The sequence below is a fragment of the Salvelinus namaycush genome, chromosome 19 (genome assembly GCF_016432855.1).
Source record: "Salvelinus namaycush isolate Seneca chromosome 19, SaNama_1.0, whole genome shotgun sequence".
NCBI lineage: Eukaryota > Metazoa > Chordata > Actinopteri > Salmoniformes > Salmonidae > Salvelinus > Salvelinus namaycush.
Window position 1 is genome coordinate 22,051,769 of NC_052325.1, and position 60,948 is coordinate 22,112,716.

A 60,948-nucleotide genomic window follows, 5' to 3' on the forward strand; every position below is an offset into this window, starting at 1 on the left:
AATTTCTCATGAATCAGCATTCAGGACCACGTCATGGCACCAAGCTTAAGGTTCTATCGATGACCTGCATAATAATGATTACTTGGCATTCGACTCAGCACTTAGCATCAAACATCCCCACCCTAAAAAATGTGGGTCGTTCATTTTTCAAACCTTGATTACGTTTGAAAAGTATCCTTAACTAACAAGGCCCTCCTCGGTCTCCCGCCTGGCTGGCGGCAGCCCACGCAGTGAAGTCACCGTTATTCCATAATCACCTCTGGAGCCTCCAGGCCTGAACTAATGAGATGGAGCAGTCCCATACAATGTGTCTGATATGCCGACACATAACTCTCCCAAAAGGCACCCTATTCCCTATCAATAGCTGGCTCTGGTCAAAAGTAGGGCACTTTATAGGGAATAGGGTGCCGTTTGGGATGCATCAAACGAAGCAGTGACACCACTCTCTCCCTGGGCCGGTATACATGTTGGACAGGGTGGAGGCTGGATGGAGCATCACAGTGCTGGAAGTTGAAAACAAGGAGTCAGATTTCATATTAAACTTGAAGGAATGGAGTCATTTTCTTTCTTTTGAAAGAGCTTTAAGAGGGGTTATGAAGCTGCAACTACTCATATAACACTAATGAGGCAATGTTTTTTAGGATCAGATTTGAGGAATTATCACCACATCAAAAACCTACTCATTTTACCATGGCCTGGGTTTTTTACCCAGGATCAAATTTTGTAAATGTCACAAAGCTCTAATCTCCCTCCACCAAAATATTATATTCATGGGGAAACTATAGTATTCAACTGAATTTTTTAAATAAAAATATACATCTTCATCAGTGTATGTGGCTCTGAGGTTTATCATCGGAGACACTCATTAATTGATGAAGTGTTTGATGTTTCAAAGAAATGCTGAGGGAAATAATAATGAGTCCAATCTCCTTCATTTCAGTGAAAGTCTACTTGCTATTTTTTTTCTACATCTAATCAACACACACTGCATAAATAGGGCAACATTTGAACTGCGGAGTCTGTGTTCAACATGAACAGAATAAGTGTCTGGTCACTCAAGATTATCTTCCATTTGGTAATGCTGTTTTATAACGCAGCGATTTTCACATCATTCCTGTCCATCATAGCCAGTCTCTTCTGCTAGGACCTTATAATGGGGATGTAAGGAATGAGGGTATTAGGCTTGACTCTGGCTATTCCCCCAGATACAGACATTATGGCCTCCACAATCTACAAAAACAAAGAATCACCTCTGAGATCATCACCTCTAACACTATCAGAAAAATCCTGGCACAAGACCCCATAGCATATCTGGACAGAATAGATTCCTAGAAACTAGGTATTACATACAGCAATGTTGTTTCTCACTGCAATATGCTGTATGTCTGAGCACCAAAGAAGACTCGAAGAGGGATAGATATGTAATATGTCTCCTCTCAAGTCCTCTTTAAAGATATCATTTCTTTCTGTTTGTTTTCCTAGATCACAGTGGTTCCTAAGAGGATCCAACCAGAACAGCAGTATGAGAGCCTCCCAGATTTGTATCAGCCCTGACAGTGAAGTGCCGAGAGAAGATGTGAGAGAATAGAGAAAAGCAAAAGTGATTGAAAGAGTAGAAAGATGAAAAGAGAGAGGAATAGATAGAGGGACAGAGAAAAAAGAGAAAGATGAAGCGAGAGATGGAGATACAGGGCGATTCCACGCCAGCGTAGAAAGAAAATATTTTTGGTATCTCAGATTGTTCTGGCCATTCTCACATAGAAATAATATTTTGGAATCTAGACATATTCCATATTTGAGAGCACACTATAAGGAATATAATGACTCCAAGATGTCCGTATCATGTATGTTTCACAGATCATATAGGGTCTTACCCTAAGGTATAGGTCTAAAAAGGGCCTAAAATGGCCACTTTCATCACGACTTTCTCAAAAATGGTATGTGATACAAATGTAAAAAGCATGTCAAACATTCTTCCTCTCAATGAAGTTTACGTGAGAATTGCCAGAACAATCTCAGACAGCAAAAATATTTTCCACCTACGCTGGCGTGGAATCGATCTATACAGAAAGAGAGAGAGCGAGAGAGAGAGAGAGAGCGAGAGAGAGAGAGAGAGAGAGAGAGAGAGAGAGAGAGAGAGAGAGAGACTGCTATCTAAACTGGGCTCTTCCTATTAGTCTGACCGTAGCCTTGGTCCTGTGATATGGACATAACACAGATGGACAGATGTGTATTAAAGGCCTTATGATTAATGAACAGAACCCAGAGAGCAATAATAGAGAGAGAGGGAAGGAAGAAGAGACCTGGTTAGAGCACTTGTATGCATAAATTGTCATCTTTGTTGTTGCGCTCCTTAAAAGGTATTGAAGTGTAAAGTATTCCACCCCCAAACCTCTCCCCCACATTCTGTATAGCTTGTTTCTATGGCAACCTTGTCTCTCAACATTTTCAAAGGGGAAAAGTTTTACCAGATAGGATTAATAGATTCACGGTACATTTATCAGATGACACTTCAGTCTTTAGTGTGTCGCAGATACACACTGCTTATGTTTGTCAATTGTTATTTGGAGCTTTCTCTCCTCTGTTTGTTCACCTACCAGTAGGTATGTCACTGAAATGAATAGTCTGCACACAATGTGACACAGAGCCAGACAAATGAGACAGAGAAGATGGATATGGAATGGATGAATGTGAGTGTTGTCACAGAGGGATGGATGTCACCTAGAGCTCTGTGAAGGTCGGGGTTGTTAGTCCTCTGTCACCGTCTGTCGTTAAGAGGAGTCCTACTCCTGTGTCCAGTGTGGTGACTGACTTGCAAAGGATCATAAATCCATGATCTGATGTTCAGTTAAACCACTGTCTGTGACCTAAGAGGAGTTAGAAGCTGACCCCAGCACGTTGGGGTTCTCTAGTCATTCAATCACACCCGTCTGCCATACTCCCAGAGTGCACTGCTCCGACATCTTAGAGCGGGCCCCCATCTCCCCCCTCAGTCACTCGCCCATTCTCCCTGCATCCGTCAGCTCATTTGGAAGGTAAAGAACAAGACAGTCTGAGCCGAGGGAGCTAGATCAGATCCCTATCTTAGGGCGGCCAATATGTTGCCATGACACTGGTGGAGCAGTAGATCTGGTTTAATCCTGTTTTCTGATCCTCATCAGTCCCCGGACCCCAAAGCAATATGCATCAAATTGGCCAGTAACTGGTTTTGTATCAGCGGGCCGGGCCAGCTGAATTGGCCCAGCAGACCACTCAGTCATGCATTATTCACTATGGGGAGGCATTCATCCCTTTTGAGTGAAGGTTAAATAATTAACGGCAGGAAATTTGTTTGGCTTATTTTTGTTCCATTCAGGGTGCCAGCGGCTTGTGTCTTGGCAAAATGAATGAAGTGGGAACAGCGACGGGCGCCAACAAACATTTTAATGAGGAATATCCCTTACAACTCAAACACGGGGAATCGAATCAGGGGTGATGATGGGTTGTTTGGAAGCACTTCAATTATGTCACCATCTTTCTACCGCTCTCTCCTCAATTTCTCCTCCTGTTTTACACTCTTTTCAGCCTCTCTCTTACCCTGTCACAGTGAAAATCTCTCTTAAATTCAACTGAAGAGCATCAAACACACCACCACCTAATATGTTTGTTAAGCGGTCAAATGGGAAAAACGTGGGAAAAGAGAATAATAAAAATGTCACTCTGGGGAGTAAGAGTCAGGCTACACTCATCCTATCTTCCAAGATATCACCAGGAGAGATTATATCCTTCTTATCCTCCAATATATCACCTGGAGAGATTACATCCTTCCTATCCTCCAAGATATCACCTGGAGAGATGATATCCTTCCTGTCCTCCAAGATATCACCTGGAGAGACTACATCCTTCCTATCCTCCAAGATATCACCTGGAGAGATTACATCCTTCCTGTCCTCCAAGATATCACCTGGAGAGATTACATCCTTCCTGTCCTCCAAGATATCACCTGGAGAGATTACATCCTTCCTATCCTCCAAGATATCACCTGGAGAGATTACATCCTTCCTATCCTCCAAGATATCACCTGGAGAGATTACATCCTTCCTGTCCTCCTAGATATCACCTGGAGAGATTATATCCTTCCTGTCCTCCAAGATATCACCTGGAGAGATTACATCCTTCCTGTCCTCCAAGATATCACCTGGAGAGATTATATCCTTCCTATCCTCCAAGATATCACCTGGAGAGATTACATCCTTCCTATCCTCCAAGATATCACCTGGAGAGATTACATCCTTCCTATCCTCCAAGATATCACCTGGAGAGATTACATCCTTCCTATCCTCCAAGATATCACCTGGAGAGATTATATCCTTCCTGTCCTCCAAGATATCACCTGGAGAGATTACATCCTTCCTGTCCTCCTAGATATCACCTGGAGAGATTACATCCTTCCTGTCCTCCAAGATATCACCTAGGGGGATTTGGAAAAATGCATCTACTGTGACATTATCTCACTAACACTGGCATGCAGCATGAACCATACTGTATAGGACGCAGGGCTATAGCAATAAGCAGACACATTTTAACCAATTAGGAGCTGTAGGAGAGAAGAGGCAGGAGGGTTAGGGGAGGCAGGCGGAGGGGAGGCAGAGGGAGCCAGAGGGAGGCATAGCTACAGACTGTAACACCCGATAGTGTGATTTAACCCCATAAATATTTACCATTATACTGGTAGTTACAGGTGTGGCTATACAAAACGTTGGCTGATATTTTTCAACTAACCTGGTATTGGTGATATTATCTTCGTCTTCAGTTTGTGGAAACAGGAGTCTCAAAATGTCTGTGCAGTTGCAGGGGCTCCGTTTTGAATTTAGAAAATGCTTCGTTAAAATATATACACTACCGTTCAAACGTTTGAGATCAGTTAGAAATGTCCTTGTTTAAAATAACATCAATTTGATCAGAAATACAGTGTAGACATTGTTAATGTTGTAAATGACTATTGTAGCTGGAAACGGCTGATTTTTAATGGAATATCTACATAGGCGTACAAATCAAATCAAATCAAATTGTATTTCTTACATACACATGGTTAGCAGATGTTAATGCGAGTGTAGCGTAAATGCTTGTGCTTCTAGTTCCGACAGTGCAGTAATAGCTAACAAGTAATCTAACAATTTCCCAACAACTACCTAATACACACAAATCTAAAGGGGTGAATGAGAATATGTACATGTAAGTATATGGATGAGCTATGGCCGAGCGGCAAGGTGCAATAGATGGTATAAAATACAGTATATACATGTGATATGAGTAATGTAAGATATGTAAACATTATAAAAGTGGCATTATTTAGAGTGGCATTGTATAAAGTGACTAGTGATCCATTTCTTAAAGTGGCCAGTGATTGGGTCTCAATGTAGACAGCAGTCTTTCTGAGTTAATGATTGAGATAGAAGCTGTTTTTCAGTCTCTCCATCCCAGCTTTGATGCACCTGTACTGACCTCGCCTTCTGGATGGTAACGGTGTGAACAGGCAGTGGCTCGGGTGGTTGATGTCCTTGATGATCTTTTTGGCCTTCCTGTGACATCAGGTGCTGTATGTGTCATGGAAGGCAGGTAGTTTGCCCCCGGTGATGCGTTGTGCAGACCGCACCACCCTCTGGAGAGCCTTGTGGTTGAGGGCGGTGCAGTTGCCGTACCAGGCGGTGATACAGCCCGACAGGATGCTCTCGATTGTGCATCTGTAAAAGTTTGTCAGGGTTTTGGGTGACAAGCCAAATTTCTTGAGCCTCCTAAGGTTGAAGAGGCGTTGTTGTGCATTCTTCACCACACTGTCTGTGTGGGTAGACCATTTCATTTTGTCTGTGATCTGTACGCCGAAGACCTTAAAAGGTTCCATCTTCTCCACTGCTGTCTCTTTGATGTGGTTAGGAGGGTGCTCCCTCTGCTGTTTGCTGAAGTCCACGATCATCTTCTTTGTTTTGTTGACGTTGAGTGAGAGGTTGTTTTCCTGACACCACACTCTGAGTGCCCTTACCTCCTCCCTGTAGGCTGTCTCATCGTTGTTGGTAATCAAGCCCACTACTGTTGTGTCATCTGCAAACTTGATGATTGAGTTGGAGGCGTGCATGGCCAGACAGTTGTGGGTGAACAGGGAGTACAGGAATGGGCTGAGCACACACCCTTGTGGGGCCCCAGTGTTGAGGGTCAGCGAAGTGGAGATGTTGTTTCCTACCTTCACCACCTAGGGGCGGCCCTTCAGGAAGTCCAGGACCCAATTGCACAGGGCGGAGTTGAGGCAGGGCCTCCAGCTTGATGATGAGCTTGGAGGGTACTATGGTGTTAAATGCTGAGCTGTAGTCGATGAACAGCATTCTTACATAGGTATTCCTTTAGTCCAGATGGGATAGGGCAGTGTGCAGTGTGCAATGTGATGGCGATTGCATAGTCTGTGGACCTGTTGGGGCTGTATGCAAACTGAAGTGGGTCTAGGGTGGCCGGTAAGGTGGAGGTGATATGATCCTTGACTAGTCTGTCAAAGCACTTCATGATGACAGAAGTGAGTGCTACAGGGCGGATGTCATTTAGTTCAGTTATCTTTGCCTTCTTGGGTACAGTAACAATGGTAGCCATCTTGAAGCATGTGGGGACAACATACTGGGATAGGGAGTGATTGAATATGTCCGTAAACACACCAGCAAGCTGGTCTGCATATGCCCTGAGGACGCGGCTAAGGATGCCGTTTGGGCCAGCAGCCTTGCGAGGGTTAACACGTTTAAATGTTTTACTCAAGTCAGCCACGGAGAAGGAGGGGAGCGCACAGTCGTTGTTAGCGGGCCGCAACGCTGGCACTGTATTATCCTCAAAGCGGGCAAAGAATGTGTTTAGTTTGTGCTTTTCTTTCAAAAACAAGGACATTTCTAAGTGACCCCAATCTTTTGAACGGTAGTGTATATTTTTTATTACGGTCCTTGTAGTAATCCAACAATGTGTACACCGCCATCTTGTCTTTTTTAAATCTTCTCCCATTGATTGGTGGATGCCCTGCTAGTTTAGCTAGCTGGTGAGGATTATGACAGCCGGCTTTTTGAGTCGACGCGACATGGCGGCAAATTCAAGATACAAGAACAGTTTGCTACTACAGCGGATGAAGGAGCGGAAAGAGAGCGTGGAGATGGACAGCGAGGAAGAAGGAAAGGAGATGACTGTGGAGGGAAGCGCTGTGGTGAGGAAGGATGGCGTCAAGTACAAAAATACTCCAGTAGCTCAGAAATTTAACCTGATGAGAGTGAGGATGAATTACCTTTGGTGGCAGGTGCCGTGAAGACCTCCGAGTTTGAGCCTCGGGATGACTAAGATGATTCTGGACCAGTGGGAGTGAGATTTAGGGAGAGAATGGATCCTTTGCTTCTGTCTGATCCATATGTGGTGTCAGGTTGGGTGGAGAAAAGGTTGGGGATTGTTGAGTTGGTGAAAGTAACTCAAAGTGGACTCGTGATGATTTTTTGCGTTTCAGTACAGTGGGAGTGCGTGCTTCATACCACGTGCCTAGGGACAAGAACTATGAATTGCTGTGCTCTCTAGAGCAGGGCGCCATTGAAAGTGAGTGATAACTGGGGTGGCGTTAAGTGATGAGGAGGATCAACTGAAATGGAAGATTCCTGGTGTCTGTGACGACCGCCGTTTGGTGCGACAGAGACCCGGTGGCGAGCGTGGTGAAACAGACACTGTCTGTCATTCTGAGTTTTGATCCGGTCTTTACCCGACAAAGTCAACCGACAATGCACACTGTTGCAACATGACCATAAGCTTGGCACCTAACACACTAATGGGTTTGGGACAAAAGCTCTCACGGGATAACTGACACATCCCAACTTGACTTTCTGCAGGAGGGCATGATACAAAGGAATGTGTAGTATCGGGGGAAACAGTTGTGTGTGTTAACTGTATAGGTCCTAAGAGGCTCCCTTTGAGTAGGCTGACGCCAATAGAGAGCAAAAGGAATAAAGGAATAAGAAATAAAGGAATAAAACTTGTTTAGAAAAGGGCCTTTGTAGAACTTGATTTGCACAGCTGTTTGCATAGTCCTGGATACACACGGCTGCTTTAATTTAGGCCAATTATTGTGTTTTACTTTGCTTTAGCTTTGTTGAAGATGAGAGGTACTGTAGTGTGTAAGTGCAATATGGTAATGAAGTCTACATTTGCAATCTCACAAGAGACTCACAAGAGGTTGGTTTCTTCGTGTTCATAACCGTGGTTATCAACTGTACCACAGAAATGGAAAGTCAATCACAGAAATGAGATGTTGTGGTGGCAGCTGCAGAGAAGTACTTGGGTGTACGATATTTTACTGCAGAAGAGTTACAAGGTGTGTTGAGCGATAGTGTCCCGTCCCCGGGCTGCTGGCCTGGCGTAGGATCAGATAAGTAGTGGAACAATGGTTAGGTTTGAATGGGTTTAGGGTTAGTTGGTAGGGCAATTTTTATTCCCTTCCCTTTTTGTGTCACAAAGTGTAATGAATTCACACTCCAGAACAGTGAACGGAAACACAGGGCTAGATGAGAGAAATAGATCAATAGGGAGGCCGTGACCGGCCTCACACTCCAGTACAGTAGGTGGCGTTGTAACCACCTTTCAGTGTGTTGCGATCAGCCAATATACATTTAAAGAAGAAGAAGCAGCAGTTTGGTCCACTCCAAAGTGCCGCATGTCATGAGGACAGACACCTGTCTCGATGAGAGAAGACTTGAACTGCAACTGGACACAGATTTTTTTGAGACTCCTGTTTCCACGAATCAAGGACAAAGATAGTATCGCCAGTACCAGGTTAGTTGATAAATCTCTGCTGACGTTATGTATAGCCATACCTGTAACTACCAGTATGATTGTACATTTTTGGGGTGTTAAATCACATTATCTGGTGTTACAGTCTGTAGCAAGGGGAGGCAGGGAGTCCCTCTACCCTCTCTCTGAGGAACCTGCCTGTGGTGACCTACTGGGCTAAATCATCGAAGGATCTTTCCTCCCCATATCACTTTCCAATTATAGTAGAAGACAGTCTGCCAAGCGTAATCTTACGGTGCGGTCACAGCCTCAATGTCTCATACTGTAGATTGTCATTACCTCACTCAAGGGAGTTATCCAGGGCTGGTAGATATACGGAGACTATAGTGACAAAAGATCTTGCGAGTCTGAGGTTCTACTGGGCATTGCTTTGGGTCCTCATTGGTGTTGGAACTCAATGTAGCAGCACACACGAAAGCTTGGACTACCATAGACTAGAATGACATTTAGCTAAACCATCCAAACTTGGATAAGGAAGTCAATCTAATAGTGACTTTACCAAAAATGCATCTCTGTGGCTACTTAGCAACTGTAGCTTGTGATATGTTTTGGTACTCAGTTTTGCATGGATGCATACCTTTCTTAGGTTTGAAGAGAGTTTCACCTTAATCAGGGCTCCCGAGTGGCGCAGCGGTCTAAGGCACTGCATCTCAGTGCTAGAGGCATTATTACAGACCCTGGTTCGATTCCAGGCTGTATCACAACCGGACGTGATTGGGAGTCCCATAAGGCGGCGCACAATTGGCCCAGCGTCGTTAGGGTTGGCCCGGGTAGGCCGTCATTGTAAATAAGAATTTGTTCTTAACTGACTTGCCTAGTTAAATAAAGGTCAAATTATATAATACAAAAATTGTTTGGTGTGCTCACCTGTCAAGGTTTGTGAGAACCCAGGTAGAAAACAGGCACCCTTAAACCTGCTTTCTAGTGGATCATAGAGATCAATAGAGAGTGTGTCTACCACAAAGCACAGCATCCTCCTTCCATCTCCTTGTCATAGACTTGGGGAATTCAGAACATATATATACCATGGAGGAATGCTAAACAACTTCTGTATTGCAGTATTCAAAAGGCCCATGTAACATGCAGTCAGTTTATAGCTAGAGACTATACTGTACAAACTTTGTCTGTCTGCTTTAATACCCATGTCTGGTATTGATTTACAGTAAGGGTTAAGTCAGGGCGACTCAATAAATATTATAGCCTTTCCGGACTTATGACATGGCATGCTGTGATTGGAGGCAAGGGTTTTCAATTATGAAACAACCCTTTAAAGGCCCCCGTGAGATTTATGAGTCCATAATAGAGACTTTGTGTGTCCAAAATGGCACTATATAGGGCTCTGGTCAAAATTTCTCCACTATATAGGGAAAAGTGTGCCACACGATGTATTTTATGGAATTATAGCTAGAGAACTGTGCTTTGCACTGCATTTCCTATCAATTGATCAGCATTATGGGGGTGTTTGTAGCCCCTCTACACTGACGTAACAAATAGCTTAATTACCTGATTACCATTCAAGTCAAGTTTATGATGCGTAACCAAATTGCTAGGTGTGTGGGAGTACTTGATTAAGTTGGGAATAATGATAAAGCACTGCCATCTAGTGGCCTTCAGCAGTCTTTATTTACAGTTGAGTTGTACACTGAACAGAAATATCAATACAACATGGAAAGTGCTCGTCTCATGTTTCATGAGCTGAAATAAAAGATCCCAGAAATTGTCCATAAGCACAAAAATACTATTTTGCACAAATTTGTTTACATCCCTGTTAGTGAGCATTTCTCATTTTGCCAAGATAATCCTTCCACCTGACAGGAGTGACATATCAAGAAGCTAATTAAGCAGCATGATCATTACACGTGCAATAAAAGGCTACTCTAAAATGTGCAGTTTTGTCACACAACATAATGTCACAGATGTCTCAAGTTTTGAGGGAGCGTGCAATTGGCATGCTGACTGCAGGAATGTCCACCAGAGTTGTTGTCAGAGAATTGAATGCTAATTTATATATCATAAGCAGCCTCCGATGTCGTTAACGAGAATTTGGCAGTGCGTCCAACCGGACTCGCAACCGCAGACCACGTGTAACCACACCAGCCCAGGACCTCCACATCCAGCTTCTTCACCTGCAGGATTGTCTGAGACCAGACAGCTAATGAAACTGAGGACTATTTCTGTCTGTAATAAAGCCCTTTTGTGGAGAAAAATGCATTTTGATTGGCTGGGCCTTGCTCCACAGTGGGCCCACCAATGGCTGCACCCCTTACCAGTCATGTGAAATCCATAGATTAGTGCACAATGAATGTATTTCAATTGACTGATTTCCTTATATGCACTGTTAACTCAGTAAAATCTTTGAAATTGTTGCATGTTGCGTTTATATTTTTGCTCAGCACAGATTATGTTATCACCTGCTGTTATCAATATTTGAATGGTGTGTATTCAGGCCTATATTTAAGCACTGTGGTCAGAAAGCATACAGGTGTTTAAAATGCATATCACATTGTATTGTTTTATTAATGGGGTGAAATTAAGTAGGTGGGTACTCATATACCACGATCAATGGGATTATCCATACAGTAAATTCATGATTCATGTCATGATGACCGATTTAAAAACCCATGATTTGAAGTTTGAGCAAAAAACACCTTTAATCATATCACAAAGATGCCTGACAGAGAAATAGCCATAGTATCTCTAGATGTAAACAACTACTGTGCATTTTCATTTGTCCCCTTCTAATAGTGTTTGACTATATAACTATAAAGATCCTACTAATCAATATTATTCTAAACATAAGGCACTGCACAAGGCATTATCATGCATGTTTTTGGCCTTGTTAAACTTTATCAGTATACAAAGTTGACATGACTAATTTCACAAGACTTACAGATCAGTTTTGGTATAATATAGTGCTGCATGTCAGTGGGGTATAGATTATGGTAAATGCGGATGAATACATCATCACTAAGGTTCATTCATGTGGTACCAACTAAGTACTGAGAAACATGAGCATAGATGTATCGTAAGAGGATGGCCGTTAATGTTAAGCCTCCATCTCAGCCACGTCCTCAGTGAAGAAGGCCTTGACCTCGTTGCCCCCGGAGACATACTTGATGCACTCCACCTCCCCTCCATAGTTACTGGGCTTCTGGAAGTGAATCTCCAGGTGATCCTGCAGGTCCTCCTCATCCTGGAAGTCTGCAATCCCGTACAGGAGGATGGTGCGCTTCGGAGTGCCGCAGAACGTCTGCAACAAAGGTTAAAGTAAAACACTCACAGTTGATATGCATGTGTCAGTCAACTCTACACATAACATCTGAAACAAGACCGCAGAAAAACGTTGGTAAAGAACCATCCTGTTCATTTGTGAACACATATGTTAGCAGTCTGTCACAAGAATACCACACAGGCACATGTCAAAGTTCTGCTCCAGTAGAGACTAGAGCTGGGTGATATGGACAAAAATCCATATTGCGATAAATTGCCTGAGTTGATCCAATAACTATAAATAGAACGATATGTTTATAACAATGAACTACAGTTTGTGTTTATTATCCTTTAAAAACTCAGCAAAAAAAGTAATGTCCCTTTTTCAGGACCCTGTCTTTCAAAGATAATTCGTAAAAATCCAAATAACTTCACAGATCTTCATTGTAAAGGGTTTAAACGCTGTTTCCCATGCTTGTTCAATGAACCATAAACAATTCATGAACATGCACCTGTGGAACGGTCGTTAAGACACTAACAGCTTACAGACGGTAGGCAATTAAGGTCACAGTTGTGAAAATGTAGGACACTAAAGAGGCCTTTCTACTGACTCTGAAAAACACCAAAAGAAGATGCCCAGGGTCCCTACTCATCTGTGTGAACTTGCCTTAGGCATGCTGCAAGGAGGCATGAGGACTGCAGAAGTGGCCAGGGCAATAAATTGCAATGTCCGTACTGTGAGACACATAAGACAGCGCTACAGGGAGACAGGACGGACAGCTGATTGTCCTCGCAGTGGCAGACCACGTGTAACAACACCTGCACAGGATCGGTACATCCGGAAATCACACCTGCGGGACAGGTACAGGATGGCAACAACAACTGCCCGAGTTACACCAGGAACGCACAATCCCTCCATCAGTGTTCAGACTCTCTGCAATAGGCTGAGAGAGGCTGGACTGAGGGCTTGTAGGCCTGTTGTAAGGCAGGTCTTCACCAGACATCACCGGCAACAACGTCGCCTATGGGCATAAACCCACCGTCGCTGGACCAGACAGGACTGGCAAAAAGTTATCTTCTCTGACGAGTCACGGTTTTGTCACACCAGGGATGATGGTCGGATTCGTGTTTATCGTCGAAGGAATAAGCGTTACACCGAAGCCTGTACTCTGGAGCGGGATCGATTTGGAGGTGAAGGGTCAATCATGGACTGGGACGGTGTGTCACAGATTCATCGGACTGAGCTTGTCATTGCAGGCAATCTCAACGATGTGTGTTACAGGGAAGACATCCTCCTCCCTCATGTGGTACCCTTCCTGCAAGCTCATCCTGACATGACCCTCCAGCATGACAATGCCACCAGCCATACTGCTCGTTCTGTGCATGATTTCCTGCAAGACATGAATGTCAGTGTTCTGCCATGGCCAGCGAAGAGCCCGGATCTCAATCCCATTGAGCACGTCTGGGACCTGTTGGATCAGAGGGTGAAGGCTAGGGCCATTCCCCCTAGAAATGTCCAGGAACTTACAGGTGCCTTGCTGGAAGAGTGGGGTAACATCTCACAGCAAGAACTGGCAAATCTGGTGCAGTCCATAAGGAGGAGTTGCACTGCAGTACTTAATGCAGCTGGTGGCTACACCCTTTGTTCAGGTACACATTATTCCATTTCTGTTAGTCACATGTCTGTGGAACTTGTTCAGTTTATGTCTCAGTTGTTGAACCTTGTTATGTTCGGACAAATATTTACACATGTTAAGTTTGCTGAAAATAAACGCAGTTGACAGTGAGGACGTTTCTTTTTTTGCTGAGTTTAGTACTACTACTAGTTTGTCCCATTTAACAATCACCCATATTAGAAAACGTATTTCATTTCAAACTTCACATTTCTCTAGTATAGGCTAGATCATTTTGGTTTATCGTCCCAGCTCTAGTAGAAACTATATAACCTAATACAGCAAGCTGTGGCTCCTGACTTGGAAAACCCAACATATTTGAATCTGTCATGGCAAAGTCCAGACAGCTTTGATCTGATTGGAAAGTCACACCAGGACAATGCTTAGGAAGGGCATACTGTATGTAAACAAATGACAGAGAAAAGATGAGCGACTGTTTTAATCTTTGAATCTCACCTGAAACTTCTTCAGCGTGTAGTTGTAAACAAGGTCAACATTCACATTCACCTCACGGTCCATATCCACGCTGTACTTCCTTTTCAGGGCCAGCGTCTCTGCAACTAGAAACGTAGACACAAGTATTTAAAATATGAACTCTTCTCTGATTAAACATATTGAATACGGCACTTTCCAATGAAACAAATAATGTTCCGACACTGGCAAACAAACACACACAATAGATGTACTGTACCTCCAGTGTTGAGGAAGGTGATTTGTCCTTTCCCAGTGTGCTTGTCATAGTCCACCCTCTGCACCTCTCCTCCCCCTCGACTAGGCTTGGAGAAGCTGATCTCCAGACGGTCTCTCATTCGTTCCTCTGACAGGGTGAACGGGACATTGGAGTAGCTGAGTGTCTTTGTGGAGACATCAAGGTGTATCTGCACAGCAACAGCCACATAACTTGGTTACAGGTGTGTCACCTGGGCAATAGCAATGCAGTGAATCATCAACAATACAAGTCATTATAGACACCATTGTATCAATTGAATGGTATAGTTTTCTTGAAAGAATCCCTAATTCCTTACTCAAAGTTGATTGGAACACACCTTTACACTTTGCAGTAAATAAGATGACTCTATTCTAGAAAACAGACTCCATAGTAAACTAAATCATTATCGGCTGGAGGCGGTTATCTTTAACGTTTTCAAGGTACTTAATTTAACTTGACACATTCATTGTGTAAAATGGTGTACCTCAAACTTGACAAAGGGGTCCAGTGTAAGGCTTTTGGGCTTCACATGCACCTTGTCTTTATCACAGGACACAGTACACTTGGCCATCTTCAGGATCTGGGCAGCCACTGAGAGAGAGGGAAGGAGAATCCCAATATAACACATTCAAGATAATGACTCACATTCAACATATTGACTCACATTCAACATAATGACTCACATTCAACATAATGACTCGCATTCAACATAATGACGAGTTATGTAGATTAATGTGCACTGTCTTTATGAAGCCACAAAGATGGACATCCTGTACCTTTCTCCTCCTCAAAAGTGATGAGAGCCTGCCCCCCCTTCAGGAGCACTGATGGTCTCTGGGCAATGGTGAACACCCCCTTGATGTGTTGACCGCTGTCATCGCTGTCCTCCTCCTTACGGGTGAACTTCACCTTCTTTTCAGGGATCTGGACATGGATCTGGAACCAGCAGTAGAGTGTGAGTGTTGTCCATGCCAGAATTGCTTTCTTTTTAGTCCTCTCAAAATATTAGAATTTCATATTTAACATCTGTTGTTACATTACCTACCTTAAACTTCTGCTGAAGTGTAGCAGACTCTGTCTTCTTAGCCTGTAGCTTAGCCTGGTTTTTCTTCAGTTTCTCCATCAGATCTTTGTTACCCTTCTCAAGCATCGAGATATCATTCTGTGTAACAATACCATGCAAGTGGTTACATTTGAAAAACATATTTGAATCATCCACCACAGCCTCAATAAATATCTGGGTGACTATACAGATAAAACTACAGTAGTAAATGTAATATAATTATCCATTGAGTGAATGTTATTTTAAAAGGCGTTCAGCCACGGGCAGGTAAGTGACTACCTGTATCCCTTTCACAGTTTGAGAGAACTCCTCCTGACGTCGCTGCCCCTGTTGTTGAAGGGCTGTCAAATCTTTTGAAGCCTCTTTCTTTGAATCTTCTGCGCTCAGTTTTGCCAACTGCAGCCTAGATTTTTCGTCCTCTGCCTTCTCAAGTTGTTTCTGCATAATAATAGGAAATAAATATTTATGTAAAAAACATTAATTTGACAGATTAATAGCTAAACTCTGCAAACAGGCCTACCGTCAATTGTTTCAGCTCTTCCTTAGCTACAGACAGTTTCTGTTCTTCATCGTCGACGTTATCCATCTATTTATAAAAAGAGATGTAATGTATTTCGAAAAAAAGAATAGTCAAAGGAAATTATTGTCCAATTGGCCTACATGAATTTACGCTACCTTTCCATTCACAAGCGGCTTGGCGGCGTCAGAGTCACCCATTATCTGCGTAAAAGTCTAACAATTATTATTGCGATCATGTTACTTTTTATATGACAGATTCATTCATGGTCAGTTGCAAGTAATGTTAACTTACCGAATCGGCCTGAGAAAATACGGACTGATACGGTTTCCTACAGTCAAATATCACGACGAATTGATTACCTTTTGTAACCTACTCAAGTTCCTCGAAGTCACATGGGGTCGAAATCAAAAGTGAAAGTTGCTACAGAGAGCAACGCAATGTAATAGCAACTGATTTTCCATAATAACCGGAAACAAAATATGTGTTTTACAACAGGAAATCGAAGTTGCTGAAAGAATTGACACATACAAATATGCTGCTTCAATCGAAGTAGGACAGTACGACAACTGTCTGAACATAATGACTGAAAAAACGCTGGTATTGGAGGGTCTGCCAGACGACATAGACAAAATCAGACCCAAGTTGGATTTGCACTTTAAAAACAAAAGAAAGTCTGGAGGAGAGACATTACAAATTCAAGACTATCCTGGGGACAAGAGGAAGGCTTTGCTCGTTTACCATGAAGATGCAGGTAATTATTCCAATTTGTCCTAATACAAAATTTAGGCCTATGAATAAAGACACATCCATAAAGGTCTATTTAAGCAATAAGGCCCGAGGAGGTGTGGTAAATGTCCAATATACCACGGGTAAGGGCTGCTCTTAAACACGACGCAATGCGCAGTGCTGTGGTATATTGGCCATATATCACAAACCCCCGAGGTGCCTTATTGCTATTATAAATTGGTTACCAACGTAATAAGAGCAGTAAAAATAAATGTTTTGTCATATCCGTGGTATATGGTCTGATATACCACGGCTTTCAGCCAATCAGTATTCAGTGCTCAAACCACCCAGTTTATAATTAAGTACAAAAATAAAGTTATGAATTATTTCAATGTCCTTATATTAAGAAAACCAGAAGCACCATTTTCTTATTTTTTTTTAAATTTACGGATAGATAGGGCCACTCTCCAACACTCAGACATAATTTACAAACGAAGCACGTGTTAAGTGAGTCGGACAGATCAGAGGCAGTAGGGATGACCAGGGTTGTTCTCTTGTGTGAATTGGATCATTTTCCTGTCATGCTAAGCATTCATAATGTAACGAGTACTTTTGGGTGTCAGGCAAAATGTATGGAGTAAAAAGTACATTATTTTAATTAGGAATGTAGTGAAGTAAAAGTTGTCAAAAATAGAAATAGTCAAGTAAAATACAGATACCTCCAAAAAACAACTTAAGTAGTACCTTAAAGTATTTTTACTTAAGTACTTTACACCACTGTATGAGACCATATACCAGGGGTATGACAAAACATATTTTTTATGTTCTAATTATGTTTGTAACCAGTTTATAATAGCAATAAGGCACGTCCGGGGTTTGTGGTATATGGTCAATATACCACGGCTAAGGGCTGTATCCAAGCAATCCGAGTTGCGTCGTGCTTAAGAACAGCTCTTAGCATGGTATTTAAGTGATAATGCCTGAGAAGCCGGCGTTTGGAGGATATATTGGCACGGGTGTTGTTAGGCCCGAGACGAAATCGAGGGCTGGCAAACCGTGCCAATATATTCTCCAAACACCATTTTCGAGGACAGTATCACTTTTACACAACGGGTTACCAACATATTGAAATAATGATTGACTTATTTAAATTAAAAACCTTATTTGGATGAATTTATTCATACTATTTCTTCCTTCCACAAGATATAGTCCCGACACAAATCTAGGGTTGCTACCCAAGCCGGCTGGTTGTTTGTTCTATCGGTTTGGTTGCCATAGACGTGACCCAGTCATTCAGTCATTTTGTTCTGTATCTATGGATGCGACCCAGTCGTTCGTTCTAAATGTCCCATTTCCATAATGGCTGGCAACGTTCTTATCCCTTTCTAGCCAGAATAACAACAAAGTAGCTGCATTTGCATTAGTTTAAGCTGTTTTCTAATGACATTTATTTGGATACATCCATAACAATGAGCTAATGAGGCGCGATTTCTCCTTGCATAGAAAACGTGCTCACTCTTCAGGACACTGTTGTTCAGAGGAGCTAGCCAACAACACAGATAAAACAATCACTTCTAACTGTAGCTTGAAAGACTGCAAACTAGCTGCACTTTGTTTCATTTGACCTTTTTTCAATTGACATTTCTTTGTATATATCCATAAAAATTATGTCAGCTGATTCATAATTTCGACTGGCTGAGAAACACTGCCTGTCTGTCTGTCTCGTCCCGACTCGCGACACGTTACTATATTACTACAGTGGGGCAAAAAAGTATTTAGTCAGCCACCAATTGTGCAAGTTCTCCCACTTAAAAAGATGAGAGAGGCCTGTAATTTTCATCATAGGTACACTTCAACTATGACAGACAAAATGAGGGAAAAAAATCCTGAAAATCACATTGTAGGATTTTTTATGAATTTATTTGCAAATTATGGTGGAAAATAAGTATTTGGTCACCTACAAACCTGTAACTTCTTCTTTAAGAGGCTCCTCTGTCCTCCACTCGTTACCTGTATTAATGGCACCTGTTTGAACTTGTTATCAGTATAAAAGACACCTGTCCACAACCTCAAACAGTCACACTCCAAACTCCACTATGGCCAAGACCAAAGAGCTGTCAAAGGACACCAGAAACAAAATTGTAGACCTGCACCAGGCTGGGAAGACTGAATCTGCAATAGGTAAGCAGCTTGGTTTGAAGAAATCAACTGTGGGAGCAATTATTAGGAAATGGAAGACATACAAGACCACTGATAATCTCCCTCGATCTGGGGCTCCACGCAAGATCTCACCCCGTGGGGTCAAAATGGTCACAAGAACAGTGAGCAAAAATCCCATAACCACATGGGGGGACCTAGTGAATGACCTGCAGAGAGCTGGGACCAAAGTAACAAAGCCTACCATCAGCAAGGGCATTGAAGATGAAACGTGGCTGGGTCTTTCAGCATGACAATGATCCCAAACACACCGCCCGGGCAACGAAGGAGTGGCTTCGTAAGAAGCATTTCAAGGTCCTGGAGTGGCCTAGCCAGTCTCCAGATCTCAACCCCATAGAAAATCTTTGGAGGGAGTTGAAAGTCCGTGTTGCCCAGCAACAGCCACAAAACATCACTGCTCTAGAGGAGATCTGCATGGAGGAATGGGCCAAAATACCAGCAACAGTGTGTGAAAACCTTGTGAAGACTTACAGAAAACGTTTGACCTCTGTCATTGCCAACAAAGGGTATATAACAAAGTATTGAGATAAACTTTTGTTATTGACCAAATACTTATTTTCCACCATAATTTACAAATAAATTCATTAAAAATCCTACAATGTGATTTTCTGGAGAGAAAAAAAATCTCCTTTTGTCTGTCATAGTTGAAGTGTACCTATGATGAAAATTACAGGCCTCTCTCATCTTTTTAAGTGGGAGAACTTGCACAATTGGTGGCTGACTAAATACTTTTTTGCCCCACTGTATATGACAGCTGGAGATCTAATTTAAATATTGAAACAATGTTTCAAATGTCGTAGACCGACAGCAAGGTTTATACAAATCTCCGCTGTTGAAAACTAAATGTTAGTCTAAAAGAAATGTGAGATAATGTCTAGATGCTTTTTATAGTGGAGTTTATAAATTGCCTGGCTGGGTTGAGACATTGGATTGCCCAGTCAGATGGAACAGAGTAAATAGGCATTTTAACGTCACATTTAGCTGGTGTTAACTTGTGGAATAGACACCGGCTGGAATACGGTTTTAACCAATCAGCATTCAGGATTAGACCCATTTATTGTATAAATAGGCCATATAACACTGAGCCTTGTGAGTAGGCTGTGCTGAATGGTGATAATGGTGTTAGAAACTATCCCAATGGGCACACACTGGTTGAATCAATGTTGTTTCCACGTCATTTCAATGAAGTTACGTTGAACCAACGTGAAATAGACGTTGAATTGACGTATGTACCCGGTGGGTATAGAGCTCCAAATACCAAATGAATTTAGTTCAGTAATGTAACCTGTGTCTTAGGAGCCACATAAGTCTTTGTAAGATAAGTATGTAATGATGGTCTGTCAATTCCTCCTCAGCTCTGCAGAAAGTGTTGGCTAGAAAATGCCATAAAATTGATTTCAAAATCCCTTTTGGGGTGGTTGAGCTTCAAGTGAAACTGAAGGAAGATGACGGTGAAACAGAAGTGAAGAAAGTTAAACCACCAGTCTTCCCTCGCCCTACAAAAGACAAACTGACTTCTCTAGGAAAGTCTTCACCTAACGTTGAAGAGAAGGTAATTCTTTATGTGTTGCTTATATTGTATCAAGTTAGAGTTGGCAATATACAGCATTACAGCATTACATCATTTGGACCTACTAATGTGTTTTCTCTCTGTCTTTGTCTGTGATGTATCAGCCAGTGTCAGAGAGTCTAGCGGGTAAGACTCATATTCATAAATATACTTAAAGTTGCACTATGCAGAATTCGCTCCGCAATTTCCTGGTTGCTAAAACTCTAATCATTTTCCTGATTTCAGTTTATGTGACAAAATAAACTAGCATGGTGTAGAGAATAATTGTACCATCTAAACCACTGTGGGGGGGAAAAAATCAAAAAGTTAAATATTGACATATCTTTAATAAGATATTAAATCAATAGGGAAACCACAGTAATGTTCATTCTGTGTGTCTGTTTATTTTTCAGATTCAGTGACGGATGATGACATAAAATTACTACTTGTCAGAACCACCAAGGAATGTGAAAAGGAGCTCCTTAACTTGTATTTTGAGCAGTTTGCTTCAGAAGAAGGAGAGGTCAGCATTACAAGACATGGAAAGAATAGCTGGGTTCTTAAACTGTCCTGTCAGTCAGGTAAGGAGTGTTTTCCCATAGACTCATCTAATTAAAATGTTCTTTCTTCAAGTGAATATTATATTGTGGATTTACTGTATGTGGGAGTTGTTAACCACTTGTATTGCTTTCAGTGGACAGTTCAACTTTGTACCTGTCAGGATAAGCACTAATTAGATAAACTATGATACTTGTGTATCATTCAGAGGTTACTTTCCTTTGACTGTAAAATACCATTAGTCATCTCAGCTGGGAATAGGGCTCATAAGGAAATGATTCCTTCTCAGTCACTAGAATACAATAGCTGCTATTTGAAACAAGTATATGTTGATTTTTTTTTAGTCTTTGTATCTCAGATAATTTACATTGTTACATGTGATGACATTGACATTGTGACACTGTGACATGTGATGACATTGTGACGTGATGACATTGTGACATGTCATCTACTTATATCATCAAGTGAACATTACATGAGTGAATTTCTTGAGTCTGCTTGATCATTCATACCCACCAATAAATACTGTACCTACTACCTCCTCTCAGATGCAGAGAAAGTCCTTGCCAAGAAGGAGCATCAGTATGGCATTTCTGTGCAGGTGTACAATGAGACTGCTGTTGAAGGGAAACTGGACAAAAGACGCTTCATCCTGACTGGGTTCAACGAGACCTGCAAGTGCGACATTGTCTCTCTATACATCGGCAGCTGCAGCCAAGGCACTGAACATGTCTGGGAGACCCTTGACGATGGAGAAAGAGTAGTGGTCACCTTCAAACAGGACATTGGTGGGTCCACAGATACATCACAAATATGTATACGCCATATCACTATTACACCATTCAATTAAGTTGCATGACCAAACAGCGAAATACAACACTAATCTAACTATCAATCTAACTATCCATGTTCCACAGACATAAAGTCCTTCCTTAGGAAATGCTTGTCAAAGAAGTTCCAGGGCATGGAGATTGGGGCTTGCCGTTTAGAGCTGACAGACTCTGTACTTGTCCAGGGGGACATGAGCCAAATCAAAGGAGGGGTGGAGGAGGCCCTGAATCTCTACTTCTCCAGCAGGAGGAGCAAAGGAGGGGCTATCAGGTCCCAGATTTGGGTTACAAAGGGCAAGAGCATGGTCATCACCTTTGAAGACTGTCATGGTAGGGCCCTTTTCAATTACATTATGCTCTAGAAATGATGTTGTGTGTAGGCCTACAGTTGTATCAATAGTTGTACATGCACATTGTATATTATGCATTTCAAAGCGTAATGCGTTACATCCGTGTGCTATCCTGGTATTTCCAAACAGTTACAATTGATGAGCTTGGAAATACAATATAGTGTTCAAGTCCTCCTCCAGTCTCATTTTCACCTAATTTAACACCTGATTTACTTAAAGGGCTAGGCCCCTTTTTTCTCAATTTCCGCCTGACTGACATGCCCTAAGTAATCTGCCTGTTGCTCAGGCCCTGAAGCCAAGATATGCATATAATTGGTACCATTGGAAAGGAAATACTTAGAGGTTTGTAAAAATGTTAAAATAATATAGGAGACTATAACACAATAGATATGGTAGGAGAAAATCCAAAGAAAAACAAACCAGAATTTTTGGGGGGAGGGCCCATGCTCTTACAATGGAAAGTATAGGGGCATACTGAATTCTAGCTCCCAGGATGCAATTCCTATGGCATCCACAGGGTGTCAGCAGTCTATGTTCAAGGTTTCAGGCTTGTAACTTCCAAAACAAATAAGTTTTGGAAGTTACTGAGTTTATGAGTTTTTGGAAACTCATAATATGAGTTTTAGTAGAGGGACACAGTCTTGGAAATTCGTGTTTGGGACCGCGATGAAGACAAGACGCACCTGCTAAAATCGATTTCCTATTGAACATACTTCTTTCCGTAAGAAATATTATAGTTTGATTACATTCTAGGGTATCTGAGGAGTCAATAGTTGTTGAAACAAAGTGGTATATTTTCGGATTCCTTTTTCTGCATGTTGAACAAGTGGATTACTCAAATCGATGGCGCCAACTAAACAGACTTTTTGGGATATAAAGAAGGATTTTATCTAACAAAACGACACCACATGTTATAGCTGGGACCCTTTGGATGACAAATCAGAGGAAGGTTTTCAAAAAGTAATTGAATATTTAATCGCTATTTGTGAATTTATGAAACCTGTGCCGGTGGAATTTTTTTTGATGTGGGGCGCCGTACTCAAACAATCGCATGGCGTGCATTTGCTGTAATGGCTACTGTAAATCGCACAGTGCAGTTAGATTAACAAGAATTTAAGCTTTCAACCGATATAAGACACTTGTATGCACCTAAATGTTTAATATCCATATTTTTTTATTTTTTATTTTTTTATTTTTTTAAATAAATTTTATCCCATTTTCTCCCCAATTTTCGTGGTATCCAATCGCTAGTAATTACTATCTTGTCTCATCGCTACAACTCCCGTACGGGCTCGGGAGAGACGAAGGTCGAAAGCCATGCGTCCTCCGAAGCACAACCCAACCAAGCCGCACTGCTTCTTAACACAGCGCGCCTCCAACCCGGAAGCCAGCCGCACCAATGTGTCGGAGGAAACACCGTGTACCTGGCCCCCTTGGTTAGCGCGCACTGCGCCCGGCCCGCCACAGGAGTCGCTGGAGCGCGATGAGACAAGGATATCCCTACCGGCCAAACCCTCCCTAACCCGGACGACGCTATGCCAATTGTGCGTCGCCCCACGGACCTCCCGGTCGCGGCCGGCTGCGACAGAGCCTGGGCGCGAACCCAGAGACTCTGGTGGCGCAGTTAGCACTGCGATGCAGTGCCCTAGACCACTGCGCCACCCGGGAGGCCCAATATCCATAATTTTTATGATTATTTATTTGAATTGCACGCCCTCCAGTTTCACCGGAAGTTGTCCCGCTAGCGGAACGCCTAGTCCAAAGAGGTTTTAACAAAATGCACATCTCAATAGGTGGTCCCAGTATGACATGAAATGGCACAAGTGAGGGAGGAGGACTTTCTTCTTCTGTTCTCTATTGCTCCTATTGTTCCTCAAGTGAGGAGGGAGGCTGATGACATCACATCTGACCATCAGACCTACTCCTTGAAGATTGAAGTTTTCTAAAAAAAACACAATTTTGCTCAAAACATATAGAATACCAGTCAAAAGTTTGAACACACCTACTCATTCCAGGGTTTTTCATTATTTTTACTATTTTCTACAATGTAGAACTATAGTGAAGACATCAGAGCTGTGAAATAACAGATACAGTTGATGTCGGACGTTTACATACACCTTAGTCAAATACATTTTAAACTCAGTTTTTCACAATTCCTGATATTTAATCCAAGTAAAAATTCCCTGTCTTAGGTCAGTTAGGATCACCACTTCACTTTAAGAATGTGAAATGTCAGAATAATAGTAGAGCGAATGATTTATTTCAGCTTTTATTTCTTTCATCACATTCCCAGTGGGTCAGAAGTTTACATACACTCAATTAGTATTTGGTAGCATTGCCTTTAAATTGTTTATCTTGGGTCAAACGTTTCGGGTAGCCTTCCACAAGCTTCCCACAATAAGTTGGGTGAATTCTGGCCCATTCCTCCTGACAGAGCTGGTGTAACTGAGTCAGGTTTGTAGGCCTCCTTGCTCGCACACGCTTTTACAGTTATGCCCACACATTTTCTATAGGGTTGAGGTTAGGGTTTTGTGATGGCCACTCCAACACCTTGATTTTGTTGTCCTTAAGCCATTTTGCCACAACTTTGGAAGTATGCTTGGGGTCATTGTCCATTTGGAAGACCCATTTGCGACCAAGCTTTAACTTCCTGACCGATGTCTTGAGATTTTGCTTCAATATATCCACATCATTTTCCTACCTCATGAAGCCATCTATTTTGTGAAGTGCACCAGTCCCTCCTGCAGCAAAGCACCCCCACAACATGATGCTGCCACCTACGTGCTTCATGGTTGGGATGGTGTTCTTCAGCTTGCCAGCCTCCCCCTTTTTCCTCCAAACATAATGATGGTCATTATGGCCAGACAGTTATATTTTTGTTTCATCAGACTAGCGGACATTTCCCCAAAAAGTACGATCTTTGTCCCCATGTGCAGTTGCAAACCGTAGTCTGTTTTTTTATGGCGGTTTTGGAGCAGTGGCTTCTTCCTTGCTGAGCGGCCTTTCAGGTTATGACGATATCGGACTTGTTTTACTGTGGATATAGATACTTTTTTTACCTTTTTCCTCCATCATCTTCACAAGGTCCTTTGCTGTTGTTCTGGGATTGATTTGCACTTTTCGCACCACAGTACGTTCATCTCTAGGAGACAGAATGCGTCTCCTTCTTGAGCGGTATGACGGCTGCGTGGTCCCATGGTGTTGATACTTGCGTACTATTGTTTGTACAGATGAACGTGGTACCTTCAGGCGTTTGGAAATTGCTCCCAAGGATGAACTTGTGGAGGTCTACAATTATTTTTCTGAGGTGTTGGCTGATTTCTTTTGATTTTCCCATGATGTCAAGCAAAGAGGCACTGAGTTTGAAGGCAGGCCTTGAAATACAGCCACAGGTACACCTCAAATTGACTCAAATGATGTCAATTAGCCTTTCAGAAGTTTCCAAAGCCATGACACAATCTTCTGGAATTTTTCAAGCTGTTTAAAGGCACAGTCAACTTAGTGTATGTAAACTTCTGAACCACTAGAATTGTGATACAGTGAAATAATATGTCTGTAAACAATAGTTGGAAAAATTACTTGTGTCATGCACAAAGTAGTTATGTCCTAACCAACTTGCCAAAACTATAGTTTGTTAACAAGAAATTTGTGGAGTGGTTGAAAAACGAGTTTTCATGACTCCAACCTAAGTGTATATAAACTTCTGACTTCAACTGTATGGAATCACGTAGTAACCAAAAACGTGTTCAACAAATCAAAATATATTTTATAGTTTAGATTCTTCAAAGTAGCCACCCATTGCACTATCTTGGCATTCTCTCAACCAGCTTCATGAGGTAGTCACCTGGAATGCATTTAAATTAAGAGGTGTGCCTTGTTAATTTGTGACATTTCTTTCACTCTTAATGTGTTTAAGTTGTGTTGTGACAAGGTATGGGTGGTATACAGAAGATAGCCCTATTTGGTAAAAGACTAAGTCCATATTATGGCATGTACAGCTCAAATAAGCAAAGAGAAACGACAGTCCATCATTACTTTCAGACACGAAGGTCAGTCAATCTGCAAAATTTCAAGAACTTTGAATGTTTCTTCAAGTGCAGTCGCAAAAACCATCAAGCGCTATGATGAAACTGGCTCTCATGAGGACCGCCACAGGAAAGGAAGACCCAAAGTTACCTCTGCTGCAGATGAGAAGTTCATTAGAGTTACCGGCTTCAGAAATTGCAGCCCAGATAAATACTTCAGAGTTCAAGTAACAGACACATCTAAACATCAACTGTTCAGAGGAGACTGCGTGAATCAGGCCTTCATGGTTGAATTGCTGCAAGGACACCAGTAAGAAGAAGAGACTTGCTTGGGCCAAGAAACACGAGCAATGGACATTAGACCGCCGGTGGAAGTCTGTCCTTTGGTCTGAGGAGTCCAAATTTGGTTCCAACCGCTGTGTCTTTGTGAAATGCAGAATAGGTGAACGGATGATCTCTGCATGTGTTGTTTCCACCGTGAAGCATGGTTTGATGGTGTGGGGGGGCTTTGCTGGTGACACTCGTGATTTATTTTGAATTCAAGGCACACTTAACCAGCATGGCTACCACAGCATTGTGCAGCGATACGCCATCCCATCTGGTTTGCGCTTAGTGGGACTGTCATTTGTTTTTCAACGAGACAATGACCTAACACCTCCAGGCTGTGTAAGGGCCATTTGACCAAGAAGGAGAGTGATGTGCTACATCAGATGACCTGGCTTCCACAATCACCCGACCTCAACCCAATTGAGGTAGTTTGAGATGAGTTGGACCGCGAGTGAAGGAAAAGCAGCCAACAAGTTCTCAGTATATGTGCGAAGTCCTTCAAGACTGTTGGAAAAGCATTCCAGGTTAGGCTGGTTGAGAGAATGCCAAGAGTGTGCAAAGCTGTCATCAAGGCAAAGGGTGGCTACTTTGAAGAGTATAAAATATTTGTTTATCACTTTTTTGGTTACTACATGATTCCATGTGTGTTATTTCATAGTCTTGATATCTTGACTATAATTCTACAATGTAGAAAATAGTAAAAATAAAGAAAAACCCTTGAATAAGTAGGTTAGTCTAAACTTTTGACTGACACTGTATATTTTTTTAGCTTTAGTGTGTATACTGTATTTCTACTTGGGATATCACTTTTCAACAGGAGAAATGGATGATGTCTTTAAGGCAATTCAGTAGTAATTAATTCTGTCCCCTGTTTTCCTTGTTCCAGTTGCCCATCAGGTGTCAGAACACAAGCATCATTTTGGTGGGGTCGACCTCATAGCTCAGCTGTTCTACTCCAGCCTGCAGAAGGCTTTGACGGGACAAACAGCCCTCCTCCCAGACATCCCCACTAAAGTGATCCTTCCACTCAGTGTGGAACTCCTTGACTTCATTAACCGTGACGAGACCCGCAAGCAGGAAATTACAACTGTTCTCCTTAGGGTCCATGCTAGAGTTTCCTTCAACATGAGTACAGAACCCCCTCAGATGGAACTGGACATGACCATGGAGAATGAGTCTTTGGGCATGCTCAGATTGTTCCCTACATGGGAGAGGAAAGCCCGGAGAGAGGCTCTGGCCTTGCTAGAGAAATATAAAGAGGTTCAGCTGCCCATAGAGGTGGAGGTCTGGGAAAGGATCGAGAGCGGTTGTCTTGGCCTCAAATCCCCTGGCGCTAGCATCTCTCACAGGATCACCAGTGCTGAGATAGTGGTGGTGTGTGTGCAGAATGAGGTGAAGACCCTAGTGGAGAAGATTGAGCAAATGGTGAAAAATGCTAGTGATGAGCTTGAGAGGGAGAGGAACACGGTATTAAGAAAAATCCCACTGGACTCTAAGGAAAAGCTGGATTTCATTTGTGATCTTGTCTCTGGTAAAATAGTGGACGTAGGGTTTTCTAAAGATGAAGAAAGCTTTATCATCTGCCTAAAGGGTTTGGAGAACCAGGTGAGCACAGCAGAAGGTGCTGTGAAAGAGGCCCTGGGGAACGTTGAAGCCAAACTCCTTGACATATCAATGCCTCTGATGGAGTTCCTAAAGTCTGTGGACCTGAAGAAGATTGAGAAGAACCACTTTGCCCAGAACAACATATCATCTGTGTTCCTCCTTGGTAATGATTCCATCCAGATCCTGGCAGATAGAACTGACATCCAGAGAGCTGAAGACAAACTACACGAGGTCATCAAAGAGGAAGTCATCAAACTCACACCAGACCAAACCCACGTGACAAAAGGCGAACAATGGCTGCAGTTCTTTGCCGGACTCGAAGGTGAGCTCAAATCCACCAAGAACAACCACAATGTCAGCATCTCAGTTTCGCAGGAGAAGATCGGTGTCTGTGGTTTCTCCAATGTTGTAGCAGATGTGTCAGGGAAGTTAAGGGGATACCTGGATAACAAGAAGCCAGAAACAGCGGACGTCCCTCTCAAATCAGTGCAGGAAGTACAGTATGTGGCCTCTTGTATGAAACTCTCAGAGGTCCCTGAAATGAAGGCCCTTGGCGTGACTATACTGCCATGCAAAACACAAGGATCCCCTTGCCTGAAGATCACTGCAGCGAGCGATAAAATCAAAGAGGCCTTAGATGCAGTGAAACAGCAGGTCAGTACAATAACGACGGAGAAGTACACATACTCCGAAGCCGGCAAGTCCAAAGTCCTGGAGAAGAACCGAGTTGCTCTGCAGGCTAAGGCCAAGGAGTTAGGGTGTAAGCTCTACCTATCACCATTGATTACCCACTGCCAGGAATACAGCTACGACATAGAAGGGTGCATCACTTTAACCGTGGGTCAGGGTAACATCTCCCAACATGCTGCAGATGCTCTGATCTGCCCTCTGAGCAGCAGCCTGGCCTTCGATACTCCGATCGCCAAACAATTCCTTCAGATGGGTGGGCCTGAGATCAGGAAGGTGTGTGACAAGTTCCTGAAGGAAAGGCAAACTCTACAGGCGGGAGATGTGGCCTTGTCCAACCCAGGAACCCTTGGAGCTAAACACCTCATCTATGCAGGCATTCCTGTATTGGGGAAGGCTTCCACACCTCTCAACACTGTCTATCTGCAGTCTGCTGTCAGGGACAGTTTATTGGGAGCAGAAAAAAAGAAGTGTGTCTCCTTAGGCATGCCAGTGATGGGGTATGGCACCTTTGGTTTTTCTGTCAAAGAAAGCTGTGTAGCAGTTATCAAGGGAATCCTAGATTTCATCTACGCTGATCAGAAATCCCCCCAACTGAGGAGCATATTTGTGATCGACTCTGATGCCAAGCTAGTGGGGGAGTTCCAATCAGCCATTGAAGGAAAGGTAAGTCTGCTTCTCCACATAGCATTCCATGTTGATCTAGTTGGACAGGTTTTTTTTGTTTCTAATGCCACCCGGCTCTACCTTAGATTTAACATACCAAGTCAAACCACGGTACATTCATGGGTGTGATTGAAGAGGAAATGTACAGTGGCATTTGTAAATGGGGTGAAGTATTCCTGTTGAAAGTGAAACCTCTTTTGTCCTGCTTAATTTAACAGGGTTATCGTCGTCAACAAAAAACCAGCAAACCAGCAACAGGCACAACACCAACTTCTCCCCCTGCAGCCAACGCCTCACAAAGCACACCTCCACCACCACCCCTAGCGGCTAAACCAGGTTCAGACATCAAAGGTTATTTCCTTCATTTTTGTGTTACCATAAAGATAAATACTATAATACTAAATACTAAAACCTATAGCATGCCGTGTCCTCACTCAGACTTCTCTCCTCTATTAACAGTGATTATAGGTGGCGTGTCAGTGATCCTGAAGAAGGGCGACATCACCAAAGAGACAGTGGATGTCGTAGTGAATTCCAACAACCAAAATCTGAATCTGAACTCTGGTAAGTGTCAGTTTCAATGTTTACAATTAGGCAAATTATCTCACTTTAGACTTTTAGGTTTTAGTTCAGGTTAGTCGCAAGTCTTTAGAGGGTTGCTGAACTTACTGATTTAGCCTCGGTTTCAATCGTCCTCATTAGGAAACGCACCTGAGAATGAGATTTAGGTCTTGGAGCCGTGCTTTGATGTGTGTGTCTCTTGTATATGTTCGCACATGGGAAGAGTTTCTACATTCACTCTGACAAAAACAGTACACAGTTACAGTCACTCACCCTTCTAGATAACTTTAAAACAGTCTAACCAGGTCTTGTGGCTGGAAGTAGCCTAGGTTAGCTAGCAAACTTCTTTCGCCAATTAGCTTCAGCCGGCCGGTGCACGACTTTGGCAAAGTTGGTTTGACTTTGGATAGCCTATATGTGGGGCTAGTCAATATATTACACAATATAAATGGGAGAATATTTTCATGTTACACACACCTTTTTAGTTTTCTCATTAAATTATTTCAATATTTGTATATTAATTTCTACAAATACTAGTTGGTTTGAGGTTTTTATGTCATTGCAATTTGGACCTATTGAAATTTACAAATATTGTCCAATGTACAGTTGAAGTTGGAAGTTTATATACACTTAGGTTGGAGTCATTAAAACTTGTTTTGCAACCACCACAAATTTCTTGTTAACAAACTATAGTTTTGGCAAGTCGGTTAGGACATCTACTTTGTGCATGACTCAAGTAATTTTTCCAACAATTGTTTACAGACAGATTATTTCACTTATAATTAACTCTATCACAATTCCAGTGGGTCAGAAGTTTACATACACTAAGCTGACTGTGCCTGTAAACAGCTTGGAAAATTCCAGAAAATTATGTGTTGGCTTTAGAATCTTCTGATAAATTATGTCAATTAGCCTAAGTCAATTTGAGGTGTACCTGTGGATGTATTTCAAGGCCTACCTTCAAAATCAGTGCCTCTTTGCTTGACATCATGGGAAAATCAAAAGAAATCAGCCAACACCTCAGAAAAATAATTGTAGACCTCCACAAGTTCATCCTTGGGAGCAATTTCCAAACGCCTGAAGGTACCATGTTCATCTGTACAAACAATAGTACGCAAGTATCAACACCATGGGACCACGCAGCCGTCATACCGCTAAAGAAGGAGACGCGTTCTGTCTCCTGGAGATGAATGTACTTTGGTGCGAAAAGTGCAAATCAATCCCAGAACAACAGCAAAGGACCTTGTGAAGATGATGGAGGAAACAGGTACAAAAGTATCTATATCCACAGTAAAACGAGTCCTATATCAACATAACCTGAAAAGCTGCTCAGCAAGGAAGAAGCCACTGCTCCAAAACCGCCATAAAGGCCAGACTACGGTTTGCAACTACACATGGGGACAAAGATCGTACTTTTTGGAGAAATGTCCTCTGGTCTGATGAAACAAAAATATAACTGTTTGGCCATAATGACCATTGTTATGTTTGGAGGAAAAAGGGGGAGGCTTGCAAGCCGAAGAACACCATCCCAACCATGAAGCACGGTGATGGCAGCATCATGTTGTGGGGGTGCTTTGCTGCAGGAGGGACTGGTGCACTTCACAAAATAGATGGCATCATGAGGTAGGAAAATTATGTGGATATATTGAAGCAACATGTCTCAAGACATCAGTCAGGAAGTTAAAGCTTGGTCGCAAATGGGTCTTCCAAATGGACAATGACCCCAAGCATACTTCCAAAGTTGTAGCAAAATGGCTTAAGGACAACAAGTCAAGGTATTGGAGTGGCCATCACAAAGCCCTGACCTCAATCCCATAGAAAATGTGTGTGCAGAACTGAAAAAGTGTGTGCGAGCAAGGAGGCCTGCAAACATGACTCAGTTACACCAGCTCTGTCAGGAGGAATGGGCCAAAATTCACCCAACTTATTGTGGGAAGCTTGTGGAAGGCTACCTGAAACATTTGACCCAAGTTAAACAATTTAAAGGCAATGCTACCAAATACTAATTGAGTGTATGTAAACTTCTGACCCACTAGGAATGTGATGAAAGAAATAAAAGCTCAAATAAATAATTCTCTCTACTATTATTCTGACATTTCACATTCTTAAAATAAAGTGGTGATCCTAACTGACCTAAGACAGGGAATTTTTACTCGGATTAAATTGCCAGGAATTGTGAAAAACTGAGTTTAAATGTATTTGGCTAAGGTGTATGTAAACTTCCGACTTCAACTGTACATTGTGTAATTTACTGATGGTCCCTAACTAGCCCCGTAGGGATATCCAAAGTTAAACCAATTTGTCCATGGTCAGTGTGCTGTGCATTATGATCAGTCGTGTTCAGCTGCCACTCCGAATTGTTGATTACTTGTGTGCTGTGGGCATGTGGGCAGGATTGAAATAAAACCAATCCAAGGAAAACTGTTACGTACCCTTCATTCCGTGACATAGCCTTTTTGTTCTTAATAACCTCTAGGGCCGGGATGATACCAGTATCGCAATACTCGTTAGGATCGTGGCAAAGAAACAAAACACTAAGCAAATTTAACTTTGTTAGGAAAACAGCCCTGATGTTTCAAACAAACATTATGTTGTCATCCAGAGTCACATGTATTTATTTTCCAAGCTGAAGAACACAACATTTTAAATACAGCAGGTTTTTAAAGGAACAAACTTTGGTCTGCTTCATGTTTTCATTTTTGGCATGGAAAAAATGTCAGAATAAATGTTTCCACAAAGGCTGTTTTCAAACATTTTTTTGATTGTCGCTCTTTAACATATCTCATACTCAATGACTTGACAGGGGTTTCTGGAGCCATCCTGAAAGCGGCTGGGAAATCTGTAGAAGATGAATGCAAAATAATTGGTTGAGTATTATTATATTAAGTCTTTATTTGTCCAGAAATTGAAGTGCATTGAGGTTTGTAGAATTGACTTTGTGTCCCAATTTCCCCAGGTATGCTGAAGGCCGATGGTGTTGTGCTCACATGTGGTGGGAACCTAAACTGTAAAAACATAGCTCAGATGGTTGGGCCCAAGAATTCTGCAGATATCATCACCTCCATAGAGAAGGTCCTACAGCTGTGTGAGAGCCAGAATGCAGCCACAGTGTCCATGCCTACTATTGGCACAGGTGATTCAACTGAAATGTAGTGTAAAACTAAAAGTTATTGGTTTCAAACGATCTATTTATCACTTTGGATGGTGATGTCTTTTGCTTTAGGGCAAGGTGGCATTGAACCCAAAGATTGCATCAAGGCCATTCTAAAAGGACTGGAGAGCCACACGTCACAGATGACCTCATCCAGCATCAAAATCATTTTCATAGTGGCCTTTGAGCAGAAGATCTTTGACTCCTTGAGAAATTACTTTAACAAAAGTAACCTGCGCCCACACAAAATCAAGCAGGTAGATTTAGTTTGACTAAGGCTCAGTTGGACATGTTCTGTGGTTTTGTTTGGTTGATGCGTGTAATAACTTAAGGTTATGGGTTTTATCTAGGCTGCATCCACACCTTCTCAGTCCAGTCTTCCCCCAAATCAAGGTTGGATTTTGATACATCTTTGTTTACATTTTAAATTCATTTCCGTTGTTCTATTTCAACATTTGCGTTGGTTGTCATCATCACAATAATGTTTGCCGCTGAAATGTTGACCTTTTCCGACCCCTAGTTAAGATCCATGGTGTCAGAATTGAATTGAGGAAAGGCAACATTACTCAAGAAACTGTCAGAGGCATTGTGAATAGCACCAACGCTGATATCAGCTTAACAGGAGGTCTGTATATGGAAAAAACAAACATAAAATGGTACATTGTTAGCGCACTACAGAAAATACATTATTAGCTATTCTGTGAATATAACTTTCTCCATTCAGTCTTTTTAAAAATAGATTTTAAGGATATGACCTCATTTTAAACATGTTATTTTCAGGAGTTAGTGCAGCAATTGTCAAAGCAGCTGGGAGCGCAGTTGAACAGGAGTGCAAAACCATTTGTGAGTGTCTCCCATCTCCCATAACAATTCACCTGTGGTGGCTCACAGCCATTCAGTCTGACTCTCACTCTCATTCGCACTCTCTCTCTCTCTTGCTCGCTCTCTCGCCTGCTCGCTCTCTGTGTGTGACATCTGCTTTATCCAGGCCCTCTGAGGGCTGATGCAGCAGGGGTGACCAGTGGCGGGGCCCTTCAGTGTGACTTCATCATCCACATACTGGGGCCCCACTCTGTGGCTGACGCTACACAACGAGTCACCAAGGTCCTGGAGTGCTGTGAGGACAAACAGATCACCACCGTGTCCTTCCCTGCTGTTGGCACTGGTGGGCAATGGTTTATTAGTCATTCAGCGTTGTTACAGGTTCTTAAAAAAAACTGTTGTTATTAAAAACTCTAAATTACCCCATCAAATATTTTTTTTAGGCTACCACCATGCTGCCATTTTTAATTGTCACATTCAAAATCTAGTCATCCATTGGTTCTTGTTGTCCTATTTTTTTCAGCTCCACCTAATGCAGGTAATTTTGTATGATTCCCATTGTAGGTGGTGGTGGCCTTAGCGGCACAGATTCTATTGGTGCCATCCTCCAGGGCATCCAGGATCATCTATCACTGTGCTCCTCTACCATCATTAAACTGATCTACATCGTCATCTATGAGGACAAGATCCTGCAGGAGTTTCAGCTGGGGCTCAACCAGTGGAAGACAAGCCAGATGGTACAGTATGTTGAGGAAATACAAATCTGATGTACTAACCTTTCCTTACCAACTAAATGCAAACATTGTGATTCCAAAACCAGGTTGAAGACAACAGTGACGATGATCTTGAGGATGATCTTTATGGTGATGAAGATGACAGTGATATGTGGAACACCAACTCTGAGGAAGAAGATGACACCAGTGTTCAGACAGGTTCGTACAATTCCAGTCTGTTGCTAAATGTGTTCTACTGCTAAATGCCTGCTACTTACCCTTTTCTCTGTGAATCCCTTCATCCAGGAAACACAATTGAAGCAATAATTGGGCCAGTGAAGGTCAAGGTAGTATGTGGTGACATCACTAAGGAGAAAACGGACGCCATCGTCAGCAGTACAAACACGAGCCTCGATCTGAACTGTGGTACGATCCTCCTCCCCCAATTCCAACTTTCGAATCAGCCAAACGATATTATTGCATCATACAGGTCTTCAGCTGAAGGTTAAACTCATGTCCTATCTCACTCTGCAGGTGTATCAGGAGCCATTCTAAAAGCAGCTGGACAGACAGTCGTGGACGAGTGCAAAGCCTTAGGTATGAGTCTTGATGTACATTAAGGATGTAACGGATTTATCGATATGCATCGGTCCCCGGTTCTATTGTTTAAGATATGAGTGCATCGGTCTGTGGAAACCCAAACCAATCCAAATTCAGGCTGTAAAGCAACAAAATGTGGAAAAAGTCAAGAGGTGTGAATACTTTGAAGGCACTGTACATTTTCAACCTCATACAGAGATAAACCAGGTGACGTCACTTCCTGTTGAGTGAGGGAGTGCTCTGTTTGTTTTGAAAGTCTCTGAAAAAGTGTTATATTGAAAACGTTTAGTTACTAGCTAGCCACCTTTTGAGTTTGGATCCCGCAACGCGGTTGGCATCAGTTGCTGGGATTGCTAATATCTGTCCAGGGATCCTGCCGACCAAGGCTGGGTCTGGGGAGTTGTTTGGCCTAGCAGCTAGGTGGAGCATGTCCACAGGCTTGGAAAACCCAGCACCGGCCCAGATGACAGGTCCAGGCCGATAGTGGTCAAGTTCCTGAGGTTCAAGGACAAGGTAGCTGTTCTGGAAACAAACACTAGGAACAGGATCATCCACATGTATTGATCACATTTTCACTAATACTGTAGAACTTTGTTCTAAAGCTGTATCTGTACCCATGGGATGAAGTTATCACAATATAGTGGCTATATCCAGAAAAGCCCAAGCTCCAAAAGCTGGGCCTAAAATAATGTATAAGAGATCATACAAAATATTTTGCTTTGACTCCTATGTGGATGGTGTTAAACACATTTGTTGATCTGATGTGATTAATAAGATGCGGCACTTGATGAATTTATGAAATTGCTTCTTCCAATTATTCATAAACATGCACCAGTTAAGAAACTGACTGCTAGAACTGTTACGGCTCCATGGATTGTTGAGGAATTGAAAAACTGCATGGTTGAAAGAGATGGGGCAAAAGGAGTGGCTAATAAGTCTGGCTGCACATCTGACTTTATGTGACTAAACTCAACAAAAGAAGAAGAAACTGTATTATGAAGCCAAGATCAATGATATAAAGTATGATTGAAAAAAACTTTGGACTACATTAAATGACTATGGGCAGAAAGACATTTAACGCCATCTTTCATAGACTCAGATGGCTTATTCATCACAAAACCATTTAATGTTGCCAATTATTTTAATGATTATTTAATTGGCAGAGTCGGCAAACTTAGGCAGGAAATGCCAAAAACGAACAGTGAGCCTTCGTATTCATGCATAAAAAAAATAATAATGAAAGAAAAGCATTGTACATTTTAATTTTCTAAAGTTAGTGTGGGAGAGGTGGAAAAATTGTTATCAATCAATAATGACAAACCTCATTGACAACTTCAAATCAAATGTTATTGGTCACATACACATTTTTAGCAGATGTTATTGCTGGTGTAGTGAAATGCTTGTGTTTCTAGCTCCAACAGTGCAGTAGTATCTAACAATTCACAACAATACACACATCTTAAAGTAAAATAATGGATTTAAATTATATATAAATATTAGGACGAGCAATGTTGGAATGGCATTGACTACAATAAAGTAGAATAGAATACAGTATATACATATGATATGAGTAAAGCATATGATATGAGTAAAGCAGTATGTAAAAATTATTTAAGTGACGAGTGTTCCATTATTAAAGTGGCCAGTGATTCCATGTCTATATATATATAGGGCAGCAGGCTCTAAGGTGCAGGGTTGAGTAACCCAGTGGTAGCCGGCTAGTGATGGCCATTTAACAGTCTGATGGCCTTGAGATAGAAGCTGTTTATCAGTTTCTCGGTCCCAGCTTTGATGCACCTGTACTGACCTCACCTTCTGGATGATAGCGGACAGTGGCTCGTGTGGTTGATGTCCTTGATGATCTTTTTGGTCTTCATGTGACATCGGGTGCTGTAGGTGTCCTGGAGGGCAGGCAGTGTGCCCCCGGTGATGCGTTGTGCAGACCACACCACCCCCTGGAGAGCCCTGTGGTTGCGGGTGGTGTAGTTGCCATACCAGGCAGTGATATAGCCCGACAGGATGCTCTCAATTGTGCATCTGTAAAAGTTTGTGAGGGTCTTAGGGGCCAAGCCAAATTTCTTCAGCCACCTGAGGTTGAAGAGTAGCTGTTGCTCCTTCTTCACCACCCTGTCTGTTTGAGTGGACCATTTCAGATTGTCAGTGATGTGTATGGCAAGGAACTTGAAGCTTTCCACCTTCTCCACTGTGGTCCCGTCGATGTGGATAGGTCCGGGCTCCTTTTGCTTTTTCCTGAACTCCACGATCAGCTCCTTTGTTTTGTTGACGTTGAGGGAGAGGTTATTTTCCTGGCATCACTCCGCCAGGGCCCTCACCTCCTTCCTGTAGGCTTTTTTGTCATTGTTGGTAATCAGGCCTACTACTGTTGTGTCATGATTGAGTTGGAGGTGTGCATGGCCATGCAGTCATGGGTGAACAGGGAGTACAGGAGGGGGCTGAGCATGCACCCTTGTGGGGCCCCAGTGTTGAGGATCAGCGAAGTGGAGGTGTTGTTTCCTACCTTCACCACCTGGGGGCAGCCCGTTAGGAAGTCCAGGACCCAGTTGCACAGGGCGGGGTCGAGACCCAGGGTCTCAAACTTAATGATAAGCTTGGAGGGTACTATGGTGTTAAATGCTGAGCTATAGTAAATGAACAGCATTCATACGTACAGTTGAAGTCAGAAGTTTACATACACCTTAGCCAAATACATTTAAACTCAGTTTTTCACAATTCCTGACATTTAATCCTAGTAAAAATTCCCTGTTTTAGGTCAGTTAGGATCACCACTTTATTTTAAGAATGTGAAATGTAAGAATAATAGTAAAGAGAATGCTTTTATTTCTTTCATCAGATTCCCAGTGGGTCAGAAGTTTACATACACTCAATTAGTATTTGGTAGCATTGCCTTTAAATTGTTTAACTTGGGTCAAGCTTCCCACAATAAGTTGGGTGAATTTTGGCCCATTCCTCCTGACAGAGCTGGTGTAACTGGTGTAACAGGTTTGTAGACCTCCTTGCTCGCACACACTTTTTCAGTTCTGCCCATACATTTTCTATAGGTTTGAGATCAGGGCTTTGTGATGGCCACTGCCAACACCTTGACTTTGGTGTCCTTAAGCCATTTTGCCACAACTTTGGAAGTATGCTTGGGGTCATTGTTCATTTGGAAGACCCATTTGCGACCAAGCTTTAACTTCTTGACTGATGTCTTGAGATGTTGCTTCAATATATCCACATATAAAGCCTTCCTCTTTTTCCTCCAAACATAACGATGGTCATTACGGCCAAACAGTTATATTTTTGTTTCATCAGACCAGAGGACATTTCTCCAAAAAGTACGATCTTTGTCCCCATGTGCAGTTGCAAACCGTAGTCTGTTTTTATGGCGGTTTTGAAGCGGTGGCTTCTTCCTTGCTGAGCGGCCTTTCAGGTTATGTCAATATAGGACTCGTTTTACTGTGGATATAGATACTTTTGTACCTGTTTCCTCCATCATCTTCACAAGGTCCTTTGCTATTGTTCTGGGATTGATTTGCACTTTACGCACCAAAGTACGTTCATCTCCAGGAGACAGAACACTTCTTCTTGCTGGTCCCATGGTGTTTATACTTGCGTACTATTGTTTGTACAGATGAACCTGGTACCTTCAGGCGTTTGGAAATTGCTCCCAAGGATGAACCAGACTTGTGGAGGTCTACAGTTTTTTTCTGAGGTCTTGGCTGATTTCTTTTGATTTTCCCATGATGTCAAGCAAAGAGGCACTGAGTTTGAAGATAGGCCTTGAAATACATCCACAGGTACACCTGCAATTGACTCAAATTATGTCAATTAGCCTATCAGAAGCTTCTAAAGCCATGACATCATAATCTGGAATTTTCCAAGCTGTTTAAAGGCAATGTCAACTTAATGTATGTAATCTTCTGACCCACTGGAATTGTGATACATTGAATTATAATAATCTGTCTGTAAACAATTGTTGGAAAAATTACTTGTGTCAAGCACAAAGTAGATGTCCTAACTGACTTGCCAAAACTATAGTTTGTTAACAAGAAATGTGTGGAGTGGTTGAAAAACAAGTTTTAATGACTCCAACCTATGTGTATGTAAACTTCCGACTTCAACTGTAGGTATTCCTCTTGTCCAGATGGGATAAGGCAGCGTGCAGTGCGATGGCGATTGCATCGTCTGTGGAACTATTTGGGCGGTAAGCAAATGAAGTGGGTCTAGGGTGTCAGGTAAGGTAGAGGTGATATGATCCTTAACTAGCCTCTCAAAGCACTTCATGATGACAAAAGTGAGTGCTACGGGATGATGGTCATTTAGTTCAGTTACCTTTGCTTTCCTCGGTACAGGAACAATGGTGGAGATCTTGAAGCAAGTGGGGACAGCAGACTGGGATAAGGAGTGATTGAATATGTCCGTAAACACTCCAGCCAGCTGGTCTGCGCATGTTCTGAGGACGCCGCCTAGGGATGCTGTCTGGGCCTGCAGCCATGCAAGGGTTAACATGCTTAAATGTCTTACTCACGTCAGCAACAGAGAACGAGAGCCCACAATCCAAAGTGGGTGAAGAAGGTGTTAAGCTTGTCCAGGAGCAAGACGTCGGTGTCCGTGACGTGGCTGGTTTTTCCTTTGTAATTCATGATTGTCTGGAGTCCCTGCCACATACATCTCCACTTTGTCTCTGTACTGACGTTTTGCCTGTTTGATTGCCTTACGGAGGGAATATTTACACTGTTTGTATTCAACCATATTCCCAGTCACCTTGCCATGGTTAAAGGCAGTGGTTCATGCTTTCAGTTTTGCGCGTCTTCTGCCATCTATCCACGGTTTCTGGTTTGGGTAGGTTTTAATAGTCACAGTGGGAACAACATCCCCTATACACTTCCTGATGAACTCAATCACCGTGTCTGTCTATACGTCAATGTTATTCTCAGAGGCTACCCGGAACAAAATAATCTTGAAGCATGGATTCCAATTGGTCAGACCAGCTTTGAATAGACCTTAGCATGGGTGCTTCCTGTTTTGAGTTTCTGCCTATAGGAAGGAAGGAGCAAAATGGAGTCATGATCTGAAGGAGAGCTACTGAGGATGGTCACTGACTCCTGTCTGTCATATCGTTAACCTGAGTCTAGAGGAAGTTGTTTGTCCTCATGCCTGGAGGGAAGCCAAAGTCATTCCGTTACCCAAGAGTGGTAAAGTGGCCTTTACTGGTTCTAACAGCAGACCTATCAGCTTGTTGCCAGCTGTTAGGTTCTTATTTTTCAGAGTAAATAACTCGCAGACACTAGAGAAGCTTAACCTAGTTTAATTATTCTCAAAGGGTCGACACAGCTGTATTCAGACAAAAAAAAACATTTCACACAAGCACTGATATTTAACCCTTTCTCCTAGGCTGAGTCCCCTCCTCCTTAACCGAACAGTCAATGCATCTCTGCTGCTAGACAGAACCTTAGTGATATCTGTTCTTCCTCACTTCATCTAACCTGACCTCTACACCAAAGTGCTCACTCCTCCCCAACTCAAGGCTGTCATGGTTATTGATACCAGACTGTGTCTCTTCTCCCAGAGGGTCCCTGATGGCTAACAATAACATATCCTGACATAATGTAAATGTTATACATTACCCTCTCTCCCACAGTGACATTTGTTAGTTTCTAAGATCTCCACCCGTCTCCCCTTATCAATGCCTGCCACATGTAACCGCTTCCCTGCACTCAACACATTCCAAGTTGAGGATAGAGGGCGCTATTTTCACTTTGGGGAAAAATCGTGCCCAATTTAAACGGCCTCGTACTCTATTCTTGCTCGTACAATATGCATATTATTATTACTATTGGATAGAAAACACTCAAGTTTCTAAAACCGTTTGAATTATATCTGTGAGTAAAACAGAACTCATTTTGGAGCAAACTTCCTGTCAGAAAGTGAAAAATCTGAAATCGAGGCTCTGTTCCAGGGCCTCCTTATCAATTTGCTTGAAATTTATGACTATACATGCACTTCATACACCTTCCACTGGATGTCAATAGGCTGTGAGAGGTGAAATGGGGTTTCTAGGTATTTCTATGGTCAAAAGAGAGAGCTTGGAATGACATGACCCCGAATTCCTTTGTTCAGGAAGACGCATAAAGGTCATCAGTATTGGCTTCTGAATATCTAATATCTCCGGCTTTGATTTTATTTGATAAATGTGATAATATCATCGTAAAGTATGTTTTTTCAATATAGTTTTATCCGATTATTGAAATTTTTTCGGGAGTTTAGGCGTGTTGCGTTCTCTGCGTTTGGTGACGATGGACATCTTAGCGCCACTTGGCTAGTTTTGCTTGCAAATTCGAGAGGGAAAAAGGCCATTCTAAAACCAAACAACGATTGTTCTGGACGAAGGACCCCTTGTACAACATTCTGATGGAAGATCATCAAAAGTAGGACCCATTTATGATGTTATTTCATATATCTGTCGAACATGTTTACTATTAGTTTGCGCCCAGATTTTGGGGCGCTCTCTCGCTATAACGTAAGCTGCATGTCGTACTGAAGTTATGTTTAGAATTCTAACACGGCGATTGCATTAAGAACTAGTGTGTCTATCATTTCCTATACAACATGTATTTTTTAGTAAAGTTTATGAATAGTTATTTGGTCAGAATAGGTGAGTGTCAGAAATATATCCGGACATTCTGGGAAAAAGATGATAAGTTTTCACAATGTATAACCACGGATTTCAGCTCTAAATATGCACATTTTCGAACAAACCATATATGTATTGTGTAATATGATGTTATAGGACTGTCATCTGATGAAGTTTATGAAGGTTAGTGAAAAAATTAATATATTTTGCTGGTTTATTCGCCATCGCTAACGTTGCGTTGAATGAATGGGGTTGTGTGGTAGGCTATTGTAGTAAGCTAATATAATGCTATATTGTGTTTTCGCTGTAAAACACTTAAAAAATCGGAAAATATTGGCTGGATTCACAAGATGTTTGTCTTTCATTTGCTGTACACCATGTATTTTTCAGAAATGTTTTATGATGAGTATTTAGGTATTTCACGTTGGTCTCTATAATTACTCTGGCTGCTTCGGTGCTATTTCTGATGGTAGCTGTGATGGTAGCTGCAATGTAAAACTGATTTATACCTCAAATATGCACATTTTTCGAACAAAACATAGATTTATTGTATAACATGTTATAAGACTGTCATCTGATGAAGTTGTTTATTGGTTAGTTTGGTTGGTTCTTGGTTAGTTTGGTTGGTTATGTGCAAGCTACCTGTGCTGTGAAAAATGTCTGTGCTTTTTTGTATTTGGTGGTGAGCTAACATAAATATACGTGGTGTTTTCGCTGTAAAACATTTTAAAAATCGGACATATTGACTGGATTCACAAGATGTTTATCTTTCATTTGCTGTATTGGACTTGTTAATGTGTGAAAGTTAAATATTTCTAAAAAATATTTTTTGAATTTTGCGCTCTGCCTTTTCAGTGCAATGTGGGAGGAGTGGCGCTAGAGGAACCCCTGTCCTAGACAGGCTAAGCTGCATCCACTATATACCTTCCTCCTGTAACCCTTAATTTCTGTTGTAGACCCTCAACCTTAGCACTCCATCAGTGACATGTGTAGTGGAAATTTCAGTACTGAGAGAGACTTGGACAATTATTCAAGCAATCATCTTTATTCAACATCGATTAATTATTGCAATAATGAAACCGTCGAGCGCACACTCTAGGTTGTGTTGCCGAGAGCTTAACTGATAATGAAAAAACATCTTATATAGGCCCTAAATGCTCAGTCAGTCATTTCTACCCTTCCCATAAGCCACCTTGGTCCATCTCCTGGTTATCTGCACAGGATGTTGTTTTACTTCCAACCCGGCTTAGTTTCCCAGATGCAAGAAAAATGAGACAATGAGACATTGTTCTAAACTCTTCCAGGCTATCTCTACCTCGGGTCACACACCACATCTTGTCTATAGAATGCCAGCTTTTAGAATTTTATCACCAAGTCATTGTCAGCTCAAGCTATCCTTAGCAAAACCCATTTCCTTAACCAGATGCCCAGACTAACTGCAGGAAGCTAGAGTGGACACCATAAAAACTCAGCATTAGCAGGCCAGTCTTACGCTTGGTTAAATATATAACCGTTTACTATTAATATCAAACAAGTCAGGTAAGTATGTAATTTTTCCCTGACACATGAATAAGTAACATTTCATATTCTCAGAACCCAACACAGCTCTTAGCAAACTGTTGGAAAAATTGTCTTTGACCAAATACAATGCTATTTCTCTGCAAACAAATTGACTTCCGGCATGCTTATAGAGAAGGGAACTCAACATATACTGCACTGACAAATGACTGATGATTGGTTGAAAGATTGATAATAAGATGGTTGTGGGAACTGTATTGTTGGATTTCAGTGCAGCCTTTGATATTATTGACCATGACCTGTTGTTGAAAAAATGTATGTGTTATGGCTTTTCAACCTCTGCCATACCGTGGATTCAGAGCTATCTATCTAATAGAACTCAGGTGGTTCTCTTTAATGGAAGCCTCTATAATGTCAAACATGTAAAGTGTGGTGTACCGCAGGGCAGCTTTCTAGGCCCTCTACTCTTTTCTATTTTTACCAATGACCTGCCACTGGCATTAAACAAAGCCTGTGTGTCCATGTATGCTGATGATTCAACCATATACGTGTCAGCAACCACAGCTAATGAAGTCACTGAAACTCTTAACAAGGAGTTGCAGTCAGTTTTGAAATGGGTGGGCAATAATAAACTGGTCCTGAACATCTCTTAAACTAAGAGCATTGTTTTTGATACAAATCATTCCCTAAACACTAGACCGCAGCTTAATCTGGTAATGAATGGTATGGCTGTTGAACAAGTTGACTAAATTACTTGTTACCTTAGATTGTAAACTGTCATGGTCAAAACATAGATTCAATGGTTGTACAGATGGGGAGAAGTCTGTCCATAATAAAGAGATGCTCTGCTTTTTTGACAACACACTCCAAAAAGTTGTCTTATCTTAATTATTGTCCAGTCATGTGGTCAAGTGCTGCAAAGAAATACCTAGCTAGTGAAGTTGTAGCTGAACCAGAACAGAGCAGCACGTCTTGCTCTTCATTGCAATCAGAGGGCTAATATAAATACTATGCATGCCAGTCTCTCTTGGCTAAGAGTTGAGGAGAGATTGACTGCAGGACATCTTCCTTTATAAGAAACAATGTGTTGAAAATTACCTCACTAGATGTGCCATCAGCGGTCTTTTCACAGTCCCCAAATCCAGAACAAAATCAAGAAAGCATACAGCATTATACTTTGCCTTAAGGAAAGTATTCAGACACCTTGACTTTCCACATTTTGTTAGGTTACAGCCTAATTATAAAATGTATTCAATCGTTTTTTCCCCTCAATCTACACACAACAGCCCATAATGACAAAGCAAAAACAGGTTTTTAGAAATGTTTGCTAGTTTATTAAAAATTAAAAACGGAAATATCAAATTTACGTAAGTATTCAGACCCTTTACTCAGTACTTTGTTGAATCACCTTTGTCAGCGATTACAGCCTCGAGTCTTCTTGGGTATGACGCTACAAGCTTGGCACACCTGCATTTAGGGGGTTTCTCCCATTCTTCTCTGCAGATCCTCTCAAGTTCTGTCAGGCCGGGTGGGGAGCGTTGCTGCACAACTATTTTCAGGTCTCTTCAGAGATGTTCGATCGGGTTCAAGCCTGGGCTCTGGCTGGGCCCTCAAGGACAGTCAGAGACTTGTCCTGAAGTCACTCCCACGTTGTCCTGTTGGAAGGTTGAACCTTCGCCCAGAGGTTTCATCAGACCAGAGAATACTGTTTCTCATGGTCTGAGTTTTTTTTAAGTGCCTTTTGGCAAACTCCAAGCGGGCTGTCATGTGCCTTTTACTGAAGAGTGGCTTCCATCTGGCCACTCTACCATAAAGGCCTGATTGGTGGAGTACTGCAGAGATGGTTGTCCTTCTGGAAGGTTCTCCCATCTCCATAGAGGCTGCAGAAATGTTTTGGTACCCTTCCCCAGATCTGTGCCTCAACACAATCCTATCTTGGAGCTCTACAGACATTTCCTTCGACCTCATAGCTTGGTTTTTGCTCTGACATGAACTGTCAACTGTGGGACCTTATATAGACAGGTGTGCCTTTCCAAATCACCTCCAATCAATTGCATTTACCACAGGTGGAATCCAATCAAGTTGTAGAAACATCTTAAGGATGATCGATGGAAACAGGATACAGGAGACTCAATTTCGAGTCTCATAGCAAAGGGTCTGAATACTTATGTAAATAAGGTATATCTGTTTTTTGTTTTCAATAAATTTGCAAACATTTCCAAAAATACTTTTCACTGTGTCATTATGGGTTTATTGTATGTAGATTTGCTGAGGATTTTTATTTTATTTAATCCGTTTTAGAATAAGACTAACATAAATAAATGTTAAATAAATAAAAAGTCAAGGGGTCTGAATACTTTCCGAAGGCACTGTATAGAGCCATTATTGCATGGAACTCCCATCTCATATTGCTCAAATGAACAGCAAACCTGCTTTTAAAAAACAACAACAGAGAAAGCAACTCCTCACTGCACAACACCTCTCCCCTCTTTAACCTAGATATTTGTGTGTATGTATTGATATGTAGGCTACGAGTGCCGTTTTCAAATGTATGTAGTTCTGTCCTTGAGCTGTCCTTGTCTATTAATGTTCTGTATTATTTAATGTTTTGTGTGGACCCCTGGAAGAGTAGCTACTGCTTTCGCAACAGCTCATGGGGATCCTAATAAAATAACAAATACTCTAATCTGATAGTGGGGTGGTACTTGTTCACTTAGTCTGACCAATGGCTCAGCTTAGTTGCCTATACACACCATTGACAGACACTAACAGAGGGCCACTCAGAGATGTCATCTCAGACAGATCCAGCTCAGAGAGGCCCAGCTCCTAGTCCAGCAGAATTTAATTTCAAATGGAAAATGAATGTGTTCATGTAACAACAACAATAACGTGAGTCAAATTGAAACCAAAGCGCATCAATTCGTTCCCCTAATCAAACAAATCTATTCCTGTATTGTATCGGAGCTCTAGATACGTATCGAATCGTAAACTGCCCTAATATACATTCATTCTAACACAGTAAAAAACGACTTGCTTATCCTTTTTTTCCGTTCTGATCCCAGGGACCCAACCCAGTGATGGTGTTGTCATGACCAAGCCTGGGAATCTCAAGACCAAGCACATCATCCACATGGTGGGACAGACCAAGGAGAAGGAGATCACCAGCTCCATGCTTAAAGTGTTAAAGATGTGTGAAGACGAGAAAATACAATCGGTCTCTTTCCCAGCGCTCGGAACAGGTAGGCATAATAACAATCTAGTATTATTGTTGAAAACCTTACAGTGACGTGTATTATTTGCTGTCCATGTACTGTATGAAGATATAACAAATAAATACACTGGACACTAAAGACACAAGTGTCTGTTCTAACAGATGTGGTATTGTTTGTGGCCTTGTACAGGTGCTGGTAACTTGGGAGCAGTGCAGGTCGGGAATGCAATGATGGCCGCAATAGCTGATTTACTGATAAGCATCAGAACTCCGTCAGTTACAACGATTCACATTGTTATATTCCAAGCCAAGATGATAAAGGACTTTGAGGAGGTTATGAAAAGGTTCAAGAAGGTGATCCCCAAGCCTGCAGGTAGGTGTCAGGGTTTTAAGAACAGAGTTGAAGCTGCAACCTTTAACTTAAAGTCCCACAGTAAAGTAAACACACTTAAGGGCACAAAAATATGTGCCTTTTGTTTAGTCAATCCGGTGGATAAATGAGGTTCTAAGGAGGTGGGAGTGGGACTTTAATCATCAATATACCTTTAAGAATTTGGCTGTATACAGAATTAGATCATGTTCTTTTTCTGTTTCATTAATACAAAACCAAAGCATACAATGTTGTTATTTTTTAAAGTCTTGTAAGGTTCCTCACAGCACTCTTTGTTTTTTAATTCACTCCCATAGCCCAAAAGTTATCAAAACCTGCCAAAACAACCAGACCAACCCAGCCCACCCCTACCAAACCAGCCCTGTTTTTGGCCAGTGCCACAGCAGCCGTGGTCTTCCCCGGTATGGAGGCTGTGGTGTATGGGCCCTCCCCTGCCAGCCTGACCAAGGTGAAGAAACTCCTGGACGAGCTGATCTCTGAGGAGTGCATTAGCCAGGACCTTCTCTCCAGCCACCTGCCCCTGCTCCTGGAGGCCCAGAAGGAGGCCATCGTGGCTCTGAGCCAGAAGAACCAGGTCCATGTCCTGGTGGCGTCCCCAGACAAGATGACCATCTCTGGGAAGAAAGACGACGTTCTCTCCGCCGTCCTCCAGATTAAGGACTATCTGCAGGGGGCAAGGGACAGGGAGAGCCGGGAGGGAGAGGAGAAGAGGCTGAGGGAGACGGTGCGCTGGGAAGCGGGGGAGGGAGAGACCTGGGGAGAGCTGGACTGTAGTCTAAGCTATGATCTGGAGCTGGCCTTCCACAGGAAAGAGAAGCGTTTTAAATATAACCACCAGGGGGAGACATTCACTGTGGACCTGAAGGACATGCAGCAGACCAACAGCAAAGGGACCATCACCAGGGTCAAAAGGAGCCTTGTGGCGGACTCTGAAACAGGTAATGCCTCGGTTTTAATGTTTAGGAAAAGGTTTTATATGAAAGTATAGTTTTTAGTTCATACAAATGTATAGTTTTATACAGTGTCCAATACAGAATATTAAGAGAATATTCCTGTCAAACTTCGGTGATAACGCTCATGGTCGTGTTTTTACATTGATGATCTGTTCAATTATTTCCACTGTGCGTCTGTTTTTCAGCCGTCATTCAGTTCCCACAGAGCTGGACTAGAATGGAGGGCAAGGATCTGGAGATCGTCACACTGGCTCCCAATTCAGGAGAGTACCAGAGAATTGAGAATGAGTTCATTGCAACCAGCAAGGACCCAAATACTAATACGCAGCCAACCATTCAAATTGTCCAGGTAAATCAAATCACATTTTATTTGTCACATACACATGGTTAGCAGATGTTAATGCGAGTGTAGATAAATGCTTGTGCTTCTAGTTCCGACCGTGCAGTAATATCTAACAAGTAATCTAACAATTTCACATCAACTACCTTATATACACAAGTGTAAAGGAATGAATAAGAATATGTCCCAGCTTTGATGCACCTGTACTGACCTCACCCTCTGGATGATAGCGGGGTGAACAGGCAGTGGCTCGGGTGGTTGTTGTCCTTGATGATCTTTTTGGCCTTCCTGTGACATCGGGTGGTGTAGGTGTCCTGGAGGGCAGGTAGTTTGCCCCCGGTGATGCGTTGTGCAGACCTCACTACCCTCTGGAGAGCCTTACGGTTGTGGGCGGAGCAGTTGCCGTACCAGGCGGTGATACAGCCCGACAGGATGCTCTCGATTGTGCATCTGTAAAAGTTTGTGAGTGATTTTGGTGACAAGCTGAATTTTTTCAGCCTCCAGAGGTTGAAGAGGCGCTGTTGCGCCTTCTTCACCACACTGTCTGTGTGGGTGGACCATTTCAGTTTGTCTGATGTGTACGCCGAGGAACTTAAAACGTTCCACCTTCTCCACTACTGTCCTGTCGATGTGGATAGGGGGATGCTCCCTCTGCTGTTTCCTGAAGTCCACGATCATCTCCTTTGTTTTGTTGACGTTGAGTGTGAGGTTATTTTCCTGATACCACACTCACCAAGGGTGCGTTCTCAGCCCTCTCCTGTACTTCCTGTTCACCCATGACTGCGTGGCCCTCACCTCCTCCCTGTAGGCCGTCTCGTCGTTGTTGGTAATCAAGCCTACCACTGTAGTGTCGTAGGAGGCGTGCATGGCCACGCAGTCATGGGTGAACAGGAAGTACAGGAGAGGGCTGAGAACGCACCCTTGTGGGGCCCCAGTGTTGAGGATCAGCTGGGTGGAGATGTTGTTTCCTACCCTCACCACCTGGGGGGCGGCCCGTCAGGAAGTCCAAGACCCAGTTGCACAGGGCGGGGTCGAGACCCAGGGTCTCGAGCTTAATGACAAGTTTGGAGGGTACTATGGTGTTAAATGCTGAGCTGTAGTCGATGAACAGCATTCTTACATAGGTATTCCTCTTGTCCAGATGGGTTAGGGCAGTGTGCAGTGTGATTGCGTCGTCTGTGGACCTATTGGGACGGTAAGCAAATTGGAGTGGGTCTAGGGTGTCAGGTAGGGTGGAGGTGATATGATCCTTGACTAGTCTCTCAAAGCACTTCATGATGACGGAGGTGAGTGCTACGGGGCAATAGTCATTTAGCTCAGTTACCTTCACTTTCTTGGGAACAGGAACAATGGTGGCCCTCTTGAAGCATGTGGGAACAGCAGACTGGGATAAGGATAGATTGAATATGTCCGTAACACACCAGCCAGCTGGTCTGCGCATGCTCTGAGGACGCGGCTAGGGATGCCGTCTGGGGCGGCAGCCTTGCGAGGGTTAACACATTTAAATGCTTTAGTCATGTTGGCTGTGGTGAAGGAGAGTCTGCAGGTTTTGGTAGCGCGCTGTGTCGTTGGTACTGTATTGTCCTCAAAGCGAGCAAAGAAGTTGTTTAGTTTGTCTGGGAGAAGGACATCCTGGTCCGCGACGGGGCTGGTTTTCTTTTTGTAGTCCGTGATAGACTGTAGACCCTGCCACATACCTCTCGTGTCTGAGCCGTTGAATTGCGACTCTACTTTGTCTCTATACTGACGCTTAGCTTGTTTGATTGCCTTGCGGAGGGAATAGCTACACTGTTTGTATTCGGTCATGTTTGCAGTCGTCTTGCCCTGATTAAAAGCAGTGGTTCGCGCTTTCAGTGAGGTGTTACTGTTGTGATGTATAGATTACATATATAACCAGAAGAAAAATTTTGGTTTTCTCAATTACCACTGACAGATCCAGAGGATTCAGAGCAAAGACCAGTGGCAGAGGTACGCAGTGAAAAAACAGGCGATGGATAAGAAGTATCCCAAAAACAAGAACGAGCTGAACCTTTACCACGGAACAACCAAAGACATCTGTCAGAAAATCAACACCTGTGGTTTCAACAGGAGCTTCTGTGGGAGAAATGGTACGGAACAATCTATAGCCTCGTTACTGCTCTCTTCAGGTAGATACTGACAGTGCTCTTAGGAGGAGCTTAATCAAAGATTTAGCAAACAATTTAAAGTTCTTATCACAGCAAAAACAGTCTTGTGGTTTGACTAGATTCCTGAAGATGAAGCCCTCCATTTTCATTCAGTGTTTAATTAACCTTGAATCTGTTTTCCTCTTAGCTACTGCATACGGCGACGGGACTTACTTTGCCAAAGAGATGTGGTACTCGTGCAACGATGCATACTCCAAACCAGATGCCAGTGGGCTGAAGTACATGTACCGTGCCAGGGCGCTGGTGGGTTCACCCTGCCTGGGGGTGCAAGGCATGAAGGAGCCAAACCTCCTGAACCCCGCTGACCTCCGCCTGGGGCTACATGACTGTGCCGTCAATAATCTGCAGAATCCGTTTATCTATGTGGTGTTCTGTGATGCAGGTGCCTATCCAGACTACCTCATCAGCTTCAAGACCATCTGAGAGATGGAAATCTTATTTTAAGGACTGAAACAACAATTAAAAACTTGTCAAATACTTAGGAGGCAAGTAGACCTAATGCCTTAAAGTAGAGTATTGATATTTTCCTAGGTATGAGGCTCTTTAACCAGGTCGAAGGTGGGAAATTCTGCGTTTTAGTTTGGCACAGAGAAGCTGTGACATGTTTAGTTTATTAGAATCGCCATTAGCTACTGCACATGCAGCAGCTACTCTTCCTGGGATCCACATAAAACGTACAAATACATGACAAAGTACAGATAAGAACATAAGATATTAAAATAAGTTATAGTTGAAGTCAGAAGTTTACATACACCTTAGCCAAATACATTTAAACATAGTTTTTCACAATTCCTGACATTTAATCGTAGTAAAAATTCCCTGTCTTAGGTCAGTTAGGATCACCACTTTATTTTAAGAATGTGAAATGTCAGAATAATAGTAGAGAATTATTTATTTTAGCTTTTATCACATTCCTAGTGGGTCAGAAGTTTACATGCTACTAAATACTAATTGAGTGTATGGCCTTTAAATTGTTTAACTTGGGTCAAACGTTTCAGGTAGCCTTCCACAAGCTTCCCACATTAAGTTGGGTGAATTTTGGCCCATTCTTCCTGACAGAGCTGGTGTAACTGAGTCATGTTTGTAGGCCTCCTTGCTCGCACACGCTTTTTCAGTTCTGCCTACAAATTTTCTATGGGATTGAGGTCAGGGCTTTGTGATGGCCACTCCAATACCTTGACTTTGTTGTTCTAAAGCCATTTTGCACAACTTCGGAAGTATGTTTGGGGTCATTGTCCATTTGGAAGACCCATTTGCGATCAAGCTTTAACTTCCTGACCGATGTCTTGAGATGTTGCTTCAATATATCTACATAATTTTCCTACCTCATGATGCCATCTATTTTGTGAAGTGCACCAGTCCCTCCTGCAGCAAAGCACCCCCACATCATGATGCTGCCACCCTCGTGCTTCAAGGTTGGGATGGTGTTCTTCGGCTTGCAAGCATCCCCTTTTTTCCTCCAAACATAACAATGGTCATTATGGCCAAACAGTTCTATTTTTGTTTCATCAGACCAGAGGACATTTCTCCAAAAAGTACGATCTTTGTCCCCATGTGCAGTTGCAAACCGTAGTCTGGCTTTTTTTATGGCGGTTTTGGAGCAGTGGCTTCTTCCTTGCTGAGGGGCCTTATGTCAATATAGTCAGGTTATGTTGATATAGAACTCATTTTTACTGTAGATAGATACTTTTGTACCTGTTTCCTCCAGCATCTTCACAAGGTCCTTTGCTTTTGTTCTGGGATTGATTTGCACATTTCGCACCAAAGTACGTTAATCTCTAGGAGACAGAACGGGTCTCCTTCCTGAGCGGTATGACGGCTGCGTGGTCCCAATACTTGCGTACTATTGTTTGTACAGATGAATGTGGTACCTTCAGGTGTTTGGAAATTGCTCCCAAGGATGAACCAGACTGGTGGAGGTCTAAAAAAAAATTGTGGAGGTCTTGGCTGATTTCTTTTGATTTTCCCATGATTTCAAGCAAAGAGGCACTGAATTTGAAGGTAGGTTTTGAAATACATCCACAGGTACACCTTCAATTGACTCAAATGATGTCAATTAGCCTATCAGAAGCTTCTAAAGCCATGACATAATCTGGAATTTTCCAAGCTGTTTATAGGCAGTCAATTTAGTGTATGTAAACTTCTGACCCACTGGAATTGTGATAGTGAAATAATCTGTGGACAATTGTGTCATGAAAAAAGTAGATGTCCTAACCGACTTGCCAAAACTATAGTTTGTTAATAAGAAATTTGTGGAGTGGTTGAAAAACGAGTTTTAATGACTCCAAACTAAGGGTATGTAAACTTCCGACTTCAACTGTATATAGAGAAGACAGACAACAAAAATACTATTCTTGTATACAGCCTCAATGGCTATGTGTAGTTTGTTTTTTAAATTATCATGACAATGCTAGCTGAGTCGTTCCACCAATTCAGTGCCTTTTGAGAAGTGTAACGTCACCTAATTTTAACATGATCATAAGAGCACATGCATGTTCAAAACGTTTTTTTCCCCATTTCAAGGGGTTAAATAAAAGACTATAGTAATCTTAAATCAGCCATGAAAATGGAAGCTTGTGTTCAACGGAGGGGCAATTGAATGCAAGTTTACATTTCTAGCCAGTCTCTGGGTAACAGGGTAGACGTATTATGCTCGACCTGCTCAGTTTTCTACCAGAAAAGGACCTAAAACAGTAGAACCAGCTCACCTGATTTGACTTTCTTTTGAAAATAAATAGTTTGACCATATTAAAAAGAGTTCCGATAACAGGGTGACCTTAAAATTAGGGACAGCCGTAAATTAATCACTATCCTGTGATATATACACACACAACTTTAGGTCATAATTACCATTTTATAAAGCAAGAATCTCAAATCAATTGTATTTTGCACATCTGAACCAATAAAGACCTGATTGTTTCACAGCTCATTAGATGACATTGCAAACCAAAAAAAGGATTACGGTAAGGCTTGATTTATGATTGTTTATTGAAAAACATGTATTTTTATTCCCATAGTTAAATGAGAGCAGTACAGTGGTTTCCCATGTTCAACTGGTAGTAGAAACACATTCTACTAACGAGGGAGGTAGTCTATACCAAGTGGCCACACCCTTGGTTAAACACTGCTACACACACAGCCCCCTCTGCCAGACCAGAGGCCTATATCATACATCATTAAACAGCGTTTTATCTGGTTATTGAATGTTAAATAAAACACAAAAGTTCTCATTTAGACAAGGCCATCAATCAACACCTGTCTCAGCCCTTCATCATACAGTAGACATGTCAGGATACTGAAGGTCCCCCCCCCAGGCTGGTTGTATTCTGTAAGAGGCTGAATGAATCAAGTAACAGTTTCAACACAAAGGGGGTCTTCTCTGTTCAAGCCCAACGGTCAGGAGGTAAACTTGATTACATCTACCCATGCAGGGAAGGAGCAGAGTACAGGCTTAGACAAGATAAACATAAAACAAACAGCCCTAATATTAGCAGGAGGGGGGGAAAGGGAGAGATGGGAGGAGGGAGGGCGAGAGTGTTATTGCACTACATCTGCTGGGTAGAGTTTCCGTTCCAAGTGTTATTTTCATCCTCACTGTCCTGGTGATTCCGTAGCCTGTGGATTTTGCCGTCTCGTTTGAAGTCTACTGGTTGCTTCTCCAGTGTGCGTTTGCGAAGAGTTTCTCTGAAGATGTGAAACAAACCAATTAGGCTTTAGAACACCCAATCTTACACAACCACACTATTCAATCAAACCCCTAGATTCATTCTCAGAATTCTTTGCCCTCTGGTTACAACAACAATGCATGTTTCTGTTATGACCTCTGATAATGATTACCCTGGACGAGTCTAACCATTCCATTACAATGTAATTGTACATTGTAGCAAAGTCTTGTCACCTGAACTCCTAACCATAATGTACCATCACAACAATCTCAGCTACTCCTAAACATAAGAGTGTACGTCGAAGAGCCTGCTGGATGGGGCCTCACCTCTTCGGTTCAGCAGATGAGGAGGAACCAGAGCCTGAGTTAGTGTTGGGCTGCTGGGCTGGGCCTCTGGGGCCTGCTGCTCCGGGGGTGGGGGGGCTGGTGAAGAGGAAGCCGCTCAGGAACCTCCACACAGCCAGCAGGGGGTAGAGGATGGTACCCAACACAGCCCAGATACCCCCTCCAGAGGACGACTGCACCACCGTGTTATTGGGCCGTCCCGTTTGCTGGAAGCGGTTAGGAAGGATATAAAACACATTATACTCAGTGTAGTCATTTTACCAGGGAAAACAAGCAAAAAAAACAAACATGGGAAACTAGACCAATGTACACAAAGAAACCTAAACCTTACATAAAGTCAACCATACATGCATGGTCGAGGACTACATCTAACTGTGCAGTGATACTATGACACTGTCTTGTTGTGAATTCACAAATGACAAAGTGGAAAATGGGAGATGTATTTGGTTTCCAGTCACTCACAGGCAGCAGGACTATGGAGGCACCGGGAGTCAGCTCCAACTCCAGTAGAGTCTTACCCAGGTCGTCAGCCGTAAACTCCCTGCGAGGGAACATAGTCGCCAGGGAGAAGTTGCCATACCGATTTCCCACTTCCTGAAAGGAGAAATACAAACTCTTTTGTGACAGCCGGCATGATGATATTTAATATCATATTCCACCAGAGAGAATGAACATGTTCTTAATATTCACTTGTCTAACTTGAGTTGGGACAAGTCTTACATTGACAGCAAACTGCCGAGCCTCATTCAGTCTGGCCTCTGAGGAGAACTGCCTGGTGAAGAAAGAACCATCTGGGAGACGGAACTGTATTCTTGCTATGGCGCTGGAGGAAAATAACACACAGTTTTTAAAATGTTATTCTATGATTATATTAGTGGTGACATACAACATAGAACTTCTTGGGTGTAAAAAAAAAATTACTGTTTAAAGTGAATCTACATTTTCTCCTGTGACTAAAGTAGCTTTATACCTCCTCTCCCTGTGTGCGATCTCCTTCTTGGCCTCCGCCTCTGCTTGTCTGGCCTGCAGTGCTGCCAGCCGGGCTGCCTCCACCTCCTCCTGGTTATTGGCATAGCGGGCAGCTCTGTCAGCACGGTCCTGTGGGGACAAACTTGCGTCAGCCAGCCACTATACTCATTCCACACCACCACAACAAACAATGTCTATTTCATCACCAAACCCTGCAGTGTTCACTCAGGCCACTAGAGGGAGTTATTAATGAGTGAAAGTTTAATCAGAGAGGCCCAACAAGGGATTATTATTTTAGTTCAAAGTCTGGTGGGTTTTGAAGCTGAGGGGTGAGAGTTTGATGCATTTGTTTACCAGGGCGATCTGTGCTTTGACACGCTCCCTGGCAGCCTTCTCCTCTGCCTTCTCTCTGCTCCTCTCATCCATAATGCGCTTGGTCTTCTCATCCTCGTTCTTCCTCTTGAAGTCCAGCATCTCCTTCCCCATCTTCCTTCTCTCCATCTCCTTCTTTATTTCGCCCTGACCATCATCACACAGAAATAGATACAGGCGCACACAAGTATCAATAGGCCATCCATACTATGTATACACATTTAGATTAGCCAAAATGTGCATTTTATAGTATTAAAAGAGCAGTATGGGCCACCGGCGAGGTGTCAGTAGGGGAAGTGTCGCCACCAGCGCAGGTGTCAGTAGGTGTCGCCACCAGCGGAGGTGTCAGTAGAGGAGGTGTCAGTAGAGGAGGTGTCAGTAGAGGAGGTGTCAGTAGGGGAGGTGTCAGTAGGGGAGGTGTCAGTAGGGGAGGTGTCGCCACCAGCGGAGGTGTCAGTAGGTGTCGCCACCAGCGGAGGTGTCAGTAGAGGAGGTGTCAGTAGAGGAGGTGTCAGTAGAGGAGGTGTCAGTAGAGGAGGTGTCAGTAGAGGAGGTGTCAGTAGGGGAGGTGTCAGTAGGGGAGGTGTCAGTAGGGGAGGTGCCAGTAGGGGAGGTGCCAGTAGGGGAGGTGCCAGTAGGGGAGGTGCCAGTAGGGGAGGTGCCAGTAGGGGACACTAGAGGAGGTGCCAGTAGGGGACACTAGAGGAGGTGTCAGTTGGGAGGAGGTGTCAGTTGGGAGGAGGTGTCAGTTGGGAGGAGGTGTCAGTTGGGAGGAGGTGTCAGTTGGGACACTAGAGGAGGTGTCAGTTGGGACACTAGAGGAGGTGTCAGTTGGGACACTAGAGGAGGTGTCAGTTGGGGAGGTGTCAGTAGGGGACACCAGCGGAGGTGTCAGTAGGGGGGGTGTCAGTAGGGGACACCAGCGAGGTGTCAGTATTCTTTACCTCCTCATCTTTCTTTTTCTGATCCCGTCTCTCCTCCAGGTTCTTTGTTAACCTACAGAAGGGAAGGTTTCAAAAGATAAAGCATATTTCAACCCTCCATCCCTGCTCCTCCGTTGTGTGTCCTTCCTACCTCTCCACCTTAGCATCAAGGCCCCCGTCAGGCTGAGAGCTGGTTGATGCGTCGTCTGACAATGCGCTCCTGTCTTTCCCGGGGGTGACGACCACTGAGGCTGATGCTCCGCCTTCCTCTGCTGGCCTGGACAGGGATTCTGAGCAGAACCACAAGTGGATTACAGAAATCATTACCAGTGCGTGTTTCTCAATATGCATACTACCGTGCTCGATGCGCCGCGTGCATTCCTCGACACCGGTCTCTTGAGTATGGTTCTTGTGAGGACGAGTGTGGAGAATATTTTTTTACATGGTTGTTTCAGATTTAAGTGCATAGTTTCAGTTGAAGCTTGCATTGATGCAAACTTCAAAATATGTACAAACGGAGTACGCATTCAAGAAGTGCCCTCCGTGCTTCGTTTTGCATACTTTGATTTGAATCTATACTCCAACACTCCCGTGCTTGGAGCACGTTAGCATACATTTTGAGAAACACCAAGTGTATCAATTAACAGCAATCATGTCAGTGTCTCTATTTAAGTCTACACATTGTTGTTCATATCAACAGGACACTATATACAAAGGTATGGGGACACCCCTTCAAATGAGTGGATTCGGCTATTTCAGCCACACCTGATGCTGACAGGTGTATAAAATCGAGCACACAGCCATGCCATCTCCATAGACAAACATTGGCAGTAGAATGGTCTTACTGAAGAGCTCAGTGACTTTCAACATGGCACTGTCATAGGAGGCCTCCTTCCAACAAGTCAGTTAATCAAAGTTCTGCCCTGCTAGAGCTGCCCCGGTCAACTCTAAGTGGTGTTATTGTGAAGTAGAAACGTCTAGGAGCAACAACGGCTCAGCCGCGAAGTGGTAGGCCACACAAGCTCACAGAACTGGACCGCCGAGTGCTGAAACATAGCATATAAAAATCATCTGTCCTCGGTTGCAACACTCACTACCAAGTTCCAAACTGCCTCTGGAAGCAACGTCAGCACAAGTCTTCGTCAGGAGCTTCATGAAATGGGTTTCCATGGCCGAGCACAAGCCTAAGATCATCATGTACAATGCCAAGCCTCGGCTGGAGTGGTGTAAATCACACCGCCATTGGACTCTGGAGCAGTGAAAATGCACTCTCTGGGTTGATGAATCACGTTTCAGCATCTGGCAGTCCGACAGAAGAATCTGGGTTGGGCAGATGCCAGGAGAACGCTACCTGCCCCAATGCATAGTGCCAACTGTAAAGTTTGGTGGAGGAGGAATAATGGTCTGGGGCTGTTTTTCATGGTTCAGGCTAGGCCCCTTAGTTCCAGTGAAGGGGAATCTTAATGCTACAGCATACAATGACATTCCAGACGATTCTGTGCTTCCAACTTTTTGGCAAGAGTTTAGGGAAGGCCCTTTCCTGTTTCAGCATGACAATGTCCCCTGCACAAAGGTCCATACAGCAATGGTTTGTCGAGATCCGTGTGGAAGAACTTGACTGGCCTGCACAGAGGCCTGACCTCAACCCCATCAAACACCTTCGGTATGAATTGTTACGCCGACTGCGAGCCAGGCTTAATCGCCCAACATCAGAGCCCGACCTCACAAATACTTGTGGCTGAATGGAAGCAAGTCCCTGCAGCAATGTTCCATCATATAGTGGAAGAGTGGAGGCTGTTATAGCAGCAAAGGGGGGGCCCAAATCCATATTAATGCCCATGATTTTGGAATGAGATTTGACGAGCAGCTGTCCACATAATTTTAGTTATGTAGCGTATCTAGTAACACACACAGAATGACATTTCTGTATAGCGCAACTGCTCGTATTTTGTTGCATTGTTATGCAGCAAAACTACAGTGGTGAACCATCATTAATCAGCATCGTCCACGGTGGTCTGACACACAAACACACCTTTAGATGTGGATGGCGCTGCAGGTGGTGCGTGGCTGGGCTGGAGCTCCAGTGGGGGTGAGGGGGGCTGTGCTGGGGCTGGCTCTGAGGCTACCACGGCTGGTGGGCAAGCCTCCACGGGAGTCCCTGCTTCCGCTCCCTCGCCTGCTATCTGCTGGGCGTGCATCTGTAAGGCACAAGAGATGCATGTTCAGTGTGACACCCTCAGCACTCTTGGAAACAATTTACTGTTATTGTTTGTCTTTTCTATTTAAGTCTTACCTGTTTGACTTTGTCGATTCTTTTCATGAGTTCCTCTGCAGAGACACTCCCGGCAACAACTTCCAGGGGGATTCCATTCTCTCCGATAAAGAAACTGGATGGGATGCACACCACCGGGTCTTCAAGGGGAAGTTAAGGGCAAACAAACATAATAATAATAACAATAATAAAAGGGATTGGACTTGATTGCATAGTCTAGAATATGTCTGAAAGAATATGGTTGGTGAATAATCACAGGTATTAGAAGAGATGCAACATCTTCTACACAAAATAATGACTGAGGGATCAGAAACACAACAGTCCAAATATAGGGGTAATAAAAACCCTTTGGAGAAGGATACAGATTTGAGAGAACTGAGAGCATGTCTCGCTAGAATAAAAAAACATTAAACATAAGACATAACATTTATGTTAGTATTACAAACGTCATTTGAAAATAATGTAAGGAATCAGTGTGTATCATATCCACACAAGTGTAGGATTGCATTATAGGCTACCTCTTGGCATCCACCTTGATTGCGACACAGCAGTTATGGGAGACCTCGGCCACTCTGTCGTCCTCCCAACTGAACATCATTTGTGCTGACACCTCATCGTCGCCTGGTAGAAGACAATAGTGTCAGAAGTGGTGAATAATTCGCATCACACGCACTGCCCACAAGACAAGTATGTTGGTGATGACAGTCGCTGGTTCTACTGAAATTAGGCAAGGAACGAACGGTGAATAATGACGAGACAAACGCTATCTATGTTTCTGTTGTATGTAAACAAACGGGTCAGCAAGCTAGCCAGACCGTTTGGTTGTCATTAACGGCTAGAACTAACCAGTTAGCTAACAATTAACTAACTAGCTAAATCGTATTATTTAACGTTAGCTGATATTTGACAGCTGTCATTCCTTTCCGTTTCGACCCGTTGGCTAACGTTACGTCATGTTGTTGATATTCATTGCTAGTTTACTGACAATGACAGAGCTCGTTTGGTCTCAGTTTTCTAGCTACATTAGCGAATCATTCAACTCAACTGGTTTGCTAGCAAATCTGCGCTGGCAAGCTACCGCAATCTACAAAACAATACCTGTTATTACGACGACGAAGATGGAGCTCTGTTCTTTGGCGGAGATGATGGCTGCTGGAATAGAGCCTTCAAACCAAAGCATTTTAATCAAATGTGTTGGCTTTTTCTGTTTTGTAATGCTGTCCAGTCGTTTCTATTCTGAAAGTATTAGAAACTGTGCTAGAACGTTCAATCTCATCGCTGAACTAAATTAGCATGGGTGTAGTAGTCCATACGCACGAACGCTTGCTTATGGGACTTGTAGTCCACACAATTATGTCAACCGATTAACAGCAGATAGCGCTGTGGTATTGATTAAATATTTGTTGCAGATAACTAGAACGAGTTGTGAATGTGATTAACGAGACCCTCTGAAAAACCAACGGGTGTGGTAGCTAAGAAAGCATAATAAATATATGTGATGAGTTATGAAAACTAGAACATTGCATTTGATTAACGTGCTAATAGATCGACCTCCACTACATTACTTTGTAATGCCAAATTAAAATATAATCTGTAGCCTCAAGGGTTGAATTACATTGTACTATTTGTATTCTAGCCCTTTATGGAAGTATTTATATTTCACAAGGCAAATAGCCACGTCTATTTTAGCATGTCAAACATCCCAGTGCTTTTTATATAGATTATTTCCCCTCACTAATAGTACTCCTAACTAGAGCCCCGATAGCCCCGATACAATGC

At 42.8% G+C, this 60,948-nt stretch overlaps 3 protein-coding genes across 6 annotated transcripts; 1 reads left to right on the plus strand and 2 right to left on the minus strand.

Moving 5' to 3' along the window:
- Window positions 1–11,454: 11,454 nt before the first annotated feature.
- Window positions 11,455–16,479, minus strand: nmi (N-myc (and STAT) interactor). 2 transcript variants are annotated; one of them, XM_039014633.1, is made up of 10 exons: window positions 16,296–16,479; window positions 16,160–16,216; window positions 16,005–16,070; window positions 15,764–15,922; window positions 15,467–15,583; window positions 15,198–15,357; window positions 14,906–15,012; window positions 14,404–14,590; window positions 14,169–14,272; window positions 11,455–12,079 (listed from the first exon to the last, which is right to left on the minus strand). In XM_039014633.1, the coding sequence occupies exons 2-10, from the start codon at window positions 16,199–16,201 to the stop codon at window positions 11,876–11,878; spliced, it is 1,146 nt and encodes a 381-aa protein (XP_038870561.1). In that variant the 5' UTR covers window positions 16,202–16,216; window positions 16,296–16,479; the 3' UTR covers window positions 11,455–11,875. The 2 variants fall into 2 exon arrangements, with proteins under 2 accessions (XP_038870561.1, XP_038870562.1); XM_039014634.1 differs by having other exon boundaries at window positions 16,160–16,204; window positions 16,296–16,478.
- A 3,913-nt stretch (window positions 16,480–20,392) lies between these two features.
- parp14rs3 (poly(ADP-ribose) polymerase family member 14-related sequence 3) lies at window positions 20,393–51,437 on the plus strand. Its single transcript, XM_039014242.1, has 24 exons — window positions 20,393–20,398; window positions 20,622–20,643; window positions 21,603–21,842; window positions 21,972–22,214; window positions 27,473–29,544; window positions 29,763–29,895; window positions 30,004–30,108; window positions 32,909–32,971; window positions 33,062–33,238; window positions 33,329–33,513; window positions 33,607–33,649; window positions 33,777–33,881; window positions 34,037–34,099; window positions 34,245–34,421; window positions 34,643–34,815; window positions 34,899–35,010; window positions 35,098–35,217; window positions 35,326–35,388; window positions 46,606–46,782; window positions 46,945–47,127; window positions 47,442–48,083; window positions 48,284–48,447; window positions 50,372–50,546; window positions 50,752–51,437. Exons 1-24 carry the CDS (start codon window positions 20,393–20,395, stop codon window positions 51,045–51,047), a joined length of 5,739 nt encoding a protein of 1,912 aa, XP_038870170.1. The 3' UTR covers window positions 51,048–51,437.
- Window positions 51,438–53,594: 2,157 nt separating this feature from the next.
- LOC120064220 (UBX domain-containing protein 4-like) lies at window positions 53,595–60,480 on the minus strand. 3 transcript variants are annotated; one of them, XM_039014635.1, is made up of 13 exons: window positions 60,268–60,480; window positions 59,688–59,790; window positions 59,532–59,560; window positions 59,191–59,309; window positions 58,930–59,095; window positions 57,049–57,187; window positions 56,919–56,970; window positions 55,957–56,121; window positions 55,604–55,731; window positions 55,354–55,456; window positions 55,096–55,227; window positions 54,616–54,839; window positions 53,595–54,308 (listed from the first exon to the last, which is right to left on the minus strand). In XM_039014635.1, exons 1-13 carry the CDS (start codon window positions 60,347–60,349, stop codon window positions 54,170–54,172), a joined length of 1,581 nt encoding a protein of 526 aa, XP_038870563.1. In that variant the 5' UTR covers window positions 60,350–60,480; the 3' UTR covers window positions 53,595–54,169. The 3 variants fall into 3 exon arrangements, with proteins under 3 accessions (XP_038870563.1, XP_038870564.1, XP_038870567.1); XM_039014636.1 differs by lacking the exon at window positions 59,532–59,560 and having other exon boundaries at window positions 59,191–59,284; XM_039014639.1 differs by lacking the exons at window positions 59,532–59,560; window positions 60,268–60,480 and having other exon boundaries at window positions 59,688–59,796.
- Window positions 60,481–60,948: the final 468 nt, after the last annotated feature.

What these genes read in the sequence shown, in the direction of transcription:
- nmi (XM_039014633.1), bottom strand. Translation starts at nt 16,201, where the DNA reads ATGGGTGACTCTGACGCCGCCAAGCCGCTTGTGAATGGAAAG. An exon ending in AAACTGTGAAAGGGATACAG is followed by an intron (nt 15,584 to 15,763) that starts GTAGTCACTTAC and finishes ATTGTTACACAG; the next exon opens with AATGATATCTCGATGCTTGA. An exon ending in CACCTTCCTCAACACTGGAG is followed by an intron (nt 14,273 to 14,403) that starts GTACAGTACATC and finishes CTACGTTTCTAG; the next exon opens with TTGCAGAGACGCTGGCCCTG.
- parp14rs3 (XM_039014242.1), top strand. An exon ending in ACCAGGTTCAGACATCAAAG is followed by an intron (nt 29,896 to 30,003) that starts GTTATTTCCTTC and finishes CTCTATTAACAG; the next exon opens with TGATTATAGGTGGCGTGTCA. An exon ending in TGACACCAGTGTTCAGACAG is followed by an intron (nt 35,011 to 35,097) that starts GTTCGTACAATT and finishes CCCTTCATCCAG; the next exon opens with GAAACACAATTGAAGCAATA.
- LOC120064220 (XM_039014635.1), bottom strand. Translation starts at nt 60,349, where the DNA reads ATGCTTTGGTTTGAAGGCTCTATTCCAGCAGCCATCATCTCCGCCAAA. An exon ending in CTTCGTCGTCGTAATAACAG is followed by an intron (nt 59,791 to 60,267) that starts GTATTGTTTTGT and finishes GTCTTCTACCAG; the next exon opens with GCGACGATGAGGTGTCAGCA. An exon ending in TCAAAGCACAGATCGCCCTG is followed by an intron (nt 55,732 to 55,956) that starts GTAAACAAATGC and finishes TTGTCCCCACAG; the next exon opens with GACCGTGCTGACAGAGCTGC.